The sequence below is a fragment of the Dermacentor silvarum genome, chromosome 7 (assembly GCF_013339745.2).
Source record: "Dermacentor silvarum isolate Dsil-2018 chromosome 7, BIME_Dsil_1.4, whole genome shotgun sequence".
NCBI lineage: Eukaryota > Metazoa > Arthropoda > Arachnida > Ixodida > Ixodidae > Dermacentor > Dermacentor silvarum.
The window spans coordinates 121,199,496-121,271,584 of NC_051160.1; the positions used below are offsets into that span (position 1 = coordinate 121,199,496).

Below are 72,089 nucleotides of genomic sequence, written 5' to 3' on the forward strand. Positions count from 1 at the left end.
TCGTCCCGGAGGCTATATTTATATTTCCTTTACCGTGTTGATTGCATGCATCGAGTAGCTTTGTGTAAGCTGTACCGCCAGAGCAGCAAGCACACGATGCCGCTGAGTGTTTATGCAGACATTTTAAATAAACATGACAAGTGTTCGAAGAGACGAAACATTTTATTTTCAAGTCATATTCACCGTAAGCACATGCACACTTTTGTCGCAACGTTCGATGAATGCAAGCACAGAAAGATGGTTGCACTGCAAAGTGCAAGACATGCCAATACAGGTGCCATATGTTGAGAATAAATTTCACGAAAGGAATAAACAGGCGATATTAGGAAAAACCCCACAGAACAGTACAACTGCAGAAGACAGCGTTAGCATTAAAGAGGAAAACAACATTTCTTATTAAGTGGTAGATTCGGGCTGCATAGCAAACAAGGAATGAAGGCTGCTCATTGCAGTTGTCAGCCAACCACGCTCTCTCCCTGCCCTGCCGTTGTTACTGCACCACGCAACACAGCAGTGATTCCCGTTGTATACGTGACTACGGACGGCATGACCTTAAAAAGAAATATTGCTTATGTCTTCTCTCCCGCCTTCGCACAAATTTTCATCTGCGCACTTCCGATCACCCTTTCGCGAAAAGCGTCACGTGCAATTGTCCCAGCTAAAAAAAATCAACCTTCGGTGCCATGCTTACGCTACTGAGGTAGGAGTGTTTATTCAGAATGCGTCGTAGCCACAGCTTACAAACAATCTTCTCAATTCGCAAGTTCTCTCTAATTGCGCTCGTAACAAAGGCTTCAATCAATCTGTGCACGCCACGAATAACGATCCTAAGCATAACGTTTGCATTCTTTCACACAATTGCACACACGTGCATTGAATTCAGGCTACGTATACCGGCGTGTGCCGACTCACTTTCTCGCGCCAAGAAACGATTTTCTCGCAAACGTGCCGCGCAGAATTCCAAATTGCTGTTTCTTACACAATGTGAAACAATCCACAAACATCATGCACGAAGCGAAGAACACAAAAAAGCTCTCTGCGCCGAACAGCAAATTGCGACAAATGTCAACTTACAGCTGAAGTGACAAATACATAAGCAATTTGCAAAGTTCAAGCAATTTGCATAAGCAATGTGCATAAGCAATTTGCAAAAAAAAAAGAACGTTATAAAGGCTTTCTTACCAAGCAGCAGCCAAGCAGACAGACGTTCAGGCAGACGAACCCAGCGAAGACCTAAGCAGACGTTATCGCACGCCTTGCCTGATCACACCATGGCGGATATTTTGTAGCGATGCGTTATACTTTATTCTATATACTAGACTTATCATCCACCGCTCACGGCCGGCTGATCCCGTTTATAACGTCTACGTCTACAGCCCCATAGACAAGTAGACGTATAGTGCGCTAGAAAAGTTACTACAGTAGATAACTAGTACGCGCGTTCCCTTGGAGACAGGGAGAGCAGGCGGCATGAAGCTGCGTAGCTCGGCCGCTTTTAGGCTGGAGTGGCCACTGTTGTAATCCGTATGTTACTCGCACTTGAATTTGCTAGCAGCTTGAGAGTCGTGACGGCACGTCCAGATGGTGATCAGCTTCATCGCCCGACGTCGCATTGCTGGAGTCCTCGCTGCTTTCGCGCTCGGAAGAGGCGGTGTCGAGGCCGCTGTCGTAGTACGCAACGACGCCGGCAGCGCGAGCCCTCAGCAGCATGTCGCGCTCATCGGAGCTTCAATCGCTAAAATCGAGCCCTGCATCGCGAACCTATGTGTCATTGTCGGGGTCATCAACTAGTTGGTCCATTGCGAGGAGCGTCGATGCTCACCGTGGTCACAATTCGGCGCGCGCTTTACCTTTCTCCAGCCCGCCGCTGTGGCTCAGTCAGCTAAGGCGTTGCGCTGCTGAGCACGAGATCGCGGGATCGAATCCCGGCCGCGGCAGCCGCATTTTGATGGAGGCGAAATGCCAGAACGCCCGCGTGCTTGCGTTGTAGTGCATGTTAAAGAACCCCAGGTGGTCAAAATCAATCCGGAGCCTTCCACTACGGCGTGCCTCATAATCAGAACTGGTTTTGGCACGTAAAACACCAGAAAGAAGAAGTACCTTTCTCTATGGTGGCTGGCCACCATGCTTCCGTTTTCGCACTGCCGTCGGCTCTGTCTTGGCTCTGTTTCTTGCCGCGCGTTTGCGCTCTCCGTAAAAAAAAAGAAAAAAAAGAAAAAAGCCGTTGCGCCGTCTGCGGGCGCCGTTTACTCACCGGCGGCACCACGTCACTATATGGCCATGGCGTCACCACTCCTTGCTCGGGCGGGCGATTTCAATTGCGTCAGAGGTACGCGGACGCTTCACACGCAATTTTCTCTTCAAATAAATCTCTTCTTAGCACGAAACAACCGTTTCGAGGTTTCTGGTATGATATTTTAACAGTCCACGTTGAAATAATATTTTCTTAAAGTGCCCCTTTAACAGCGGAGCTGTTTAAGCCGGCCGTAATTTGTGCCACAAGCCGCAAAACCTCGCCGAGCTATGATATCCCTGCGTTGCCTAGCAACCCCATACCAGCTGTGGAATAGGTTCGCAAGACTCCGCGCCTAGACACTGCGCGTAGCGCGCCTGCTCCGCTTGCCATAAACGTTCTGAGTAGCAGGTGTAAAGGCGCGGTTGCTAGTGTGCGGGCGGTAGTAGCAGCCGGGGGGAGACCGAAGAAGAACCGCACTCCCAAGGTGAAGGCTGCTTTCCGGGTATCACGCTGCTTGGCCAATCAATAATACCATCGCCGGCGTCAAGCTTATCCTGCACAGAGAGCCGAGGAAGCCTCAGCGAAGTGACGGCGCAGAGTCGCAGATCCCGAATACGCCGATCGAGAAAGGGAACGAAGGCGGATCGGTATGCGGAACATGCGCGAAAACACAGACTACAGAGAAGCCGGGGCATCACGACGCCCAGCTCGTAAGTCCATGGGAGGAGCGAGGAGCGTACGGCCGTTTTGAGCACTAAACACCTAGCAAAACCTATGCAAAAACTTAGTAAAACTAAACTACAAGAACTACATGATCGTCGCTCCGCTGTTCTTAAGCCTTGCGCGTCTGAGCGCAAGCTTTTTTTTTTTTTTTCGTTCCAAGGCAAGGTAGCATTGTGCCAGCTGAACAGTCAGGCGAGCCGTTCTTTCCGAAAGGGTCTCGAAGTAGCGATTGTCAAGCGCAGGACCGTGCGAACAATAGGTGTAACGTTGACGCATCAGGTTTTGCGAGCGCATAATCCGCTAAGACAAGTGTCGCCTAGCAACGGAGGCACGCCTCTTCCTTCTTTTAGCCTTCTTCCCGCGTGCCTATGTTGCCCTTCTTTTTGCGGCCGTAATAGCTACGCCGCTATGCGAGCGGGGAAACGTAACTTCTGTACTCGCGGGGTTGCCACACGGTCACACTGCATACTTTCCGGGCGGTGTCATTTAAGCCTGCTTGCGCTGCGAAATAGTTCAGGTGTCCGTCTCGAGCGAGACAGCTGTGGTGTTCCCGGCAAGAAATGTGGAAAACATACAAGCTTTGGAGACCACATGGAGCTTCCTTTTTGTCGGTAGTTCCTCGGCGTCAGCGTCTGTTTTAAGCGTGTCCCTCTTATTACACGGTGCTTCGGTGGCGCGTGGGGCTGGAATCTATGGCAAATGGAAACACAGCTGGCCGAGACCCAACAGCGACGTTTTCGTGGATAGCTGATATGGTGACAGCTTATAAACTGATGGTTTATTGGGCGGAATCGTTAGTTTTGGAACTTTCACTATAAGGACTTTTAAGAGTAACGAAACATTTACCGCGGTCCCCTGGAGTTGGTTATACCGAGATTTCACTGTATATATATATATGTATATATATATATATATATATATATATATATATATATATATATATATGCATAATTTTTCTTGGCCGCGAGGCGTTACAGTTTGCAACGTCTTTATGAATTTATGAATAAACCAGAAAGTGGGCTCACGGCTCATTTGTTTACAAAAACTTCAGCTGAAGGCCTGAAGGTTGCAGGTAATGTGGGAGCCGAAACTGACCAATCGACAGACCGTTTGGCTGGCCGATGGATAAGTTACAACTGTGACTAAGAAAGAAAAGATTGGTTTAAATTTCTCAATGAATAAGAAAATATTTGTAAGAAATGATATTCTGGCGCGAAAGAAAGAACTACAAATGTTTGCCTCCTCCTTTATATAGCGAAGCTGTATATGGCTAGGCGAAACCAAAATCTGTCCGTCCGAGGTGCGCAATAACTATCATCATCAGCAATAGCTCGAGCGTTGTCTTCTTCTTCCACAGCTGGCTCGATAGAGCCGCGTGAACGCGCTCGTTTGCCACTGATCCCGCGTTCGCCGTCTTCTTCCACAGCTGGCTCCTTTGCCGCTCATCCTTTCAGCGTAGAACTTCTCTTCTGTCGTCGTAATGGGGAGGCCTCGTTTACAGGGGTGTGAGCCATTCATTGTCTTAGGTGATGGACAGTTTTCTTTTCAAGCAATTCAATTTTGAAGAATCGCAAGCAGCAATGCGACAACGGCGGACTGCGGGCAAACCGTCAGAAACGTCGTTCTCTCCGTTGTCGAACGTGTGTGTAACCTAATAAAGAAACACAAAGACAGAACTAATAATTGGGAAATGCTTTAATGAACCGTCGGGATTAACCCAGTGATAAACATTGGGGTCGCACGTTCCAGCGCCGCTGCTTAACCATGTGTACGAACTGCTCGGGCGGCGATTTTTTTTTTTTTTTGTACCGCAGGCAGGGCGACACAGAATTAGACAAAAGAATAGAAACAGACCGATCAGATGACGCGCACGCTGTTTCTTGTGTTGTCCTGGTTGCCTTGTGAATGATCGTGATGCTTGCCGACGTGCAGTGCGTTGAGAAATGGACACGAGAGACACGTACGATTGCCGTAGCAGAGTACGCAACTATATTTACAAGTAGAAAAACCAAAACCAACAAAGTACGCCGAAGAACATACAAAGCAAGCGATTGATGCTGACTCCACCACTTTGCGAAGTTCTAAAGTCCCCGCCGCCAACAGCTACCATTCACAGTAAACCCTAAGCGCTAACGTAGCCTACGAGTCAACAGTGCTGTTCGTCCGGAATTCCTTCGACTGGCGCAGTAAAGTCGGCGCTGTTGCTGTTCGCTTTGGTTGGTTGAGGCTGGGAGGGCGTGAGGAGGTGTGGGTGGCGGACACGGGGGCGATGCCGCGTATTGGGTCACGCGACATGACTGCCTAGCACGTAGGTCAGACAGGCATACACGCCCGGACTTGCAATTCAGTAACCGTTGTTGGTCCAGCCACCCTCGGTCTAAGCAGCAGGTCTCTGATAGTACCGGAAAGCCAAGTGGTTCTGGACCCCGCTCATGCTCGCGGTGCTCTGTTGACTGCCTCGTTGGCTGCCTCCGGACCATCGGTGAACCGAGCGACCTCAGCTGCGTCAGATCTTATGACCACCGTCTGCCGCACTCTGGTCGCCTCCCCCTAACCACAACTCTTTGGCCAGGCCCTCCATACACGTGTGCCAGCCGCGACAAACAAGCGCTTTCTACGACTACTGAGCTTCCACTCACTAGCACACATCGCACGAGCCCGCGGCCCAGGCCGGTATAACTTATAACTATTCCAATCGGTTTTGATTCCAAATTGGCCATTAGCCCCCCGTGATAGGTCAAAATGGCTCGGGCTCTGCCTCTTTGGGCGTGGCGCCCGCCAATATTGGCTGAACTCGAACCATTCTTGCCTATCACGGAGTGCTGATGGCGGAATTGGAATGAAAGCCTGTTGAAATATATATAATGTGAGCAAAATATTCATCCTTCAACTTCTTCACCTGTACATAATCATCATCACGATGTGCGTCGTCTTCGTTCAGCGCATGGCTCAGCCGAATAAAGGCGACAAGACAACAGCTGTGCTGCTGCCTTACAAAGGCGTTAAAAGGCATTGGACACGTTGCGTTTAACGCACTGGCAGTTAAAAACCCCACCACCGTAGACGATGTCATCGCGACCTGCCAGCATCTGGATACACTACAAGCCATCCGGTTACAGCCAGACGTCTGTGACACGCGACCTTCTTCGGATACCGATTTGCGCACGTCGATTCGGGCTCTGATCCGCGAAGAGCTTCAAGCACAAAGCTTCTCGTGCTCTGCTGTTCCTCCAGCTCACTCTATTTCCACTGGGCTACGAGACATCATCAAAGACGAGCTGTCTTCCTTGGTTTCCGCTGTACGCCCTGACCCTCCAACACCGCCAAATCCGCCACTCACGTACGCCCAAGTTGCTGCCATGCAACCTTCCGTCGCTCCGCGTGCCCTTCCGGTTCCTCAGAACGACGTCGCAGCCTTTATACCCCGCACCTCCACCACTTTGTAAGGCAGCAGCACAGCTGTTGTCTCGTCGCCTTTATTCGGCTGAGCCACGCGCTGAACGAAGACGACGCACATCGTGATGATGATTATGTACAGGTGAAGAAGATGAAGGATGAATATTTTGCTCACAATATATATATATATATATATATATATATATATATATATATATAGTTTTACGTTCTTACTTTCTTTGACCAGCCCCAACCACAATACAACTTGCAGCTACTTTGTGGCCTTTCACTAGTCACAGATGAATCACTTCATGTTTCACGGCACAATAACCCCCAACACAAGAAAGTTCCTTTCTTTAAAACAACTTTTCTGACCCAAGAACACAGTGCATGAGGGGCACCTACCACACGTACAGTCGGTGCGACACTCGTAGAACATTTTGACGGCTATGCTCGAGTGAGATAATCTGCACTAATGTTGTCGCTGCCTCGAACATATTCAACTATGAAATACTATTCCATAAGCAAGATGATCCAGCGCAACACTCTACAGCGATTGTGTTTCGCTATATAAACAAATGAATGTGAGCGTTAGATGATCGATCTGGAGTACAAATCGTTTTTCAAACAGAGAAAGATAAAGAAAGCACTGCCCACTGATAAGCTAGGCCCTCTCCTTAAACGGTGCAATAACGAGCTTACCGGGGTTTTAACTTTCTACTGGCAAATGCAGCTGGGTGCAAGACGCCTTTACGACGTGTTGCACCCATTTGGCTACGATTCTCTTCGAGGGTATGATTGTGGCCCGCACGAAAGGAGCCTCGTCGAAAGGATCCACGTCGCACGGGCACGTGGGCGAATTAAAATACAACTTGTCAGCTATTTCGTTGTCTTTCACTTCCCTGTCTTTCGCGCAGCGCATCAGCGACATTTTCACGAGCCATAGCTGTAGCACTTCGTCTTTCACGCACCACATGTGCATTCTATGTCGGTGTAGTGCGGCGTACGCTACAGATTTAAAAATAACCTACAAAGCGCCGGCCCCTTGTACAGCTACTCTAACCGGGTGTTATAATGTCTACAACAATGCTTGTGTTATAGCTGCTGCCTGGGAATATTTTAGGAACTCAAAGTGAAAGAAAGCTAGTGAGGAGTGGTTGTGGAACATCAAAAAATGCTACAGGCAAAGATTGAAGCCTGACTACGTGGACTTTGTGGCCGGTGCCTTCCTACATAGGCACAAAGCAGAACCTGGCGCCTGCTCTAATTTACCAGTATACTGGAGGTGGCCATGAAGCAGGTTTCCAAGCCCATGGCAAGATGCGCAGTTCTGTTGACCAGTCGGCAGCATTAGGGATTATCGAGTAGCCCGAGAGGACGATTGCCATCCTGCGGTCTTCATCAGCAGCGGCGTTTGTTCTCACCCGCCGCTCATCGATCTGCGATAGAATGACAGCTAGGCAGAAAACGGCTAGATGCCGCTACCATTTCTTGCACCGCATTTTCCGCACCGTCGCTGGGACTTCCACTTTCGGTCTGCTTTATTTCTGATACATCGATGGCTTGTCTTCCGATCTGGCATACCATCGACAAATGTGTACCTACAGTGACAGCGCCTTCGCCAAAGTTCACCATAACGAATGCGACAAGAACGTCATGTAATGTGAACAGCGCAAATTCTACTCTGGAGAGGCGGCAGCTCAACCACCTCCACAGGTGGCTGGATGGTTGCTGTCGCGAAAGTAATGGAAGTGAGCTGGGGCACTACCCTGCTGGCTTCGTTCAATGGGCATGTGGCGCAGCCCATTCACGCTAAGTGGCTAGGAAGCTCTTAAAGCCGCCAGCCATATATGGGGTATTCACTAACCTTGGAGACCGTGGCATAATTGGAGGCGACCTAATCTGCTATTGCTACGTTTCGTACACCATGAAGCAAGATGGCATTCCGCGTGGCTGCCGTTTACGGCGGATATCACCGTAACCTTTTTGAAGCAGGGGGCAATACTTCTCCAAATAAATACCAGGAGTCATAATAGAAAATAAATGCAGTGCCAACGTGGAGATAGACGAAATAAAAAAAATCTAGAGGGCGGCTGAGGCCTGTTACCTGGGACACCGGTCACGATTTTCTTATAAAGTTCAGAAACTTGATGCTAGGAGCGCTTTCACTTTCGTTTTAACAACTCCTTTCGTATTTGTTTCCGCATCGGGGTACACACAGAAATCATTTTCTTGCATTAAATAACCATAAAGGCATATAGAACTACTGGTTATAACACTTAACATGCCGTTTCGTCCTCTGACTTCATGTAGTTCGTTAAGAGGACAACAGGAAGCTTCAGGAAAGAACAGTGAAAAATAGCGATTTCAATTTTCAAGGAATAAAAACCTGAGAACTGCTCACAAAATTAACAGTAATTAAAATGTTCCTAACTTCTTGATATATGATAGCTATTGAAGCTCTCACGGGTAAAAAGACTTCATGCCAGGGGCGCGTAACGTTGGAGTAAGCGAGAATAAAGGGCTATTTTTGGCAGTTTTAAAGCTTTGCACTCAACAAACAAATTATCTCTGATTTTACGAACAGACCACCCGAAGATAAAACAGCCATTTTCACGACCTACATAACTGGTTAATCGATATTTGCTACCATGCGCGTGCACCGCTTTCATCACTCGCATATACGCGCCACATTTACCGACTCCGGCAAACAATCGAATGGATACGTGGCGCGACGAAAAATAAGTACTTACAAAGATTTATGCACCTTGTTCAAAAACATGTTTGCGGGACACGCCATCTGCTGCAAAAAGCTTATAGCCAGACAAAGACACCTAAAGGTCAGTAACAATGTATAGACCACTGGGACTGAGGTCGTAAACTTGACCGTTTTTACCTGCTTCTCACCCGATTGACAAAAAAAGCGAGCCAAAGGAAACATACAGTTCTCTTATAGAACAGCAAACGATGTTGTACATAAAAGGAGAAATTTTTTTTCACATTCCATCCCATATGTGCTGCTCTGCCCCTGCATTTCAATGCAATTTTTGGCCGAAGCTTAAACATCTGGCAAGAATTTCCCATAATACCATAACATATGAAGCTGCTGCAGTACAAATGAGCAGTCGATGCTATCTTTGTACGCCGACTGCTGGGTTTATAGTACCTTCGGAGCCCATATTCTACATTATTCAGCGACATCATGCATCTTCTAAAGCTGACTGTACTCGTAGGCCTGATCGTGGCAGGTAACAGTGTCACTCTTCAGGAACTAAGGAATGTAAGCAAATTTTATTGCGTTGTTTACTCATCATATTGCTCGAATTGGATATCATCATCACGCTTTCGTGTTATTGGTCGACATAAGAGTTAATTTTGTTCGCCGTTTCAAAACGTTTAGAGTGAAAACGGCATAACGGAATGTTGTCTACAGGGCGATGAAAATGGTTTATCGCTGCAACTACTGCACCAATTTCACAAGGTTCCTTGCATTAAAAAAAGGGGGACATCCATTGACTAGTGGAACGTAATTTTGAGTTAAGTCGGTGATGTTTAAAAAACAATAATTGAAAATCGCAAATTTGCACTAAACGCAGCTGTCAGGTTTTCCACTCCGTAACTAAAGAATGAAATATGATATCAGAATTCTGTAAATTACACCTAATAGTACATCTAATGCGTACTAAATTGATGTACTATACATGGCTTTTAAGTGCACCATTACTATGTGAGTAAAACGTCTGCAACACCCTTGTAAATATTGTAGCAAATATATGTCAGCTATGTGATCATAAGCTAAATTTGTCCGTTTTGGATGTTATAAGGCATGCTAATTACAGAACTGTGAGATCTATTCTTGGTGCACAGGTACGGATTTGTAAACGTCATGATTCTAATTTTTGTCTATTGTACAAGTTTACGGAGATTTTAAAAACCATCAAGCCCTAAATCAAATATATGCTTTAATATTTACGAGGATTTATCTTTCTATCTTAAATAAAATAAATTTCATTCAAATCGGCCTAGGGGTTATCAGAAAAGCGCTTCTGCTTTTAACATGGACGAGCGTAAAGAAATAGGCAACTTCGGAGTACGTTAGGCGTCAGCTAAAGCTTCTTTTAAGTGCACCGTAGTTTATTGTAATCAGTCCATCGGTTCTCTAATGAAAAGATGTCTACGATGCCCATGCTTTCGAATCGACAAATGGAAATTGGCGCTGAGCTACAGCATTTCTCTAAGGCACGTGTATGTGCAGCAGTTGCATTCCTAAACATCTTGTGAAGTACTGGGTGATAATTTTTAGGTTTTCTGGAAGTTTTGAAAATTGCCTTTTGCGGACACCATAACTAGTGCTTCAGCTGGTTTAATCAGAAAGGAGCAAACTAGGTGCAGGAGAAGTCGTAACCCATTCAACTAATTCAAACAAACTATAATTCGGAATGAATTTCTAGAATAACGCCTGTTTGGATATTCTAGTTGACATTAAGAGAAAAAAAATGGAGCTGTACTGGCCATTTAATGCATATAGTAGATAACCGGTGGACCAGTAGAGTTAGAGAATGGGTGCCAAGCGAAAGGAAGCGCAGTCGAGAACAGCAGAAAACTAGGTGGAGTGATGAAACTAGAAAATTAGCAGGCACAAATTGGAATCAACTACCGCAAGACATGTGCATTGGAAATCGCACGGAGAGGCCTTCATCCTGCACAAGACGTAAAAATACGCTCATGATGATGATGCCGCATTGCAACTGTGGCGTCATTGATTCTCACCCCACTAATGAGACTTGTTTTCATACTTTACTTACTTTGCCGAGGCATGTGAATGCGATGCTAAAGAAATAGCCGGTCTGGGAGCTAACTGCTTAGAGCAGTAAAACAGTGGCATCATAGTGAGCTCACATATTGCAGCAATACAGCTTGTTATCATTTCTGCTGGTGGAAAATTTTCGCTAAGCTGCCACACTGGCACACTGGCTGTGGTGAACTACAACTGGGCGTAAAGTTACATGGTGGCAGCCAATTGGAATGAGTGTCCAATGGACAAACACTTGTGTAAATCTACGTACGCGAGTGTTTGTCCATTTGACACTCATTCAAATTGGCTGCAACCCTGCAACCGTTACGCCCAGTTGTAGTTGACCACAGCCAGTGTGCCAGTGTGCCAGCGTAGCGCAAATTTGCCATGTACGGTAAAGCAGAAGACAGTCATAATCAACACGGTCGTATACCATAGTCTACAGGCATTGGCATTGCGATTTAGTCTAATGGCCTGCTTCTTTCACGGCGGTTGATGATAGCGATAAGACTACCCATTTGCTTTTCTGTAAGTCATTATTGGCAGCACACGAAGTTACATTCGCTGTTTTTTCATGCGCAATGCGTTTGAGAACAGCGAAATTTCGGCTTACCCCGCGCGTGGTTTGTTTGTTTGTCCCGCGCTTATTGTAAGCACTCAGGAATGCCGGAAAGCACTCACACAAGTAAAGGGTCACAAAACTGCGCTTTATTTTCTTTTACTTTGAGATGCACCTTCATACTGGTTAGCGCCGAGCGATGGCTTCTACCGACCGCAGGAACGACTCTTCATACTGGGTAACCCCGAGCGATCTATTGCTTTTAACAAACGCAAGATAGGGTCTTTTCAGCGCACGTGGCCGTTAATTCATTGCCACCACATCCTTGTAAGGTGGGACTCCAGCAGAGGTGCAGTTACCCTGTACCCACCGATGACAAGGTGGTGCTTTGCTTTTTGACAATAACTTTCTATTTCTTGCGTGCGAACTCCCGTGATGGCATTCACAAAGTTCACCATGTCTTTGAATGTCTCCCAATGCAGATTGAGCCTCGCCCCGTTAGCATCCACTAAATTTGGGATACAGTTGGGAATAATGGTCCCCGGTTGAACATTAATAGGCTGCTATAATGGGGCCTAGTGTCGCCGCGTCTTGCCGGTCCACCATGAAAAGCACCAGCACTCCTGTGGCCGCGCAGAATATGCCTAAACCCCACGGTCCATGATCTTTAACACCGCCATAAATTTTGCAGCTCGTCGGAACCTTGTCGTCCGTTATAGGGCGGCCTCGATTGTACTTTCGCTTGCCGCAAGAAGGCACTCGTCAATTTGCACTATTTTTCCGGTGCCACCGAGTGGAGGTCGCGCCAGCAGCTCGTCCCTCACGACCTCACGGGCGTAGTTCCTCCAGTCGGCGATGGCGTGCTCCGATAGAAGAAACAAGTCGCCAGTCAAGTCTTTCAACAGACACGTCTTCACTTTTGCCCACGCAGTACGTGAGCCAAATCACTTGCCCCCTGTGGAGGTCGACGTTCGGACGCCATAGGCAGTCCGTGTTGGCGAAGTAACTTCCTTCGTCTATCTGCCCGAACAGTGCAGCGGTACCGTGTAACTGCGAAAACTGCTTTCGGCACCTGTTGGCCCGGAAAGTACCTCATTCTGAGTCTTCCTGTACATTGTGATCAATAATAAGGGACCAACCTTGGTTGGTCCGGCTTGAACCCCAGGTGCTTGCAGGTGCCACACTATACTCCGATGACGCCGCGGGACCTGGCACGGCGCTGGGGCACTGTGGACGCACAGCGCTTGAAGCCGGAGAGAGCCGAAGCGATCGCACGAACTATTCCTCCGTAGCCTAGCCACATCAATCTTTGCTCGGAATGCATAATTTGCCTACCACGCTGTCTCAGCAGACGAGGGCCTTCGCCTAACTCGTCACCCAGCCACCGCATTGAAGGTTTGGACAGGCGAAAATGACGCTGAAACTCTACGTCGGTCATGTAGGTGAACGGGTCCACACGGTCATATTGACGCTTGCTGCGGCTGTATGATATAAAACAGGCTGCTGCTGCCGCTGCCATGTTGCCGAGTTCAACTCGAGGGGGTTTCGCTATGTACGAGTTAGGCACGAGTTCGCCTGTCAATCAAAATCATACGGTCACGCCCAGCGCGAGGCATGTAACTGTTGTTCGCGTACCCACCACAGTTGGGCCATGCCCAACTTATTTTTCGGCAATAGCGGCGAGGTGCTGAACTGACAGGCATCAACAATCTTGACCGCCGATATAAAACATCACCGATAACCGCGCGTTGTGCGTGTTTTATTTCGGCGGTCAATATTGTTGATGCCGGCCAGTTCAGCAGTCTATGGTGACGAGCGGGGTCGTGCGGGTCCGCCGTTCGGAGTGAGTGTCGGCTCCCTCCTCGCCCTCAGTGGCCAATTTTGGACTTGGTTGAGCCTCGGAAATATTCATCCACTCTTCTGTGGCCGATTCACGGCTCGTTGAGGCACGCACCGAGCTGTTTTCCACTCGAGACGCCGATGTATGGGCCGCCATCTCCATTGGTGTCGTTAGCGTGGCGTCCGCGTTCCCAAGTGTCGCCGGCGCAGCGGCCACTGCCGTCCTTTGCTCCTCGGTAGGCTCACCTCGGCTGCCACGTCATGGAGGTATTCTTTCGGTAGTGAATCCGCCGAAATCGATGCTAGGTCCAAAAACTTGGTGTCCTCAGATGCCGCTCGACCTCACGGATTGAATTAGGTGCATGTTTCGGGGGTAGCAGGAACTGGGCCGCCCGAAAAACACGAAAACTGCGGAGCCCCACGTGAGTACGTCTGCTAACGAGTGTGCAGCACCGGCGTTTCAACGCGCTGTCTATAGGATGTGGAAAATTATTGTATTTAAACTAAATAATGCGACACACATGCCAAATATCTTGAATTCTCGACAGCACGGCTTTTATGCGTGTGATTTAATGGTGTCAGCAGCGTTTTTTTTTCTTTTTTACAGAGAATAAACCCAGGGCTTCATCATAACTAATTTGTTGGTGACAGTCGTACTCCTGTCTGTGAATTGCGTTCGATAGTGTCGATTCTTTTGATCCTATAGTTTCACTGTCTATTTAATGTGTGATTTAATGCCTAGGCTTTTACTTGAACAGCCGCAAAAGGTATTTCATGCGATAGATGGCTTTCTTTCTCTTAGTAATGATTATCAGTAAAAGCTATTGCTGCATACTTTGTCCGTCTCCTATTTCATTGCAATGTGAAATAGCAAGGCAATATTTCTTTTTATTTTAGGCTCGTTGTTTGCCTTACGGGAACGACCTTCCCAGTGGTTTTAAAAAACGGGGGTACTCATGCACGCTCACACCACAACCCTTGTGATAATGTATGACAAGTATAGCCAACTCAGGCTGGAAAACTAAAGACCAATTATAACATATATCCGAATAGTGGTCCGCCCAAAAATTAACTGTCACTGCAGCGATGACAAGAGTACACAGTATTTAAGTCACGCACGCAAAGTCTACGCAATATTGTTACATTGCGGAAGATTTCGCGTGTATATGTATTGTATGTTATATGTACGTGTATATGTATTGTATATGTATTATATGTAATATATTGTATTTACAATATATACAAGATAGGCCACGATAGATAAAAAAGATGGCCGGCGAGACCGATTCTACATCGACAGGTGAAATCGCCTTCTTCGGACTGACGTTACTCTCGATTGCGCCGTAACGTAACCGCGTCTGCAAAGAAGCCGTCTCGGTTCTAACTATCAGGGAGCTGAACTCGCGACAAAGTAAGGTTTCAGCCGGGACACGTGCACAATGTCAGGGGGGGGGCACGAAAGTCCAGCGGAGCGATCTCGTAGTTCACATCGCCAAGCTGACACAATATCGTGTAGAGTGCTGTGTAGCGCGGCAGCAGCTCTTCAGACAAGCCGACGCGGCGACATGGTGACCATAGGAGCACAACGAAGCCAGGAGAAAAGCCAACGTGCCTATGTCAGCTGTCATGCCGGATATTCTTTGCGGCCTGATACTCAGTGAGCCGGGAGCCGGCAATCGATCGTGCCGTGTGAGCCCTGGCAAAGACGTTTTCGGCATATTCCGTGGGAGTTCTCGTGGGAGAAGGAAGCACTGTGTCAGAGGGCAAAGTAGGGTGGCAGCCGACCAGACGGCAAAAGGGTGAAACGCCAGCGGTCTCTTGACGGGACGAATTGTAGGCGAATGTCACGAAGGGTAACGTGCTGTCTCAGTGACTCTGGTCGTCAGAAACGTACATAGATAGCATTTCTGTCAACGTGCGATTGAGCCGCTCCGTGAGTCCGTTTGTCAGCGCGTGGTAGGCGGTGGAAAGCTTGTGCTTGGCAGAACAGGAGCGAAGTAGCGCTTCAACGACGCGGAGTAAGAAGGTGCGGCCACAATCAGTGAGGTAGCTGCCGCGGTGCGCTGTGATGGAGGCTGACGTCATGCAAGAGGAAATCCGCCACCTTAGTCGCAGAACATGTGCGCAAAGCTTGCGTGATCGCGTACCGGGTCGCGTAATCAGTCGCAAAAGCGAAGCACTCATTGCCAGATTTCGACGTCGGAAAATGGCCAATAATATTGAGACTGACGCGATAGACTGGTTCGGAGGGCACATCGATGGGGTGAAGGCGTCCAGCTAGCGGGCAGCACAGCAGGTTTGTTGCGGCTCTGACAGAGCGCACAGGCTGCAACTCAGCGGTGCACAGAGTGGTACAGGCCTGGCCAGTAGAAGAGGTGCCGTGCGCGGTCATAGGTTCGCGGAACACTGAGGTGGTCCTGCAGTAGGGGAATCATGCAACTGCTTAAGAATTGAGGCCCGGAGATGGTGTTGTACAACGAGCAAAAATTCGGTTCCGTCTGGGCGTAAGAAGCGACGATAGAGAACGTAGTCGCGGAGCACGAGCATGCGCAGTGTGGGCTCCGAGTGTCCAGAATTGAGACGATCGATAACAGCACTTATGCAGTCATCACGCCGTTGTTCAGTGGGGATGTCGCGCAGATCACAAATGGCCAGGACACAAGCGCCTGTGTCATGCGCATCATATTCAGGGTGGCCGACAGGATGACGGAAGAGGCAGTCCGTCTCCTTGTGCAAGCGGTCTGACTTGTACAAAAAAGCAAATGCATATTCTTGGAGCCACAGCGCCCTTCTGCCCACTTGTCCAGTGGTGTCTTTCAGTGACGAGAGCCAGCACGAGCCGTGGTGATCGGCAACCGCGGAAAATGTGCGGCCGCACAAGTGCCGCGGAATTTGGCTACTGCCCAAACTAACACCAGACACTCCCATTCAGTAATTGAAAAAAAAAATCTGGTGAAAGAAATCTGGTGAAAAAATCTGGTGAAAAAAAAGCTGGTGACAGGAGGCGGCTGGCATATGCAATTACGTGCTCTTCGTTACGCTACCATTGAACGAGTACAGCGCCAATTTCATGGCCACTGGCATCCGTGTGAAGTTCAGTGGTGGCAGATGGATCATAATGAGCCAGGAAGCGGAGAGCCGTTAGCAAGCGTACGAGGGCAAATACGGCTTTGGTTTGAGCAAGGGCCCATGTGAAAGTAACGTTGTTCTTAAGTAAGCCGGTGTGAGGGCGAGCGGTTTGGGGAAATTCTTGACGTAACGACGGAAATACGAGTACAGTCCTACAAACATCTTACATCTGCGGTGCAAGACGGAACAGGAAAGTTCTGAACAGTGCGAATCTTGTCAGACTCAGGTTGAACGCCAGCGGCACTGACGAGGTAGCCAAGAACGGTAATTTGACGACGTCCAAAGTGGCACTAGGATGACTTCAACTGCAGGCCGGCGCTTCGGAAACAGCAAGTATGGCTGACAGACGCGTGATATGACTCGCGAAAGTTGGTGAACTGACTGTCAGATCGTCTAGATTACACAGACATCTGCATCATTTTATAGCGGCGAAGGAAGGAGTCCATCATTATTTCGGTATGTTGCCGGGGCATTACGAAGGCCGAACGGCATAAGATTGGTATTGGCCGTCAGGTGCTACGACGGCAGTTTTCTCACGGTTCATGTCATCTACCGAGATTTGCATAGTCTGACCGAAGGTCTATGCATGAGAAGTAATTGGATCCGCGCAGCCAGTCCAAAGCTCCAAAGCGTCATCAATACGCGGAAAGGGGTAGACATCCTTGCGCGTGATTTCGTTGAGGTGTATGTGATTGACACAAAAGCGCCAACTGCCATCCTTCTTCTTGACAAGGGCCACAGGGAACACCCACGGACTGCAAGATGGCTCAATAACCCCTTTAGTCAACATCTTATCGGATTCTCGTTGGATCACTTGTCCTTCGGCATGAAACAAGGTACGGCCTCAGGCGTATCGGATTGGCGTCTCCAGTGTAAATGCGATAATTGACCACCGATGTCAGGGCTAAAGGGCGGCCGCTAAGGTCAAAAATGTCGCGGTAAGTTTCCAAGAGACGGCGGAGGTCAGCAGCTTTTGTAGGAAGAATGTCAGGTGCGATCATCTTGTTAAGTTTGTCAATGAGAGTCGGTGAATTGGAGGTTCCTGTAGAGGGCGACGGAATTTCGACGTCAAGCGCCGATATCCCGCTATCTTTCACAGGCGAGATGTCGCTGAAGGTCATGCCTATGGGAATAATTTGGGTCGATCAGATAATAGGAGAGGGAGCGAAGTCTGATTGCCAATAACAGTGAGCACGGTATGGGGAACGGCGAAATTTCTTTCAAGCAGTATGTCAGCGGTGGGACGTAGCACATAGACGCCGTCAGGAGCAGATGGGAACGACATTAGAGTGACGTACGTAGTGGCTTGAGGCCACAGGCCGATGTCTTCGAGAGAGCACAACCGTGGTTGTGTGACTGGTGGACTATAGCAGCCGCGGGGAAGTTCAAGCTGAATGACACTAGACACGCAATCAAAGAGGGCTGAATGGAACGATAAAAGTGTTAGCCGAGTATAACGTCGTAGGAGCATTGTTCCAAAACGGCAAACAAAACTAGTTAGGTACCCCGCGATGCCAATGCGAGCAGTGCACATACCAAGCACGGTAGGCGTTCCGCCGTCGCGACGCGGAAGGCGCGTGATGCAGCGGGTGTGGGAACTTGTGTGTGAATGTGTGCTGGAACACTGACGCCATCGACTACAACGTCCATCAAGTTCTGTTTGGTTGGCAGAGTGAGCAGATGGTTTTGCGGTCTTTGCGGCGTTGGGGCTGCATCGGGGACGGTGCGCGACGCGCTGGTGGCGAACGGGACTGGTGACGTCGAAATGACAGAGGCATTGTTCCAAGGGGCAGGAGCGTCATTATTTCGCTGTTGCGGTTATAATGTAAGCTGTAACGATGCTCACTCTGTTCAGGGCGATATTAACTGGTGAATGGCGGTCACTGAGGGGAGGAGACAGGACGGTTCTTACAATGGCGAGCAACGTGACCGATACGCTGGCAGGCAAAACAGACTGGCCGATCCTCTGCGATTCGCCACTCGGCTGGATTTCGGCAGCGTGCAGGATACCGCTGACCATTCGATGGGCAAGGAGCATGAGAGAGCTGTGAATCGGCGACGGCCCATGCAGAATGAACTCCTAGATGTGCCAGTTCTTCGCGGACTATTGCCGCACAGCAGGTGCTGTGGGCAAGTTGTTCAGCTCACTGGGTCGGGAAAAAAAGGCTGCAGGAGACATGGCTTCAAGTTTTCGCCGGAATATCCGCGTCAAATCAGCTGATGATAATGTTCGCTGCATTTCTAGCCTGTCGTCACAAGAGGATGTCGCAGCTGTGTTCAGCAGACGTACGAGCGGCGTTGCGATGCGGCGGCTCTTGGCCTGCTCAAAGTGTCGACACCCTTCTAGGATGCCCTGTACCGTTTCACAATATGTGCATATAAACAAGTTGAACATATCGTCTTCTTTACATGGCCAACCGTGTCTGACTCAGGCATATTGCTGTCGGCCTTCGGCACAGAGCCAGCACGTACTGGATGTAAGAGGCCTACGATTCTGTGGACGTTCGGACGCGGGTCGCTAGTTCTTTCTTAGAGGCGCTCTTCCGACGGGCGGTACGGCCGCACAAGTTCCTCAGCTTCTGTTTGCACGTGTCCCAGTCGTTAAGCTCTTTCTCGTAATTGTCATACCAGAGCTTCGCGGTGCCTTGTAGGCGGAAGACCAAGTTAGCCAGCATAACCGTCGAATTCCATTGGTATCGGGTACTTAAACGCTCATACGTGGTGATCCAGTCTTCTACGCCAAGGTGTTCGGTGCTGCAGAAAGATCCTGGATCCCGCGGTTGATCCAAGAGAACCGTCGGGGCTGTAGACATTGAGGTGGGCCGCGCCATTTCGTGTCCTGTGTTGTCCACCATCATGTCTTGTTAAAGGTGACGACCACTGCGGTGCTCCATTCTTGTTTCTCGTCGGTGCCCAGCAGCTCTCACCAATTTGTTATGTTGCGGAAGTCACATACACTAGGCGAATTTACAATATAGGCAAGAGAGACAACGATACATAAACAAGATGGCTGGCGAGACCGATTCTACCTCGACACGTCAAATCGTCTTCTTCAGACTGGCGTTACTATCGGTTGCGCCATAACAATATTGATGAAATGGGAGACGGCAAAGCATGCAACAAAAGGTTTCGCTGACGACCATTAAAGTAAAAAAAAACGCCAATTTTCGCATGCAGTGCTTTATGAGCCAGTTTAAGCAAAATACTATTAATAGCTGTTTGTTTCAATACACAAGCATGCATACTTTCCTCGCAGTAACTCTGGACTGATGTTTTTATGAGTGGGTTCCAATTACCTGCCTAAGCGCAAATTTCGCCTAATGCAGATGCATTGCCCTTTGAAATCTGTGTGCTGTGCTCTTTTGCAGGGTCGAAAGGACTTCGATATCGATGTATAACGCATTTTGTATTTTGCTTTCGCACATAGAGTTTTCTTATACTGGAATAAATTTTAGCTTTGGCCGTATTGAAAAATGGCAAAATGAGTCATTAGACTAGACGAAAACTCGAAACATTACCATCTAAGAAAACTACCCATTTCATAGTTTAAGCATATTACCATTCGTTTTTTTTTACGCAAATCAAAAGCTTCTTACTGAGCTTTGATTTTGCACGACAGCAATCCCTCCCATGCGTCCACCTTTTCTCTTCATCTCGCATTTCCAAAAGGACAAAATTTAGCAACTAACGTGCACCTAATCAAGAACATGAATAAAGGACACTTATCGCAGTTCTTTCGCACAAACCTTTGCAATAAGCTTCCCATAGATATTTTTTAAAGAAAATTCCCTCAGCAAAAAACACTAACTTACAGAAACTAGCACAACAATGTGTTTACGTATTGACCATTCGTAAGGTAAGTTCAAGCATACGTAGCACATTGCAGTTGCCTAAAATTCGCTCCTGTTGGCAGGCTTTTTTTAGAAACTTTGTAAATATTAATTCTGAGTTACCATATTTTTGTTTAAAAAATACTGCGGACATAGTCGGTTGCTGTGCTTGTTTTCACTATCTTCACTTAATAATAAGAAAATATATTGCGTCTATTTCGAAAGCTGTTTCAAGCTTATTCCCGTTGTTTGCATATTTCCCTCTTCCTTGTGAACACGCTGTATGTATACCCCGTGCTAGCCGTTGGCGATTGGTATAGATAGGTTGTGTGTATTTCTTCATGTATGAAGGAAACATACTAGAGTGCTTGAATTAATGAGGCTACTGGATTAGCCCAAACAGAATACCACCGCCTTATAATCCTGCCATCCAGGACAGACAATGTATGTAAGCTGTGGATGATATATAGGTGGTCATGCGCTTCAGATGAATGGAATGAAGCACACTTCAGTCATATCTGATAATTATCCTGCCATTCTGTCTTCGGTTTCCATTGAGACTGCTGCGAAGAGACGCGTTTTTTTCGTTCTGCCTACAGTTTGGCGTGGTATTCGCCAATGCCTACACGGTCCGCATAGGAATGACTGACACCGCAGCGTGTGACCACTGCGCCGACAAAGAAATAGAAAAACAATCAATTCGACAGCATCGACTGACTGACTGAATAAACTTTAGTGAAACCAGCAAGAGGTGGTGGCTGATCCTAGGCGTCCAACGTGGGGACGTCGAGCTGTTGCCTCTTCGCCGCCTTGCAGGCTTTCTGGGTCGCCCAGAGTTGGTCGTCGAGGGTGTAGCTACGCAGGGCAGCGATTTAGCTGTTATTATTATGCCAGAATGCCAGTGCAAGCGTTATTGCGATCCTACCGTCAGTGTGAATGCTTGTAGTAGAACGGCCCTTTCAATTTATCTTTGATATCTCACTTTCTGTCCTATTTACACAACCGTCATTTGCCGCACAACAGTGCAAGTTAGCAAATGGGAAAGTGTCACTTGCTTAACGTCCCTACTTTTCCTTTGTTACTTTATTTGCTGTCTGCACTAAGCACGTACATTATTGCGAATAAAAATAAGAAATTGGGGGTATGGCCATCGTGCACCGCCATTTTTATTTCCATTAGCCCAGGTGTGGTCTTCCTAGCATTTTACTGAACTGCCTCTAATGTATTTCTTGTTATTATGAACAAGAACTTTTCTCCAAGATAACCATCTTGACTTATTCTCTATCTGACAGAGAGCGTAACCCACAGTTTCCCAACGAACTGTGTGGCCTTTGGACAGTTGGTTCATCTTCCGTCAATGACAGAAATTCTGACTAGAGCACGTGGATTTCACAGAATACTGGGAGCAAACAATAACTGCCATCATTTGTATCTACTGGACAACTGACTAGGTATAATACGGGAGGTTACCCAACGTCTAGAGCCCTAATATGTATGACACTGCGATTTATATAGCGCGGCATATTACCCGTTGCTATATTTGCGACTGACTCATACACTGCGTCGGTACTCAGCTAAATAAAAAAATGTACTACATATCTATGTTTTTACAAAACCTAGTGGAGCTGGCACATTCCGTGAATGGAATCGTGCCCACGGGCAGAGAGAAACAACGTATCTGTTGGCGGCAGTTTGGCATGTATGCATCCGTTACTCGCACACAGCAGAACATATTGTTTGCCTAGACTAAAGGGCTTCACGGAGTTATTTCAGAATATTTGGTTTTGTTGCTTCTAATTACTACAATGTCTTTACATCTTTTTAGGCACTGCATACATGTGGGCAAAAATTATGGACACGTTATCGTTCTTCGAAGCGACCACCCACAACCAGACGCATAGATGTATATACGCTGAAGTACGAGGTGTCAGTACAGATGAATACATATATTTACAGCATTATGAGGTAGGCTCTTCATGGTGAGTATTCCAGAATATGAACGTCGGTGGACCGGATGAGCTAACTACTTTCTTTCATTTGCCACTTGCGACTACACCTGGCGGCTGCTCAGAATCGAAAACGGTAGCCGAGGCCTGACGTGTCACATGAAGGCTTAAATATCGTTTTTATGTTCAGTGAAAATAGCATAGGTCTATTAATCAAGTTAATCTTGTGTTTACTGACGGGGACAGGGAAGACATGAGAATAACATGTACAAATGAAATTGTCAGGCTGCCGACGCCCAAGAATCCCTGTTTCACATTGCGTGGTAAATTGTTAGCCAATGCATTAAAAAGTGCGTCTCGTTTACAACGCGACACAGGGCGGAAAGTTGAACAAAGTTATTCAGATCCCACAAACATGTTGAAATCTAAGTGTAGCGAAGCTTCTGTGAAGTCATAAATGAAATTCACTCGAACCTCGCCACACCGAAGTTGAAAGGGGAGCGGGTATTACTTCGTTATATCGCTTGCTTCCTTATATCCATTATTGACATTTACTGGAATATATGCCCAGTGGAGTGCACAATTGAAACACCGAAATAGGAAGACGGCTTTCCGACACGCGAAACCGCTACACGGCGACGCATGCGATGAACTTTGTATAAAACAACGAAATAATATTCGGCGTGTGCAACACGTGACTTCTTCGCACCTGACGCGACAGCCCTTAGATATGTGCACAAATGTTCCAAAAGCCATGGGGATTCATACTTCAACGTATTTTTGTCACTGACATTACTAAACAATGAAATATAACATAAACATAGACGTTTCGCCACCTCAGCGCTTTATCATTGATACGCGACGCCACATGCTAAGATCCCACGATATGGCCGAAAGGCCGGCTTCTTTTTGTGCATTCCATATGTCCGCGGTGTATCAGACGCAGTGCGCAGGGCTGTACGGCCTTTGGGTGTTCGATTTGTGTTCACACCCACGTACGCATTGGAAAGCGTGTTGTCGAAGCCAAAGAATCGCACGCCTCCGGATGAACAAAGTGGTGTCTACAGGGTTAACTGCTCGGAGTGTGATGCTAGCTGCATTCGACGACACGGGGCTGTGACGTCGCACTCGCCTCAAGGAACAATTAAGGGACGCTACGAAAGCAACGCATGTCACACGTGCAAAGACGGAATTGGTGGATCATTGCTTAACAAAAGGACACATGTTCAATTTTGCTAACTTAACCACGTTAGCAGGGAACATCTACGGGGCCCAAGAAAATTTGTGGAATCATGGTTTATTATGTTTGTGGAATCGATCTGCATGTAATTCTAACCGTAGCCCCTTGCCGGATGATATGGCAGTATCATACATAAATAGGATGTATTTTCCCATTTGTTGCCATATGCGAACTGACGATGCCACCCACATAGGTGGCGAAACGTCTATTTTATGTTATATTTTACTGTTGCCTAAAGCCAGTGATAACAGCCGTGGTTGCTCAGTGGCTATGGTGTTGGGCTCCTGAGCACGAGGTCGCGGTATCGAATCCCGGCCACGGCGGCTGCATTTCGATGGGGGCGAAATGCGAACACACCCGTGTACTTAAATTTAGGTGCACGTCAAAGAACCCCAGGTGGCCCAAATCATTCCGGAGTCCCCCACTACGGCGTGCCTCATAATCAGATCATGGTTTTGGCAGATAAAACCCCACAATTTCATTTTTAAGCCAGTGATAAAAAATTCAGAGTCCTCCCACTATTGTAAAGATGGAAGCCAGCGAAGCTGTGACTATGGTGGGTCTCCTGTAGTGAATATTGCTATAGTGAATTATGTATTATCATTATTGATTATATTGATTGTCTTCGGCATGTTCTTCAAAGAGCAAGGACACCGGCGTCTTGTTCTCGCCCGGCGCGATGGCTCAGTAGTGCATTTGCTGCGCCAAGTCCGTCCCCACCATCACTCATAGACTAGCGCATGAGCCACAGCGTTCATAGCCGCGGCACACTGCACGACAGCTTCAGGATCCTTTGAGATCTCTCTCGCTCCTACCCTCGGCGGCTCATACCCACATATCCAACGGGGGTACGAGCCACTCGTGATTTCTTTCCTACCTTCCTTCCTTTATTTATTTATTTACTTATTTATTAATTTCCTTCCTTCATTCATTATTGCTTTGTACCCACAAATACCTAGTTGGCCTATATAATCGCATATCCAATGCGCGTATGCGCCACACGTGATTTTAATATCGTTCTTCGTCACGTAACTGATGATCATGTGATGTTATTTATGTCATGACCTATCAGTCAGGTTAGTCATCCATTTTGACAAATGTGCTAAGGCACAACTGGCGTTAAACCGCCACGAACATGGAGCTGAAATTATTGTACAGGCCGATGGGTAACATGTGGCGATATACGGTTGCAATCTGCGCGTGCCGTGGTCGGAACAGCATCCAACGGCATGATCGCAAATCGAGGGGCACCAGTGAGTCACCTGCGAAAGAAGACGACAACGCTCGAACCAATGCTCATGATGATAGCACTTTTCTGCTCGCGGACGCGATCTCGGGGAACTTTGCCCTTAACAGCTTCGCTGTAAAACACGTTGAAGCATTTAAATAGCTGCTTTCTGTTCCATTGTGCTGGTTTGTCGCTTCCAGTTTCCATTTGGCTCGTCGCGGTAGAGCAGCTCGTGGCACACAATACAGTGCTCAGCAATGAGATCGCGGGGGCAAGCGAACTTCGCCGTGTTGGCTTGACTCGGCCTACAGAGTTAATATAAGCAACTCTAGAGGAACACCTGCCCATAGCGCCTGTGTATTCAAATTAGGAACCGCAAGGGCGTTGCCATGTTGCTACCGTATGCGGGCGCACAGCAGGCAGACGACGAGATGCGACTGTATGCGATCCCGAGCTTCCGTCAGTAGAGTAGCTCCATGTACTTAAGTCGCCTGCAAACGCAGCCTTTTAGACGCCGTAAATTTTACACCGAAATTTTCTAAACAGCCATCCGATCTATCTAAGTCACAGGCCTGCTCGGCACACGCAGTGCACTCACAGCGTAAGCTAGTAGATCGGCTCAAGAGTAGCTTCAATTTCGGCACTACGGACAACAGAGTCTTCGCGGCAAAGTCTCTTCGCCTCATTTTGACGAGAACGATCTGAATGGTCCAGCCGGCATCGACGGCGAGCTGCGGCTTGTATTGCTCTCTGCACAGCAGTCTGCTGAGGCCGATGATGCCTGGTTGTAGCCGCGCACGTAGCTCTACGATTCGCTTCTTCAGCAGCGGTTCGTACCTTGCGAGGAGACGCCATAACGTGTACCGAAGAGGTATCCAGAATACGTGGCGCGCATCTCACATCCCTTTATAAGTGCCACGGTACGTTGTTGTTGATGATGATGATTATTTATTGAAATCTTCAAAACAGGCTGGTGAAAACTGTCACATAGCCTGCTTGAATTAACCATGTCTAGTTGCATGCAGCATGCAACTGCTATGTGCAACATGTGGGGCAGGCTGCGTTTGCAGGTGCCTTAATTGGATGCCGCCACCATACTGGCGCAATCCACTGGTGACGATGGTGGGTGAAGACGACATGACGAGAGTCGGATGACTAAGCTGAAATGACGGCGATCCAATGTCCAACGCCCACGACGGAATCATGACCATGAGCACATAGCTAGACACCCAAGCTGTTAGACAACTTAGTCAAGCTAGTCACTGCGTAGTCTGTGGTCGAAAGGTTAGCGCACCGCGCTGCTGTGCTGAGGTAACAGGGTTCAAAACCAATCATCGGACCAACTTGGCTCACTGAGTATGTGCCAATCTGTACACACGTTACGCTCTCACGAACCTCTTTCTCGCCGACATGAGTCACTGTATATGCGGGACTGGGTAGGGCACCGCTCTTCGAAGAGACTCTTTGACGCCAAGTTCGAGGACTGGGTATGTGCCACTCAGTCCAAGCAGGTCTTCAAAGAACCTCTTTGATGCCAACTTCGGTCACTGCGTATGGGCCAGTAGCTTTGACGGCTACTTGATTAACTGTATATGGGCCACCGGGGAATGGTCCACTCTACAAAGACAAAAATGACTCCATCGCATAAATTTGCGGAGTCCTTTTCGTCATTTCGTCATAGATAAGATGCTGGTCTTCACTGTATGGGAGTGCTGCTGTAGTAGTGGGTGGAATGCCAAAAGATTTTGTTAAGTCTCTTGCTCGTTTTGCACGTTTCCCTTGAAGTTCAATGGACATTGTTGTTTTGTACTTCAAGAGTACACACTTAGTAGTCCAGTTTCGTTTTCATATTTGCCACAACCTCTGTGTCAAATTTGTTACTCTAACTTCGGTAATTGTACTGGGTATAACCAAGCAACACGAAAGGTGCACGTTTACTATGTTCACACTAATGAAATGTTACCACGCATCTGCGGTATGTAATAAATAAGACAAGGTGGTGTGATGCCTTAGCATAACGTTAACAATCTATACTCAATACTACTTGAGTGCAGGAAGCGATCCAGGAAATCAATAAAGAAGGGCACTGTTTCGCCCAGTATGCAATTTGCTGCAGATTGTACTAGCATACATTTATATTTCAGGATGAGCAACCACTACTACGCTAAGTTGATGGACAAAACAAAAGGAAGCGCAGGACCCATAATGCGAGTCAGCGTTCAGCGAGGTAAGGTAGCAATGCACACCGAGGAAACTTCACTTGACTCATGACAATGTAGAGAAATATTGCACCCAAGACATAGGCGGAAAGTTTTCATTTTTCTCGAGGGGGGGGGGGGGGGGACTGGGGCCCGACCAGTTTATATATATATTGTTACGGGGATGTAGGGAGAATAGAGTGGACGTATTTACACTATATACACAAGTTGGGTTAGTGTGGTCAAGAGAGCTGACCAGCAACAACACGCAGCCGGCAGTATCTCTCGATCTTCTTGTTTTCTTTCCTCCTATCCTTCCGTAACAATATATATAAACAAGAAGAAAGGGAACCGTTTTTCATCCACTATAATTGCTGTTCATTTCTCATTTTCTTTAATTGACTAAGTAGAAGTGATTTCCCCTATGTTGTCCTTGGTGTCATTGCTTGTTGGCTTCTTATGCTGTATATATATATATATATATATATATATATATATATATATACCCTCTGCTAACAGTTTTCTATTTCTAGCTTTATGGCGAATGCAATTATATCGACACCTTCGGCAAATTGTCGCGGTTGTCGTCGCCATGATGTGCCACATTGAATCTAAGAGCCATATACATGAGCAACCCATACCCTGTGGGTGCGGAAAAAGCACGTTACAGTGAGCCGAAAAGGATGGCGGCTTGATGGCATTATTTCCCACACGCTCAATATTCGCGTTAGTTGTAGGTCACGTAATAAAACGCGAATGGGAAGGAGAGCATGCGTCTTCTCCTCTAGCCCTGCCGTAGATGTGAATGTGCGCGACTGATGCTTATGGGGCCCGCGTGTTAAAACTAATTGTTGGTAATCATTGGTAGGTGCAATGATAAAGGGCGACCAGGATGGCTGCTAACTTCATGCGTGCTGGCTTCCTTGCCGGGCTGTCTCTGCTCCCCTAGTGCTGCAGAGTTAAGAGACAGAGGTCATCTCAGATCACTCATAGTGGCCGTCAGTAGCGGACGTAAAATAGGCAGATAATGATGAATCTAATTTTCAGAGTTGCGGGGAATCGCGCGGCTGTAGGAACCGTTCGCCTCCGCTGCCGGCGTTCTTCACAGTGCTTGCGTTGTGAAAGCGATTGCTCGAGGTCATCCCGTGAGGTATTTAAGGTTTACATGGTCCATGCTTACTGTGTCAACTATGTCCATTGTGCTTACTGTTTAATTTTAAGTGAATGTTTACTACAATTTATATGGCCACTATTACTAACATATAGACTCGTGTAAGGGCCACACTTTTTGTCGTGATTTTGACGAGCCTTTTATGGGACCGGGTCTTTTGACCTCATTTTTCCAACTACGAGTATCAAATCCGCCGTAAACCTCCGCGATCGCCTCCTCTCGACATCCAGTAGCGATGCGCGAAAGTACGCTGCGCGCGACAATTCGTTGTTGAACCCGATCAGAATTAGCGCAAGGAACGCGATTGCTTCTCGGTTGGATGTGTTTTTTTTTAATATTGGCTGTGATGTTGTGGGTGCGGCCCTTACACGGGTGCGATCCTTACAAGGATTTACACGGTAAGAATCTTCCTTTGTGTAATTGTCTTCTACTTCGCTATCACTAATACTGCTTCGCCTTCCCGGCCAAACTGCACTCTTTTTTATTTTTTTAGTACTTTGAGTCCGAGTATAAGCGCTGCTGAGCATGACTTCTAGACTTTACTTATTGTTATTTTGAGTGAATCTGGCTTGGCATCATTTCGGTTACTGAGCGAAGTCTATAAACAAGGTGTTTCAGCAAACAGTTTCCAGAATTTTTAAAGGTGGCCTCGGGCAGATAGTACCATTCTAGTTCATGAGCTTGTATACGCGAAGAGGCGGGCATTACTTGCACAAAAAAATGAAATGCATAATCGACTAATTAAGAAAATTAACCAATTACGTTTTTAGCTTATGGCCCATGGCCTTATGGCCCATGTTGACCCACCTTATGGTCCATGTTGCAGTTTACAAATTCTAGCCGTGGAGTGCGGATCCACTTTGATCTAAATCTCAGGCTGACACCACTGTCGAGATATTAATTCTCTAACTTTGCGGAGAAACACATTGTCGTGCCAGTCACTTTCTCAACAAAACGTCGTTTTATGCATCAAAGTACAAAAGTATGAAAAAAAAACAAATTATGGGATTTTACGAGCCAAACCCAGGACCTCATTATGAGGCACGCCGTAGTGGAGGACTCTGGAATAATTTACTCCACCTGGGGTTCTTTAACGTGCACCTAAATCTAAGTATATGGGCGTTCTAGCATTTCGCCCCATCGAAACGCAGCCACCATGGCCGTGACTTGATCCCGCGATCTCATGCTTAGGAGTCCAACACCATAGCCACTAAACAACCACGGCGGGTAAGCGCAAAAGTAACTGGAACGCCAATGCATTTCTCCGCAATGTTCGGGAATCCCTCGAAACTGGTGCCATCCTGAGAATTAGTTCCTAGTGCATCTGCCTTACGAATTCCACGGCTAGAATTTGTAAATTGCAACACGGGACATATGTTCATATGTTAATAACCTAATTGGTGATTTTTTTAATTAGTCGATTATGCATTTGAATGTATTGTGCAAGTAATGTCCACCTCTTCGAGTAGACCAGCTCATGAACTAGAATTGGGCTATCTGCCGCAGGCAACCTTTAAAACTTTTTGAAAGTGTTTGCTCAAACATCCCGTATTTATGGCCTCTGCATGCAAGCAAGAGGCAATGTTTCCATCCCTAATGCGTAAATGTTGTAAATAATTAGAAGAGCTTTTTCTTCTTTTTTGTCGCCAGTCGTTAGCATTGCCTACTGGAAAGAGAATCAATATTGAGACACATATCGCTCACGTGCTTTTCACACGCCGTTGATAGAAGACTCTGCCGAACGGGTAACTGAAGTCCGCAGGATTTCTTCAGGGTCAAAAAAGCACGCAAAGTAATTTGAAGTGAGGTGAACATACATCAACATACTCATTCTCTAGGTATAGGCTATCCATTTAATTAGCTACCTCTTTCTCTTTAAAAATATAATAAACTTTGTCCTTTGTGTATATTTAAATATATTGTGTCTGTGCGTGGTGTTCTGAGCGGAAATAAAAAAAAATGTTAAAGTAGGGAAACACGGATGACGTAGCCGCCGCTGGTGCTTCTAATGCGCTTGTTATCCTATTGTCAGGATTTGCCAAAATAAACCTAACGTATAAATTAAAAGCCGTGTACGTCAGCGCCAACAATGGTGCCGTAAGCGTTCAGCCACAACAAAAGTGAAAATGTGTAGGCCACGCAAGATATTCCTGAAATTATGCGGGTAACAGAACTCCGGTAATGGCATTGTAGGGGCGGGGGGGGGTGGAGGGGGGGGGCGTAGGCTACGGAATTCCGGAGGGAGCTCGAGCCCCGGAGCCCCCCCCCCCCCATAGTCGGCGCCTATGGGTCCCTAGACATTTTCAATTCAGAATCCCGGGGAAAATATAGCTTTACCCACTAACTAACGATAGCCTCATGCTCCAAAGCAGTAGTTTTCGCTTCGTTTTTTCAACACAAAGGCATAGTAACGTGATGAAGCGCGGACGTTCTGAATAATGGCACAAAAGCTACTCTTCCATTCATGGCTTGACGCTGCTCAAAAATGTGTCTCTATCAATTGAAATGTCTACTAATAGAGTTGTAAATTTTCCGGAAAAGCCATAAAGGGGAGTTTCGGAGCTATTTTCACGCGGCTAGCCTTCTTAAGGCACTTCACACACTTTCTAGCGACTATCTATATATATGACTGAAATCTTTCTGCCGACTTTGGTCCCTGGCAGTGGGTAGGTTATGGTCATCTGAACTGTGAAATCTATGTGAACTCTACCAGCTCTATCTGAACTATCGGTTCACTGGATACGTGCCGGTGTTCATTGCAACTGTTTGAGGCTAAAGTGGAGCACTGCGCATGTGCCACTTGGTCTGCGCCGCGCTTCAATGAACTTGACGCCAAAGTGTGCCACTAGATATGAGCCACTAGGTATGTACTGGTCAACCGCTTTAGAGTCATAATCCACTAGTTATGTGCCGGTTTTCAGTGAATCTCCTTTATGCCAAATTATGCCATTGAGTATATGCCACTACGTATGCTCCGCGGTCCAAGCAACCTCTGGCGTCTACTTAAGTCATTGGGTATATTGACACATGTACTTATCTTTCTTCGGTGACCGCTTTTCACCGGCTCACAAATGTTAAACGTCCCTCACCGCAAGACGCGCCTGCATGCTTGGGAACTTACTCAAATGTTATCGTTGATTTATCTGTTGTGTATGTTGCCACCGAATATTGTACAATCAGATTGCCAGCGTTTCACGACTTGTGTAGTAGTTTCCGGAGGGCACGCGGGCACCAGCGATTACGCTGGAATTTTCGACGACTTATGTATAAAAGCCGGCGCGCAGCAGCACCAGATGCGATTTTCGACGATAGCGGATTGTGCTTCGGATGTCACTTGCTTATCTGGGCACGTGATCACCCAGTAAAAAGATAGATACGCGATTCACAGTTTCGCTACTCTGTTCTTCACCGTCACATTGGGTGACATTGGGTGGAGGTGCTTTGCGTTTAGGTACCGAACGCCCCCGTCAAAAGCACACCCCGAAGACAACACCAGTATCGCCGCGGACCGTCCAGCAAGCCGCAGGCTACAAAACCTGCCCCCGGAACGCGCACGTCTATCGGAGCAGACGAGAACGACCAACACCAAGACAGCAGGCACGATGACAGCCCCATGATCCCCTATCATACTGCAGCAAGCTCGGGAGCCACCAACATTTCGTGGTTCATAGGCGGACGACCCAATAACCTGGCTTTAGACCCCCGAACGAATGGCTATATTCATCAATTGAACGTTCTAGGACAAGCTGCGCCATGTTTATTTCTCGTTGTATGACTCTTCTCGGACATGGTTTGGGAATCGAGAGCCAAGCTTAACATCATCGGACCGGTTTCGCAGCAGCTATCTGCAGGTCTTTAAGAGCGTCGTACGGAGAGAAAGAGCTGAAGTCCTTCTAGAACTTCGAACTCAGCCACCTAACAAAAATGTCGCCATCTGCATTGAAGAGATGACCCGCCTGTTGCGTTATGTTGACCCTGAAATGCCAGAGGAAAAGAAAGTCCGTTACCTGATCAGGGCTGTGTTGGGCTGCTGAGCACGAGGTCGCGGGATCGAATCCCGGCCACGTCGGCCGCATTCCGATGGGAGCGAAATGTGAAAACACCCGTGTACTTAGATTTAGGTGCACGTTAAAGAATCCCAGGTGGCCCAAATTTCCGGAGTCCCCCACTACGGCGTGCCTCATAATCAGATCGTGGTTTTGGCATGTAATACCCCATAAATAATTAATTAAGTTAATTACGTTATCAAGGCTGTCAACCAAGTCTTGTTCGCCGAACACGGCCATATGAGAAGACGCTGGAAATGCGCACGAGGCAATATAAACTGGTCATGCCCTAAGCAGCCCCGATGTTGAAGCACAGCTATGGACTGTCCATCGGGCCCGCGACATAGCGGACAGGCTCGACCTTTCTGTACCGACGTGGGAACGGCCCGCTACGGGCTGGCGCGCATTCCGAGAGACCTTATTAAACTTTTATCATACCATACCACGCCGAAGTACGAGGTCCAAGCACTTGGTACCGACGACATGTGCGAGAGCATCCGAGCAATTGCGCGCGAGCATCTACAGAGGTTCTTCCCAAAGTCGCAACCTCAGGTTGCCGCGACCGCTGATGTCGTACAAGCAGATCTCCAGCGGCCATTGGGAGTTCCCGAAGTGAAGCCGGGATCACCACAAGCCCCACCTGAAGCGATGACTCACGCCGCGGTAGCCCGTCGTCACGTTCCCCCTCCATGCCCGCACCAGACCTCGGTCGCCCGCGCCCGCACAAGTTCCGTCGTCCACCACCGCCACCGCCAGCACGCCAACCCGTCGCCCCGCGCAGCTTTCCAAGGAAGAATGACGTTTGGCGCACCTCCAACCACCGTCCACTCTGCTATCACTGCGCCTGCGGAGATGAGGGTCACGTGTACCGCCGATGACCATAGAGCGAGATGGGCCTACAGCCACATTTGCCGTCAACGCACCGCTTCCGATCACATGAGATGGCCGACTACATCGCAGCCACTGAGAGGAGACCTGGAGGGCCTTCCCGTTCGCCGTTGCCAGGACGCTACCTGTCGCCGCAGTGCCCACCATACACAGGCCCAGCCCGGGGCCTGTCCGTAAGCCCATATCCGGAAAACTGAAAGCTGCAACCTATAGAAGTGCGGTTGCTGTTCGTCGAACTGACGAAGATTCTCCGCCGGATCTTCCTCGGTTCTCGACGATATATCAATGAGACGCCGCCATTCAGACGAAGCCTAGAAGCGAAGAATCGAGAAAAGAAGACCTGACGACGCCACGTGCCAGGCACGGGTCAACACGACGCAGCTGTCAGCGACGCCAATACTTAACTGCAACGCAAGAAAAAGAACCCCTGTCCTCGAGGTGATTCTTGACGACCGCGCAGTCAGCACTTTAAAGGACACCGGGGCGACTACTCCGACATCAGCGGATCCATCTCCGCCCAATTGAAGAAAATTAAGACAGCATGAGAAGGCCCAAAAATTCGGACCGCTGGAGGACACTTAATACCGCCGATTTGCAACCTGTGCGACAAGAATTACCATTAATGACCGAACCTACCCTGCCACCTTCATTACCCTCCAACAGTGTGCTCGAGACATAATTCTCGGCATGGATACCCTGAACCAACACGGCGCAACCATCGACCTGGAGTCAAAGTCGATAACGCTGTCCAAAGATCAAGCGATACCACCGGAGGGACATCGTAGCCACCATGCCTTGAGTGCTGCTCGAAGATCAAGTCAGCCTCCCGCATCGCTCCAGCATTGTCATTTCCTTCGGCAGCGTGAATTGAGGGCGACCAACGTCTACTGCTCGACCGTGAATTCGCGTCGCAAGTGGGACCACTTGTTGGTATGGAGCAAAAGCTAACGTGATGCTGACCAGCTTCATCCAGGAGTTCAAGGACATCAACAAGGCATTTGGATGACATTCATAGAGGAAATTGTGTAAACCAGCAATGCGTTTGTCCTCTCGGATTCTGCCGCATCTACCTCGACGACCATAGTTCCTGAACAAGACTTCAACATAAATATAAATCTCCCCATGAGTAAACAGCAGCAGCTCAGAAGTCTTCTCGACGATACAAAGACAGCTTTTCGTTGACATCGGGGATTCGAAAAATGCCAATTGCAAAGCATCGCCTAACAACTGAAGTGTGTGCTAGACCACTCCGCCAGAGCCCTTACCAAGCTCCGATGCAAGACCGTCAAGCTCTCAGGCTATAAGTTGACGAAATGCTGCGCGAAGACATCATCCAGCCATCGAAAAGCCCTCGGGAATCTCCTGTAGGGCTGTTAAAGAACAAATTCAGCGCCTTTCCACTACTGTGAAGGTGGAAGCCAGCGAAACTGTGACTATGGTGGGTCTGCTATAGTGGATATTGCTATAGTCAATTTAATTTTATCATTATTGGCCATATGGATCGTGTTCGGCATGTTCGTGAAAGAGCAAGGACAGTGGCGTCTTGTTTTCACCCGGCGCGATGGCCAAGCAGTGCGTTTGCTGCGCCAAGGTCGCCCTATCGTCACAGACAAGCGTATGAGCCAGAGCATTCATAGCCACGGCACACTGCACGGCTACGTCAGGATCCTGTAAGATGTGGTCAAACGAGCGTCCGTCCCATAGCGAATCCAAAGGGAAACTGCTGGTAACAGCGCTAACGTGATCTCTACGTCATCAGAGCAAAGGCGCACTAGTGTTGGTGGGACGTACCACCGCCGGGTATCGCGACACATGTGAAAGAGGCATCGGCGGTGGCGAGGGCTATAACAATGGGCCACTCATCATCCGTTTTGACATTTGTGGTAAAGCACCGCTGGCGCGAAACCGCCACGCATATGGAAGCCAACCACCACGCACATGGAGCCAAAATGCGTTCATCTTCTAGTCTATCCACTTCCATTGCTGGACGCGATCTCGTGGAACATAGCACATAACAGCTTCGCTGTGAAAGCACGGAACACTAAGTCTCTCCAGTAATCCCGGCCATGGCGGGGACGAAATGTGAAAGCACCCGTGTACATAGATTTAGGTGCACGTTAATAAACCCCAGGTGGTCAGCAGATAGAACTGATGTCCAGAAATAGGCCTCCGTCAGTAGATGTGGTTGAAGATAGTAAGCAAAAGCATGCTGAAACTGAACATCTTCGCCGTGGCCTGAAAATTGGGGCAGTCAGGGAATCCGGCTTCAAAACAGCTACCAGCACAACGGCCACGAGTCGCGCAAGAAACACCGGAAGAAGGTGAGTGCAGGTTACAGCGCAAGCCACAAGCAATTCGCCAATGAACCACAAGTAAAACAGCTGAGTGAGCTTTAGTACTAGAATAACTCCAAATAGAAGTCTATACGCATGAAAGTGACCGGGTAGTTAAACAGAAATATCGAAACCTGCAGACAAATAGTTTCCAAAATTCATGAAGGAGGGATTGGGCTAAGAACTCTCTATCACAAACTTCATAACTACAGCAAGGACAGAAGGTGTCATAGATCTTGTCTTTGCGTTTCTTAGAGGTATGCACCATTTGAAAGCGTCGAAATATGTTTTATACTACCACATTCAACGTCCCCTGATTGTCGCCATGAGCACGACAAAGAATAGAATGAAATGGGAATATGATTATTCATTTTTTTTATATTTCATAATACCCCTAAAAGCCCCCGAAGGGGTATTACATAGGGGGAAAGGATACATGAAAAATGCGTGCTTTGCGCGTTACTGAAAAAAAGGAGAAAAAAAGTTAAACAAAAGTACGACTTCTAGCAAAATACACGATTAAAACAGAATACAAAATACACCAGTAAAGTGAATATCAAAGAGAAAATGCAAAATTGGCTGAGAAAACAAATTAAGGGTCAAAATTAAATACAATGTACAAGGAAAAGAAGTAAAGCGAGGTCTTGTTCGAAACTGCGTTAGTCACCCTCACAAATTAATAAGACATGAATACACTTATACAATGTACAGGCAAAACGATAATACACATGATCAAAACAAGTAATATATACACTGAACAACGTATGAAGAAACGTTCATGTAGTAAATGAGGGATATTTACACGTAACCATTAAGTAAAGGTTCCTGAAAGGTTGCGTAAATCGGTTTCAGTAGCAATGCGTGATGGCAGGTTATTCCATGCAACTATTGTTCGGGGAACGAGAGAGTTAGCGTAGTGAGCTGAGGGACAAGTTATGCGTTTTATCTTTGAGATACGATCTGTGCGTGGAATGAAGGTTGTCGCTGGTTCGATGATCCGGGAAAGGTGCGGATGATGATAAAGTTTGTGCCACAGCGAAAGACGGGCAATTCTTCGGCGATCAGTTGTCAAGCTGAATGCGAGTTTTTAGTGCTGAAATGCTAGTATAGGGTAAATAATCACAAAAAAATGATGCGCACCGCACGGTTTGGTAGTGATTCGATTTCTTGGGTGATATAGATTTGGCAAGGATCCCAGATAGCTGATGCATACTCCATTTTGGGGCGTATTATTGTGGTGTATCCTAGTTTGCATAGTTTAATGGAGCATGCTTAAGGTTTCGTTTGAGGAGATATAATGAGCAGTTAGATGGGCTGGTATTTTGTAGCGATGCCTTATGACTTATTCTATACTAGTCTTATCATCCACCGCTCACGGCCGGCTGATCCCGTTGATTACGCGAGCGGACTATCGCTCTGACCACTGACAAAACACGATAACCGCGAAAAGGCATTAGCACCGGAAAGGCATCGTTACAAAATACCGACCCTGGTGCCAACGTCAGGCAGATCTGATGATGCCACATTAGATCAGACTGTAAGGGAACACCAAGGTACTTATATGAAGTTGTTGGTTATTACGTACGATGATGGAATACCTACGGTGGTTGCGCCTAGTAATTGATAATAACTTCATTTTAGCTGTATTAGGAGTCATCAACCATGTTGAAAACCATGTGTTAATAGCGTTAACATCGGTTCGAGCAATATCTTTGTCATTGTCACATGCAATTATTCGATATATTACGCAGCCATCGGAGAAAAGCCTCATGTAGGAAGACTACCGTTAGGCAAGTCATTAATATAGATTAAGAAAAGTAAAGGGCCAAGAACGCTGCCCTGTGGAACACCGGAGGTTACTTTGGTAGAAGAGGAATTGCTGGTAACAGATGTGTATTGTACTCTGGATGAGAGGAAATCCTTGATTCATCCAATAACGGTTGGGAGTATCTTAAGGTTCATTAGCTTGAGTACTAATCTATGGTGAGCAACCCGATCGAAAGCTTTTGAGAAAGCCAGGAAGAAAGCATCAACGTGAAACCCTAGGTCTAGGTATGAGTGTAAGTCTGAATGTAAGTCATGTAAATAGCTGGCTGTGTGTCGCATGAATAACCGCTACGAAAGCCATGTTGCTAATCAATGGTAATTTTCTGGTCTTGTAAGTACAATAATGATTTCAGTATACAAGATGTGGTCAAGTATAGTTTAGTTAAGGAGATGGGGGGCTAGTTTAATGAGCGAGTTCGGTCTCCGGACTTCAAATTGGGTATGAATTTCGCCACTTTCCAGATGTACGGAATAGAGTTAGTTGATAAAGGCTGCGAGAAGAGTGCACACAATAGAGCTGATAAACTAGGTGACAAGTGTTTCAACACTTTATTATTATTATTATTATTGTTATTATTATTATTATTATTATTATTATTATTATTATTATTATTATTATTATTATCACATGGAACTCACCATTCTGTAGCTTGTTTAGACACTCGCGTAACACGTTTCTGATCGCTATTTCACACATAAAAGTAATTATTAATAAACAACTTCTTGAACACGAGTCGCACACGATCACCTTCCGTTCGTATTGTTTTGGAACATAGCAGAAGGTTGCGATGTTTAATTCGCATAGTTTCAGAGTGGTCATTGGAAATGCTAAATGGTTTATCTTTCAGTTTGTAGCCATAGCTAAGTAGTGCATCAATTTCTTTGTCGTGAGAAAACTTTGTAATAACAGGTCGCTTTTTATCGTTAGAGAAACGACCTAACCTGTGTGCACTTGCTATTGAGGACACTTTCATAGGAAGATGGTTATCACAAAATTCCTAAACCAGGCACTCAGAAGTTTCCCATCTCTTATTCTGTTCAGTATCAGAAAGCCCGTAAAATAATAAATTGCAGCTGCGGGAGCGGTTTTCTAAATCGTCGACCTCATGTTATATTTTGTAGATGCTCACTTCATGGGTTGGAGGAGAGTGCGCATTTACTTCCCCCAACAAAAGCCCTGAAGTTATCTTACGCTTGAGATCATTGAGTTGGTTATGCATTTAAAAAAAAAAAACGTCATTTGATGTGAAGGGCTACTTTCTCAGAAACATCGGACAGAATTTTCGGTTCAAGTTCAGAAACACATTGACTTAGTTGGTCTATAGGTCACTTTTGATGCCGACATGGTATTGTAGCACCTTATTAACGGATTCTCAAATATCTATACTATTAGAATCTAGTCTCTGAACAGTGCTTAGTACAAAATCAAGTTTTTCGTCTTCTGGTTTAGTCATGGGATCCGGGTTTGCCTCTACACTCCCCCCCCCAAGCTGCAAGAGGCGCCATAGATGCAAGACACAATCACGAAAACATTTCATTCAATCGGGTGGCAACGAAACGAAAAGGAAATGCACCATTTAAACTGACCTACACAAGCATGACAAGTAATGCCACGTACACACTAGCGGAAAAACGCACGCGGCGCGCCGCCGGCGGCAAGACGCGCGCCGCGAAAGCAGCCGCGAAACGGGTTTTTGTTGCCGCGGCAGGGATCGCTCCTGGACCGATTTTTTGCGGTTTGCCGCGTGCCGCGGATGAAGGAGACCAATGAGAGCGGCCCGCTTCCGTGACGTGCGCGCGGGAAACTGGTGCCATGCGGACCCGCCCGACCGCTTGTTTCTCGTTTCGCACTATCATCTGCACGCGTGAGCTCCCGGATAGTTCGAGAAGGGGAGAGGAGTCTAGTCTGTCACGTGATTGCCGCAGCGGCACGCCGCCGGTTGGTGTGGCCGCCCTGCCGCTGCTACGGTTTGCCGCCGGCGGCGCGCCGCACGCGTTTTGCCGCTAGTGTGTACGTGCCATAAGCGTGGAATCACAGCTGCGGTGTCGTGGCCCGAGGTGCTGTTGCAATGGGTGTGCCTTAGTATTTTGTAGATACGGTTCCATGTTGCCAGCCGAGTAGTGCAGTCGTATCCAGAACTGGTGGTTGATCCGGCGACGGGCTCGACGACTGACTATGTATCCAAAGTAAACCTTTCAGCTCGTTGCCTTTACTAGGTCCGGTATTTTCCGTTGGATAACCCAGGCGCTGCGGTGCGACGGCCGATGCTGAACCTGCACAAGCATGAAAAACGAAAAGTGAGCGTGGCATCACAGCTGCGGTGTCGTGGCCCGAAGTGCCACGACACCGTAATGTGTAGGTTCAAACGCGCGCGCGCGCGCGCGCGCGCGTGTGTATATGTGTGTGTGTATGTGTGTGTGTGCGTGTGTGTGTGTGCGCGCGTGCGTGCGTGTGCGTGCGAGTGCGTGTGCGTGTGCGTGCGTGTGCGCGCGCGTGTGTGTGTGTGTGTGTGTGTGTGTGTGTGTGTGTGTGTGCGTGCGTGCGTGCGTGTGGGTGTGTGTATGCTCTCACACATTACGTTGCACAATCATCGTGAGATGGGTTCTGTGTACTTTCTTTACGCTTCTCGGGAAAAGCTACTCACTTAGAAAGGCTACTTTCTGTCAAACTTGCAACCATATGAGAAAAATATTGGGACCAACGTCGCCCTGAGAAGGCACTGCACAGAAGTGTAACCCAATCCATTTATCGATTGCGGTAGCGAATTCTAGCATGACACAGCACAAATATTGCCGCCTGCACGTGGTCAGTACTAGACTAACGGCAACCCTGGGGAACGCCCAACGTCAAACTAATATTAATTCACTGTAGCATCCGAATGCGCCACAGTGCAGATTTGACAATGTATTCTTATTTCAGCCTTTTTCATTTCGAATGTCACCGTTTTTACTGGGAATTGGCGGCCTCGATTTCTAGAGAAATCAGTCCACTCCGTTGTTTTAGCCCACCACTATCCTCAATGCCAACCAACTATCCTAATATATTAAAATAAATACATTCTCGGATTTAATTTGCTAAAATCATGCCAAATTTGCCATCACAGCGCACCGCGGCAGCTCCTCACTGATCGCGGCCGCACATTCTTGTGCCGAGTTGTTGAAGATCTACTTCGCTCCTGTTCCGCCAAGCACAAGCTTTCCACTGCCTACCACTCGCAGACAAACGGACTAACGGAGTGCTTCAATCGCACGTTCTGGGGAATGCTGTCTATGTACGTTTCTCACAACCACAGTGAGTGGCACAGCAGGTTAACATTATCGACCTTCATCTATAATTCGTCCCATCACGAGACCGCTGGCTTTTCACTATTTTACCTTCTGTTCAGCCGCAGCCCTATTTTGCCCTTTGACATGCTGCTGCATTTCTCGACGAGCACTCCCACTGAATATGACCAGACGTCTTCGCCAGGGCTCACACGGCACGCCAGATTGCCGGCTCCCGGCTCACTGAGTCTCAGGCCGCACGGAAGATCCGGTACGACAGCCGACATCGGGACGTTCGATTCCTGGCTCCGTTGTCCTCCTATGAACAGAATGTCGCCTCGTTGGCTTCTCTCAAAAGCTGCTGCCGCGCTACACAGGGCCTTACACGATACTGTGTGAGCTTGGCGATGTGAACTATACTGGATCGCTCCGCTGTACTCGCGTGTCCCCACTGACGTTGTTTGTGCATGTGTCCTGGCTGAGACCTTACTTTGGAGCGAGTTCACCTCCCTTATAGTTAGCGCCGAGACGGCGCCTTTGCAGGCGGGGGTTATGTTACACCGCAACCAAGAGTGGCGCCAGTAACAAGACGATTTGACGTGTAGAGGTAGAATCGGTCTCGCCAGCCATTTTGTATATGTACGGTTGGCTCTCTTGTAAATATTGTAAACACACATTTATATGCGACTTCCACAACTTAACAATATGATTACGTGAGAATCCGCAGTGGGAGTCACCGGAATAATTTCGACAACCTGCAGCTTTTTAAATGGTGCCGGAACCACCTGTTTGGGCTTGGCGAAAAAAAAAAACATAGTTCGCAGATAGGATACGCTGCTGTGAACATCTCTGCCAAATTTTGCATTCGAATCCCATGCAGCTCACAAGCGGAGCATGAAATCACCTTCTTTCTCAAACGTCCTGTGTTCCAGAGAAGCCTTCTCCTGACTATTTTCGCGCTTCTTTATTTCGTAATATAGCACACTTCCATGGGCCGCTGCTATTGGCCAACAACTGAAATCAATCAAGAAGGGTGTCTCGAACAGTGCGCTTCTTCCTACTGTTGCTTCTTCATTGACGTGGTTAAATAAAGAGGCTGAAGTAAGCGAAAACTGCTTTCAAGTTTCGCTAAGAATTACGTAATTATGGAAGAAGACGACTATCGTCAACTCACGCTCAGCCGTGGCCTCCCGAGTAGAAATTAAACTTTGGCCACCCTGCTTATCGGTATCGCAGCCGTCGGTTCCCGCTAATTCCGACTAGTTTTGAAAACTCAAGTAGCCTCAAACCACGTGAAATATAAGGTCAGACAACACGCATGCTTGCCAGCACACGCTCACTTCTGGCTGCTCATGGTCCAGACGCCTTGGCAGACAGCTTCGTATTGAGCTATTGAAATCGCTTCAAAATGCAGAACTTGGATGGGGTTACTGTCCATCGGTCAAGCTGGTGCCCTACAAAGACGGGCTGCACCACGTAGCACTGCCAGAATGGAACATATTAGTGCGAGCGTACACTCATGCCCGGTCGTGCACATGGGAAACACTGCGCATACCCTGTACAGTTGCATATAGCTGTGGTCTGCTACGTAGCGTAGATATTGTTGCCGCAGCAGGATGCCTCGATCAGTCCGCTGGCTGAGAACACTACTCTTCGCTGAGGAGAAACCAGTTTGGCCCGTCTCAGGCGCCAGTATTCTTTGATTTTATTGTCTCCCAGTAATTGCGCCTCTGTGCATCGTTACATCTTCTTTCTTACCAGTAGGTTCGTCTATGCCCGCTCATCGTTAGTAGCGCAAAAAAAAAAAACGCTTGCGGTGCATACCTGCTTTTGGTTGCTCTCGAACTTTCTAGCGCGCCTTTTTCTTCAGCAGCGGCCGGGCTATCATACACCAACGCTGAGCTGTGTTAGGGTGAAATATTTAACTACTTTGACATGGAACCTCCAGAACACACACGAAAGAGCTGCCTATTGTCCATGGAAAGGGCCTTGCATTTATGCTCTTCATAGAAGGGGATTTCGGTGGCGGCGTGAGATTATTTTTATTGCCCTCATTACAGCATTTATTACTTCTGATTGTTTGCATTACTGTGACTATTGATGGAACTATTTTATTTCGTTCCATATCAAGTTTATGGCATTATTCCGTCATTAGAGATGAATATTTATCCTACTTGTACTGAAACCGCAACACCTGGCTGCAGGGTATTTGATTGAATGCCAACGTGTGTTAGGCGCCTAAGCATTTGTTCAAATGCATTCCGCTCTTTCAGCATATCTATGCATTACGCAAAGATATATTCGATGTTTACTGCACTGAGGAGGTATGCGGGGAGTGGGGGGGGGGGGGGGTGACATGACGTTATTAGAACTATTCAAATAAACAACATAAAAGAAAAGTTTCTGGTGCCGGAGGCAGCAGAGTAAGGGGTACAAAATTTAGTGCAGTACCAAGTGACGACATATGCACAACAGCAAAGAAAATATCTTCAGCAAATAGAAAAAGAACACGTATGCATAGTTAGAGCAGGACCATATTACGATCGCTTGTCCAACAATTCACTGTAAAAGGGTGGGTTTGATGTTAATCGATTTCATGCTCGTAAGCCCGTTGCAGTCTCCTTATACAAGGGAAGCTTAATGTTTAAGTTCATAAGTCGCCATGTTCGTTGGCCTTGCTTATAGCGCGTGCTCGCGCCGATGTGATGGATGATGTGGAGTAAGAAGTATTTAGACTTTTTGTTGTTCCTATAGTTTAAAATTATAAGAAAAAAATTAAGACTCAGTTCACTCCAATGTTCACAAAACACCAAAAGTGCTCGTTCCTTTTAAGGAAATAGCTTTCGTTAGTTCTTTCGGCCGTTTTTGAAGGTAACCGAGTTTCTGGGAGAGCTTAGGGTGAAGGGAAAACTATCCCTCATTCGTTTGTTCGTTCGGGCTATTCGCGTACATCGACAATAATCGTGGATGGATTCTGCATAACTTTATTTCTTCGACGCTTCTACGAATTCACAAAACGTACTGCTTTCTTCTGCATACGCGCCGAGGTGTCAGTAACGATTTGCAGATAAGTGCCTGATGTCGTGCATGTTCGAAAATTGGGCTCACTTATGTAATTTACAAGAACGCTTTCTTGGATGGGGTCATCGGGGAAAGGTTCGAACCCATAGCAATATTTTCACTATTGAGACGGTTATGGTAGAAGCAGTCCTTTTTTGTGCACACTTAGTAGTAGCACTTTCATTCAAATACTTTCATACATCGCGTGGCAGCCCATTCTGCTACCGTGTGGACTTGTAAGGTGTTGCTAGCCGTTTGCACAGTACATTAACAATAAACGACAACGTCAGTCTAATATACAAACGGATATTCAGCGCTGTTTACTTCGATATCATTTATGGAAAGAAGAAAAAAATCCGGGCCCATAATTATCCCTTGCTGTACCTTAGACGTCAGTAAAACAGGTGGTGAGCACCGTTCATTGACCACAGTAACCAGCAGGGTTTTGTGAAATAACTACTTCATCTGCTGATTATGTCTAAAGCAATATTTAAATAGTGGATTTTAGGAGTACTACATACATAAAAACCCAATTAAGTGATTTTTACAGCCAAGCTGTTCAAAGCTACGTTCCCCAGGATCGTGTGCGTGTAGAAAAAACTATCATCATCAGCATTGGCTTTGGCTCCATGTGCGTAGCAATTTCCCGCCAGTTGTGCCTTAAAACGAATGGTGGATCGCCCATTGTTATACCACTCGCCTCCGCCGACGCCTCTCCCACAAGTGTCGCAATACTGCTTCCATGGAAGGGCTCTAAATTTTTTACAGCGATTACAGCGAAGCTGGTAAGGGCTAGGTTCCAGGAGATCGTGTTCGTAGACGGACCGGCGTGTACAATTCCGGCTCCGTGTGCGTGGCGGTTTGGCTCCATGTGCTTGGCGGTTTCCCGCCAGTTGTGCCTCATCAGAGGTGTCAAAACGGACTGACTAAAACTGACTGATGGGTCATGACATCATTAACATCACATGCTCGTCAGTTACGTCACTATAGCAATAATAAAATCACGTGAGGCGCATACCCGCATTGGATATGTGAATATGGGCCAGAAATATGCGCGTATGAGCCAGGGACAAGAAAGAAGGAAGGAAGGAAAGGATGGAAGGAGAGAAATAAAGAATGACAGAAAGAAAGTGAGAGAAAGAATGAAGGCAAGATAGAAATCACGTGTGGCTCATCCCCGCTTGGATATGTGGGTATGAGCCGCCGAGAGCAGGAGCGGGAGAGAGCTTACAGGATCCTGATGCTGCCGTGCAGTGTGCTGTGGCTATGAACGCTGTTGCAAGGTAGATATACCTGTTAGCGAAGCTTCCATAGAAGCCCATACGTACAAAACATGGCGGTTAATCTGCGGTTCATGGGGCTTAGCGCCATCTGTGTGAGGAGGGAAGACTTCCGGCGGAAGAAAAAAATAATGTGACGTCATATTCGTTAAAAACAGCAGTGACGTCACTTTGTTCTCATAGGCGCGAAATTTGTTTTCGGAGGCCTGCCATTAGAGCTGTATATTCAAATGCCCCGCCATTCGACTTGATGGGCGTTCTGAGCTTTCAGCGCGGAAAGCGACGCAGGAAAAGGTCAGCGTTACGGGTGTCGAAATTGCATCCCTGGACAGAACATACTTTCTTTGGAGGCCGACGAACGCTTTGGGCGTAGAGCGCTCGTCCTTTCGTCGGACGCCAAACCCGTCGGCCACCGCTGTCGCACAAAAACACCTAAATTAAACAATTATCTGGCTGTCGCAACGTGCTGATCTTCACTGAATGGCTTAAGAAACAATAAAACTACCCGCGTTACCAAATTTAGACAAACGTCGGCAAGCAAAACAACAAATGTGAGGGGGGGCGTATTGTAACCGGTGAAATTTATGAGCGCGCCTTTCTGCACACTTCAAGAGCTGCATTGCAATGTAAGTGATAGCTGCTTCAACGCCCGCCGCTATCAGTGGGCGCTCTTACGGCGGGCGCTGAAAAAAGACATTTATTGATAATGATCAAATGAAACAGAATTGTCTCTTCTTGCCATGCGTATATAAAATTGATTAGGAACTTTATTTTCGTTGAATGAATCTAACTGTGTCTCTCTATATTTATAAAACGCTTTTTTTGTTCCTAATGTTTGTTCCTTCCAAACATTGTCGCGCTTCAATCGCTGCTCCCACAACCACCCTTGCTGTTGTCAGTGACAATTTGTTCTGAACCGCTTTTCGCCCGAAGCTTCGCAACCTATGTTAATCGACCTTGGCTGTTGCTCATAAGCTTGTCTATGACGGTGGGGCGAACTTGCTGCAGCAAACTAACTGCTTGGCCATCACGCCGGGTGAAAACAAAACGCCGGTGCCCTTGATCTTTGACGAACATGCCGAAGACGCTCAATATAATTAATTGTGATTATATATAAATTGTTGGAATACGCAAGTTGGAATACGCTAGCGCAAGACAGGGGTAATTGGAGATCGCAGAGAGAGGCCTTCGTCCTGCAGTGGACATAAATATAGGCTGATGATGATGATGATGATGATGATATATAAATTTACTGTAGCAATATTCACTACAATACACCCACCATAGTCAGAGCTTCGCTGGCTTCCGTCTTAAAAGTAATGGAAGCTCTCTGAATTTTTCGTTTGTTTTGCCATGCTCTGCATGCCTGTCTATGCAAATGCAAGATATTAACTTTTTTATTATACTGCATTAACCCATAACCTGGCTGGTATGCTAGAAGCAGCGTATGTTTGTAATCGCAGTGCCCATGATGGTATTTCTGTTTCCTTAGGAGCGCCTGGGGTTGATTACACCCTGCGGTTCTGGCATCAAACAGAACACTGCGCTATTTTTACTCGGACATTCAATGGTGAGCATATAAAATCTTTTATGTAATTTAATTGTAGTATTACGTAAAATTGTTCTTAGTTACTTTAAAAGGATCCATATGCGCGTACCATACTCAAATAAATGCAGGGAGACCTCTTTGATGTAGGTTCTGCAGCAGTGAGTCCGCGCACCTGTTGTTGGCTATCCAACGAGCGAGGTCCTTTGGGAAATTCGGAGCCTCTGAGCATATTGCCCTTAATGAGCTCGTTACCAGGATGCAGCCGCAGCAGAGGAAGGCTGTTCAACGTAAACACAGGTGCCGGGCACTTAGGACACGTTGTAGTGTTCCCACTTGTAGATACCCAGGCGCAGGTGAAAGTAGGTATCATGACCACCTCCTTCCTCAACCCGGGAAAGGTGGCGAGGAAGGAAGCAGACACACGACAGTGTAGGTCCACGTGTCTGCCGTCAGAGAATGAAAATCTGGACTCTCCCCAAGCTCTCCTACAAACCCAGTACGACTATACCAGAACATCCGTGTTTTCGTGGGGAATCCAGCATAGCACAAAATCTTTTCATATAGGCTTTCAAAGCGTACCCCGTGTTCGAAACACATTTCGTAAGAAAGCATATTGAAAAACATTTTGCCGTATAAGTTTCTGGTGAACTCAAAACGATAACCTACAAACACATGACGAGCGAGAAGCGCGATACCTTTCCTCTAGCAATATAGCAGTAGCTTGATTCAGCTGTATGCAGTTGCTAAAAATTAAATTGGACAGAAAGGTTCCTGCACAAGTAACAAGTGCCACATTACTTCTTGCATTAGTGAAGTTCCTCCTTTTACGACTCATAAGACTGTCGTCACTACATCTAAAAGAAGGCACCAACTTACTAAACGTCACAAATCTCAGATTGAATGGTCCAGTGCGGAACTCTATGGGCTGGTACTCGCAACAACTTTTTCTATTTCGAATTCAATTCTACGCACGGACTAAAAATTTTATAATCCGGAAGGTATAACACAGAAAATGATACAGAAGAGAGAACAGGTCGAGTATCGCATGCCACCAGTGATATTAACGCTACGTTAGAACTCCTAGTGTGTCTGCAGCCCTCCATAACCTAATTTTCCGAATACAGCGTGGATAATATTTCGATAAAACTTTAAATATGATTGCTCTGTGTCTCGTACACCGTGGTGGTCAAAAATATAACAAATATGAATAAACTCTATATATACGCCAGGCATTTACAGATTCTGTATAGCTATAGCTATAGCACGACGGATCAAGTCCTACAATGGCAGACGAGCCAATAATCCTTCATTTCTTCATTCATACTACTAATGTCATAACTTCATCATTCTCTAACAGAATAACAAGGGGCTGAAGCACCGTCACTTAGCAAGGCCGGCGAGTACATAATCCAAAAGTGTGGACTCAGCCAGAGTATCAGCTGTCTAAAGTGATGTCGCACTAGGGTACAAATCATATTGAAATGGCACAACATTGCAGTTGGCATTATTGATTTCGCATGTGACTTTGTAGGAAATTTTAGGGGGAAAGAAGTTTGTGGAATAGAGACCGAAACGGAGACGTAATTTTCAAAATTGAAGGCAGGAAGATGTGGAGAAGTGAAAGTTTCAGTAGTAGTGAATATAACTACATTTTTCGATTTTTCCTACTTCTGCGGGGCATAATGAGGCACTCAGATGAGCCACGCGAGCAAGATTCTTGGTGTCATAAGAGTATCGAGTAGCACCTCATGGCGCAGAAGGTAGACGGGTGTCTAAATTCTAGATAGGGTTGCGATCATACAAAAAACTAAAAATGAATATTTCGCGGTGTTATATCCCAATAAATTACATAGATTCACAAAATCCTACATCGCGTTCCGCTACCACTGATTACTGCAGACGTACTGAGAGCGTCTCTGTGATGCATACCTAGCTGCCCAAAATGAGCACGGCCGTCCTGACGCCCTAATTCTTGATAATCTATAACCTAACTTTCAAGTTGTGTGTCACTCTAGTGCGGACGCTGCATGTTGCTGCGCCTTAAGTTGGCTGTTCTTTACAAGTAGCTGAAATGCAAGCCAGGCAGAGTAGAGGAGGGACGCCCAAATCAACTAACATTAAATACGTATTCGCGCACTAAAAAAATTAACGTGTAGCTGACACTTAAGCCGGCACATATTCTATTGCAGGGTGCCAACTATTTTATGATTATTGCTCATTCCCAAAGCAAGCGCTGACAACTCTGCGATGAATAGCTGTTAACCAAATAGTCCTACTGTGAAGCATAAATTCGCAAATGAATATCTTTGGAAAACAAAATGCTATCAAAAAGTCCAATGACATTCCTTAGCCGTTAAGTCCAACGGGTTTGTGCTTGTAGAACGACAGGCAATGACATAAATGCAGGACTACCTGGTGTCAGCAAATCCTGGAGGCTCCACTGGCCCTAACGAATAAGTGGTATGGGATGTATTTATAACAAATCTTACCTCTAACACTTTTTAGATGCGAACAATCCTTTGCTCAGGGGCTATGTCATTCCCTCCTTCCCTCCATCCATCTATCCGCCATGCGTCCACACCCCTACTGCGCGTGCGCATCTTCCTCCCCTCCTCTCCTCTCCTTTTCTCATGTCCTCTCCTCTCGGCATTCATGCGCATTCTCCTCCCCCTCCTCTCCTTGTCTCATCTCCTCTCCTCTCGGAATTCCTCCTCTCCTCTCCGGATTGTGCAACGAATGGCAACACCTGCGGCTCCGTGGGTGATAATGCCAAGCAGCTTAGGTTAGAGGCGCGACGATAGGCGCCCCAGAGGCACCGGCAACAGACACCAACGCCGCGCGCGTTCGGTGCGAACGCGGGCAAAACGCCAACGGCGTCGACAACAGTTCTGCGCGCTGCTGGTGCTGCTGCATGTCCAAGTTTATACAGCTGATAAAACTACCTTGACCCGACCCCATGGCTGCTTCGCATACTACTCAGGGTTCTTCTACGGGAAGACGGTGTAATTTATTTAGTTTTTCTTGCTCAATTGGCGACTTTCTAGTAAGAAGCATCGAATATAAAGTAGATGTTCCCCATTGTGAATACAGGTATGCACAATAATAAAACGCGCGCGTAATAACTTAGACTAACGTAAGATACCTGGCATGGGGGACTCGTTACTGCGTCTTTTCACGAGGCATGGCTATATAATGTGTTGGGTAAGGTAATCTAATGTCAAATAAGCTAAGTATTTAAATAGAAAATTTATCGAAAACCATTTTTTTCAGGCCAAATGCACTGCGAGATGCACGTGTGGGAAGATCACGTTGGAAGAGGCGTGCCACAATGCCAATTGGCATACAAGACGCATTGTTGCGGAAAACCAGAATACGCAATCTATACACGTAACTGCCATCCCTGATCGCCCAACAGCATATGTGCGTTTATCAGTGGTAAACTTGTACGTGCACAAATAGACCAGTTTGTGCTGGCGTTGATATTTTTCGAAAACTGATTTTGAATAGTTTATTAGAACCCGTACTTCAGCCTGCAAACAGTACTTCCACAGCCCGTAATTAATTGCTGTGAACGAACCCACAAAGCATTCATTACACATGTTAAAACACCAAAAACAAAATTTGTATACGCTCAAGTAATCTAGATTCATCACAATATTACCTTGAATATGTACTTCAAATGAAAGTGTAGTTAAATGGAAGTTCGAGAAATTGCTTAAGAAAAACTCAATTACACACTACACGCCAATTTTAGCGCTCTGCACTTTCATTTTTGTGAAATAGCGTTTGGTAACAACGCTAACTTCGAGCTTACTACTTTAGCATGTAAGAGGTAATGGTTGCATAACCTTGTGCTCTTCAAATAAAATACACATACATACACCAGCGGATTGTCTTGTCCTAGTGTTCCACTAATTCGTTACCATTACAACGCATGGCCTCGCTGTCGTATTCATTGAATGCGTCGCTGTCGCCAAGTTTCTTGGTATGGCGGGCTGGATGAACAAAAGCCAGCCATATCTACCAGGTTTTGTTAGCCGTGCACTGAGCTCTACTTTACCGCAACGCGTGGATGAGGCTTTTGAGTAAAATATGTATGTCGGAGTAAACATTGTATTTATATATGGGGATGATCAATATGTAGATTGCGTTTGTGGGGTAATATATATGATTAAGGTGCCTTAATAAGTATGCCAGCGGCTTATTCCGCCGCCTCCGCCGACGGTGTCCGGTGACAATAACCGCTATCGCCGGAAATGCGAAAAAAAGTACCCGGTTCGCGCCGGGATCGAACCAAGGCCCGCTGTGCGGGCGTGAGATGCTCTACCACTGAGCCACGCAAGCGCCTGCTATCAGGTAGTGGAAAATGCCCTATAAAGCGCCCTTAGGCAGGCACGCAGGCGCAGACGACGAGATGCGAATCAGATGAGGCGCGCAATCAACGCGATCCCGAGCCTCTGCCAGTGTGATGGCGCCATCTAGTTAAGGCCTGCAAACGCAGCGTGACCAACGTGTAAGTTGCATATAGCAGTTGCATGCTGCATGCAACTGGACCTGGTTAACTCAAGCAGGCCAGGTAACTATTTGTCACCAGACCGTTTTGAAAATTCTAATAAACAGTAATCATCATCATCATCATCATCATCACAACAACAAGAACAACGTACCGTGCCACGGGTCAAGGGGTGTGAGATGTGCGCCATGTATTCTGGATACCTATTCGGTACACGTTATAGCGTCTCCTCACAAGGTACGAACCGCTGCGGATGAAGCGAATCGTAGAGCTACGTGCGCGGCTACAGCCAGGCATCATCGGGCTCAGCAGACTGCTGTGCAGAGAGCTTTACAAGCCGCAGCTCACTGTCGAAGGCGGGCGTACAGTTCAGATCGTTCTCGTCAGAACGAGGCGAAAAGCCTTTGCCGCGAAGACCCTGTTGTGCGTGATGCCGGAATTGGAGCTACTCTTGAGCCGCTCCACCAGTTTAAGCTGTGACTGTGCTGGGTGTGCCGCGCAGGCCTGTGCCTTTTTTTTTCAAGGGTGAAGTATTCCGGCAATACGTACATGTGACGTGAAGCCATTTTAAAAGTACACTAAAGAGAAAGAGATCAACACCTCAAAATGCCGTTTCGGACGCCGTGCCATAACCATACTCGCTACCACACGGGTGGCGAGTATGGGGGGTGTCTAGCCCCATCATGAAAAAGTTCGTGCCGTGAATAATTTCCTGGTACCTTGTTCGGCAGAACATGCACGAAGCTTCATTTGGTTGCGCTCTTATTTCCGCCGTTTAATCTGTATTTTCGCCGACATTGCGCGTCCCCTTACTTCGCTCCTCAAAAAGGACGCTGGTTCTAAATGGGGCTCGCCCCAAGCTGCTGCCTGTTCGGCGCTTATAGATTCCCTCACGACTTCTCCTATTTTATCGCATCTTGATCCGACAACCGCGACAGAAGTTCACACAGATGCCAGCGGCCATGCAATTGGTGCTGTCCTCGCTCAGAGTTAGTGATGACACGACTGCGTTATTACGCACGCTAGTCGCCTCCTATCCGCACAGTAGGAAAATTGCAGAATCATAGAACGAGAGTGTGTCGCTCTTATCTGGGCTGTAGCCAGGGCTGTAGCCAGACCTGTTCGGCCACACCTTTACCGTAGTAACTGACAATCATGGATTCATTCGCTCTAATACTTTACAGGACGTTGGGCTCTCCGCCTCCAAGACCCTATTGCAAAACCCAGTATCCAGTGCCCAGTGCCATGCCTGATTATGGGCCCAGTGTCGCGCGCTGGATACTGGGACGCTGGCAAGGCGCGGCATACTGGGAGGCGCTGGGCGCGGGGTACTGGTGCGAAATGCAGCTCTAGAGCGAGAAATACGTGGTGCCTGGCTACCTTATATATTTTTTCGAATACAGAAAGAAACAGAGAACGTTGTGATGCAATAAAGAAATAAAAAAAAGTAAAACAAAAAAAAATCTGCGAGGATTCGAACGTCCACCCTACAGACCCCAAACCCAGCATCTCACCACTACGCCACGCCGATCCATGACTACCTGTTCGTATTTTGCCATGTCAACGCGCAGACACAGTTGCAGCTTTGCACAGACGTCTCGCACAGACATGGTAGATGCGATATCGCCTTCAACCGAAACTTACGGCTCTCTCAGAACGATAAAGTTGTCCGTATTGCATAGTATGCCTGGAAGTGCTGCAACACTGATTTGCTTTTGCGATTGGTATATTAACAACGAAAAAATCCTTAAATGAACCGCCGACCCGGAATGTTGTATGGGCCGTTACTGCCGATTTTGACAGCCGTCTCTTATTCTTCGCGCAAAGGTAATGCAACATTTCCATAGCTCGACAATGCTTTTCAATCGACATGTATGTTTAGGCACATATCTCCGTAAGAGAAGCGGTCGGTTAATGCGGCTGACAGCCTTCGGCGAAAGCACACATAGGTATGTTTATAACGTCATATCGGCGCTCATCGCTTGTTATGCTGACACTGTACACACGAAAGAATAGTCTGTCTAAAAGCAACCATGGGAAAGCTGAATTACTGAGTGATTTAACCTCGTTACACTTGTTGATTCCTCAGCTTAGACAGGCCGATTGAGTGTAGACAGACTCAGCGGGTACGGTAGGCCTAACCTTCGCTGGAAGTAAACGATCTCGGCGCGGCTACCTGATGAATGGGAAAATGTTTGTATTTGAGCTTCACAACCTTTTAACTATTATTTTTTGTACACTGGGGAAAGTGGAAGCGCACAAATCACCGCAGCTTTGTTGTCGGTGCGATAATATCAATCAGCTGCAGGCTTTCTGAGGTCCGTTCGAACGCGTCTGAACGGCTGCTCGGTTTCGTGTCGACTGTACAACACTGCGACAACTCGCAGTCATCGATTGCGTACAAACTACTAGAAAACGAGGTGTTATCTGCGTTTGCGTAATTTTGTTCACGAATACAGCTATCCGCACAGTCAAAAGGGAAATGTACAAAGCGAAAGTGATCTCAAGTGTCGCATATGCATGGACTAGCATCACGCACCTTTATTCCAAGCTGCAACACCGCCGACACTAAATAGACATTTATGATCCCAACTTATAGCGCTATATTTAGGACAGGAGTCTGTTTTTTGGACAGGAGATGCCCATAAAGCTGTATCAAGCATTTAATATTCAACAGCGCCTATACTCCGGCAGTGCGGCACAAACGAAACCAGCGCAGTCTCCAGTACGAGCCAGCGAACTCCAGCGCGTGTACAGCGCACACCAGTGCGCCCCAGCGTCATAGCAGTGAAACCAGCGTCTCGTCCAGTGTGACCCAGCACTTCTCCGGCGATCTCACCAGTGTCGCAATGACTCCCAGTGACTCCCAGCGTGCGCCAGCGTCCCCAGTGCCACCCAGTGTCAAAAAACGCGCTGGTTTCACACTGGAAGGCACTGGAAGACGCTGGTTTTTGCAATAGGGGAATACTCATTTTCGGTTGTGCACAAGTCTGGTGAGCTCAATAGAGATGACGATTGCCTGTCACGGCATTCCGTGGATTCCCCTGACGTCATTCAGCAAGGCACCGATGCCTGCATCTTGTTTATCTCGGACGTCCTTCATATAGGGGATGAACAACGCCGCCACTCGGCTTTACGTTCTATCATCGACAGTCTTAGTTCTGCCACACCCGATGGAACATTATACCACCGCAATATGCATCGCGACGGCCCAGAGCGCCTTCTCGTCGTGCCTGCCCATCTCAGCAATCCTTCGCCAGCTTCACGATGAGCCTACCGCTGGTCACCTTAGTGTCACCCACACTTATGAACGCTTCAAGAGCCGTTTCTTCGGCACTGGTCTCTACTAGTCCGTGCAACTATATGTCGCTAGCTGCGACAAATGGAAACACCGCAAGCGGCCAGATATCCTTCCAGCCGATCTGGTTTATCGTGTTTATATCTCCACCGACGCATTCTCTCGTGTTGGGCTCGTTCTCCTTGGTCCCTTTCTGTTACATCGTAGGCCGGACAGCGCGCTTGACGCAGACGAGGCAGACACAAGCTGACAAGCTGGAAGAATGGACGTTTATTTCCAGTGCACGCCGAAATATAAAGACAGGTTAAGGAAGGAGGGGAAGGGAAACAAAGTAAGAAAACATAAGATAGCCACCTAGAATGGCACGTGTAGCGGTCGACTTCATCTGAGAAATGATAAGAACACTGCAGTTATAACACTTTCCAACCTCGACATCACGCAATAAGTGCGAGAAGCACCTGTTGCGTGATGAAACCACGCAATCTCGCTACTCCATTACCCGCGCCATCGAAATCAGGTACACTACGGAATTAGCCAATTTCTTATTTGTGACATAATCTTGCCTCGTGGTGCTCCTCGGCAGCTTCTGACCGACCAAGGCGTTATTGTTCGTCCCACGTCATCGAGCGCATCCTGCGTTCATGCTCTGCCCGCCACAAGCTCATACCCACTTATCACCTGCAAACAAATGGACTTACAGGGTGCCTGAACCGAACTCTCGGCGATACGCTTGTAATGTGTGTTTCCGCCGACCCCCGCGATTCGGATACTACTTGCCTTCTGTTACTTCCGCCTACAACTCGCCCAGTCATGAGACCACTGGCTACTCACCGTTTCATCTTTCTATGGACGCGAACCGTCTCTGCCGCTCGGAAGTTTACTTCCCGCGCTCGCTGGTGACGCCATAGCGCGTGCCGATACAGCTCTCCAGATCGTTCGTGAACGGCTCACAGTGCCCCCGGCTTCATAAAAGACCCTCTATGAGCATTGCCCGGGGACGTTTGTTTCTCCCCAGGTTTCTTCATACAACTGTGCTCTCCATCCCGCCATATTGGTCTTTCCGAGAAGCTATTATACCGCTACGGCGGATCTTACAGGGTGTTACGTCAACCCACTGACATTACATATTGAAATTGAACCAGCCATCAAGCCAGCGCCGTCTACGTGACCGCCTTCTGCTATCGTGCTCGTTGTGAGACTTAAGCCGTAAGTGGCGCACCCGTCTTGTCAGTCCTAACAAGCGCCGGGTCTGCATTCTCGCCCCGGGAGGTAGTTCGACGCGACGGTGAAAGGGCTGCTACTGTCGGTTGGACGATGACGACAGCGTCGAATCGGCCTGAAACGCACTAGAACCTTGCACCCGTTGCCACTTCTCGTCGTTGTTGTCACCATGTATATGTAATAATTTGTGAATGCACGCAATCCCCCTAACAATGTATGCCTGTTTTTTACTGAATCTTTAGTAATGCACAACACAATTGGCCACTCCTCCATACTTCAGAGATGATAGCGACTTCATCCTAATAGCAATCTACTTTATGACAGTTGTGTAATCGGAGATGATAGGCTTTAAGTGATCGTTATTATGAAAGTGACACATAGCCAGTGACCCATGTTAATCGGACGGTTAAATTTGAATCCACTTCCCACAGCTCATCAGCGCGTTGCTCTACCCAATTGAGCCATGAAACTACCCATTACCCCAAGTTGAGGTGAATGAGGTTAGGCACGGACCTACATACATACATGCGTACATATATGCCGCGGGATCGAATCGCGGCCGTGGCGGCCGCATTTCGATGGAGTCGAAATGCAAAAACGCCCGTGTGCTTGCGTTGTACTGCACGTTAAAGAACCCCAGGTGGTCAAAATTAATCCGGAGCCCTCCACTACAGCATGCTTCATAATTAGAACTGGTTTTGGCACGTAAAACCACAGAAAGAAGCATACATATATGCACGCATACATACATACATACATACATACATACATACATACATACATACATACATACATACATACATACATACATACATACATACATACACACACACACACACACACACACACACACACACACACACACACACACACACACACACACACACACACACACACACACACACACACACTCCCATATACATATCACCTGCCGCGGTGGCCTAGCGGCTATGGTGTTGCGCTGCTAAGCACGAAGTCGTGGGATCGAATCCCGGTTGCGGCGGCCACATTTCGATGAGGGCGAAATGCAAAAACGCCCGTGCGCCGTGCATTGGGGGCCTGTTAAAGATTCCCTGGTAGTGAAATACGAAGTCCCTCATAATCAAAGCGTGAATTTTTAACGTAACATTCCAGAATTCAAATACATATATATTGTGAAGCAGCGTTATCACGACGGTTATTACGCCCCAAAGACGCGGCGGACCGATCACACTCAAGGCACAGATCAATCTCAAGATGAGTCCCCACAAGCGATGAAGAGGAAGAAGCCGATGAGATTATGAACATGCGCCGCCAAAGAAGAAGTGACTAAGAAATGCCCACACTAATTTCCCACGTGTGTGAGCGGCCAGCCTGGCCGCAATTTAAAGGCATGGCGAACGCCTTGTCAAAGGCTTCATGCGAGAGACGTGGACAATCTTGGCAGCGCGAAAGCGGCGGTCAGTTGGAACATAATAGGTTGGTGTTACAAAAGAGCGCGCAATCAAAGCGCGCGCCGCGTGTCACGCAAGCCAACGAAAGAACACGCCGGCCCCGTGGCAGCTTAAACAGAGGGGGAGAGCGCATGCGCTTCAAACGAGCGACGCAACAAACGGCGTCTAGACGTCTAGTAGAAGTATCGACGAAGCGACGGCAACCGGAGAGAGAGCAGACGCGCGCGCCAAGACACCTTCTCACAAGGCGAGTCGAGAGAGATTGCTACAGCGTGAGCGTGCGCCAACGGGATGAATCATCACACCCCCTCGATGACGCTCCGACGGCGGCGGTCGAAGGTGCGAGAAAATACTCGAAGATTCCGAGGCTTTGGCCATGCTACGAGAGGAGCTTGTACTGCGTCAGCTGTCGACGAAAGCGGGCGTTGGGCGGGTGCAAAGTTCCCTGAAGGCGGTCTATGATGCGCCGACAGTAGGAGTCAACGAGTTGGTGAGATATCAGCGATCCATGGTCATCAGCAGGAATCTGCTCAATAGCGGTGTAAGACAACACATGCGGGGAAGGACGGTCCGAAACCTTGTCGCGGAAGGTCCATGGCATGGCGCCTTAGGAAGCGGGCAGCGAGAAAGCGCACCTGCGTCCTGATGCTTTTTACCAAAATTGTAGATGATAGAGAAGTCGTATTCTTGAAGACCGATAATCCAGCGACCAAGGCGTCCAGACAAGTGCTTGAGCGTGGAAAGCCAACATAAGGCATGGTGGTCCGTAACGATCGTAAAATGCGGCCGTGAAGATAAGGTCGAAGCTTCTGTACCAACCAAACGAAAGCTAGGCACTCCTTCTCAGTGATGGTATAATTCTTCTCGGTGTGTGTCAGTACGCGGCTTGCAGGGGCGACGACCCTCTCACGTAAAGACTCATCTCGTTGTAGGAGAATTCCACCATGCAATGCCCTGACCACTAGCATCCGTATGCAGGAGTGTGGGTGCTGTTTCATCGAAATAGAGAAGTACTGGTTCAGATGTGAAGGATTTTTCAGATGTGTATACGCTGATTCGCATTCGGGAGACCACTCAAAGGGAACACAAGACCCGAGTAATCTGCCCAACGGTGCCGCTATTGAGGCGAAGTCACGCATGAAGCGGCGAAAATAATAGGCGAGGCCAAGGAAACTGCGCAATTCTTTGGTCCGTTCGGGGCGAGGGAAGTGTAGAACCGCTGAAACCTTATCGGTGTCAGGACGAATGCCGTCCTTGCTCACATGTGACCCAAGCCATTAATTGTGTTGCTGGCAAAAGAGCACTTTTTCGTGTTCAGCTGTAGGCCAGCGTTGGCAGGGCACATGAGAACTTCGTCCAGTCGTTGCAGGTGTTGAGAGAAGGTGGAAGAGAAAACAACAATATTGTCCAGATAGCACAAGCAAGTCTTCTCCTTTTGGCCACGCAGAACAGTGTCAATCATGCGTTTGAATGTTGCGGGTGCATTGCAGAGGCCGAATGACATTACATTAAACTCGTAGAACCCATCTGGTGTTGAAAACGCGTTTTTCTCTTTATCGTGCTCATGCATAGGTATCTGCCAGTAGCCCGAACGCAGATGGAGACTCGAGAAGTAGTCGGCATTCTGCAGTGAATCCAAGGCATCCTCTATGTGCGGCATAGGGTACACATCCTTGCGCGTGATCTTGTTGAGTGCCCAGTAATCGACGCAAAACCATGGACAGAGCAGTCTTTTTTCCGAACTAGGACGACGGAGGATGACCAAGGACTAGCGGAGGGGCGTATTCCATTGCAGCATGTTGTCGACGTTTTCTTTAATGACTTTCCACTTGGCGAGATAGACGCGATATGGTCGACGGTGAACAATGGACCCGCCATCTGCCTCTATCCGTTGCGTGATGACGGAAGTCTGTCCCAATGAAGTGGCATGCGCGTCAAACGAAGCTTCATACGTTTTCAGCAAAGCAAGCAACTGTTGTGACTGTGAAGAGGTCAGGTCAGAACTGGTGGCAGCTTCAAAGGCAGAGAGAGATGCGGAATGTCCAACAGAAGGAGCTTCAGAGGAAGCCGCTTTAACAGAAACAACAGAGAGATGCTCGGATTTAGTGACGCAAGCCAACGTTGTGCCCTAAGGGATCAGAAGTTTTTCGGATGTCTGGTTGGTAGCGCAGACGAATGCGGAGCCATTCTTAAACCGGAGCAGCCCTGATGCAAAGACTATCCCTCTTGTGAGACAGTGCGCAGATAGTTGTACCAGGGCCGCTGGATAATTATCATTGCAGTATTAGTCCAGAATCGCAGCACAACTACGCTGAGTTCTTTTCGTTCTGGGCATTGTTTTATAATCACCGAAAGATTTCGAAGTGCATCACACGAAACCATATAATGAGCGGCCGTGGTTGTACGGAAACGTCACCACGGTCGATGACATCCGACGCGATTGCAACAATTCGCTGATGGCAAGGAAGTAGCTCGGTGTCTTCTGCAGCAAGCAAGCGAAGTGGTGCGTCATCTGTATGAAGCGAATAGGCGGTGTCGGTCATGTGGAGAACACGTTGCCGACAGGAGATAGAAGGACACGCCGTAGAAAGAAAGTCACATCCTAATATCAGCTGCTGGGTACACGAACTTAGCACTGCGAATTTTACATAATGCAGAATTCCATCAATGCAGACACGAACAGTGCACATGGCGGCCGGTCAAATCGCATTCCTTTGAGCAGCGACTAGCGTAGGTCCATCATAAAGAGTGGTAACTTTCCTGAGGCGCGAAAACAAATCACGGTTAATAATTGACAAACTATCACCAGTGTCTATTAAGGCTTCCACGCGTACTCCTTCCACGAAAACAGATAGCGTATTATGTGGACGCGCTGGAGGAATTTCTGTCCTGTCGAGCAATGCAGCTTTTCCTCCAAATACTCCATAATTTAGTTTTCCGGGTGACGGTCGGCGAATGCAGAGGCTGGTCGAAGTGGCGACGTAAAGCGACGAAGGGGTGACGGCGAGCGGCGTCTGGCAGGACGGTAGCTAGGAGCCGTCTCGGTCGTTGCAGGTGGCGATGGAGAACAGCTGGAACGCGGAACATAAGGATGACGTTGGAAAGAGGCCCCAGCAGAAAAGTCGTCCTGTTTGTAGGTGTCAAATCCGCGACGCTCGTCTTGCTGCCGCTTGTGACACAAACGTGCGATGTGGTCACAGTATCCACAGTAGTAACATATAGGTCGGGTTGGACGCCATGGCGGAAGGTAAGGTTGGTTACGTGTGTTGGTGAACATCGAATCCAAGTGCGTTAGCGTTGGTTTCGGAGGCATCGATGGCACGAGGGCTGGGGTAACTGCGGCGACCTGCGCGTACGTTGGTGGGAGTGTTGTATAGGGTCCGTATACGCACGCAGTACCCGCCGTAGACGCCAACTCCTCTGTGACAACGTCACGCAAAATGGTACTGGGGGCGTGGCAAGGAATGGGACCTGCCGAGAAACCAAGAGACTGCAGCTCTTCTCGTATGATTGCGCGGACCATTGCGCGCAACGAGGGATCGGCGGTAGGGGTGTTGGCAGGGGTGTTCGGGCGCCACTCGGACAGATTCGAGTTTGTCGAGGCGCTGGCAGGTAGCTACAATATCAGTGACGGTAGCCGGTAGCCAACGCATTGAAGGCGAGAGGCCCGATACCTTTGAGTATGTGGCGTGCTCTGTCTGATTCCGCCAAGGAAGCGTTGGCGCGTCGACAGAGAGCGAGGACATCCTATATATACGAAGTATAAGACTTGCCGAGTTCTTTGCAAGTGTCGGGTGTCTTCTTCGCGATGGCGGAATGAACAGCCGGAGTAGCAAAAACTTGTCAGACCTGCTGTTTGAAACTACTCCAGTCGGTGAGGTCAATCTCGTGGTTGAAAAACCAAGTCTTCGCTATGCCCGTGAGATAGAAGGGGACGTGGAGTAGCTTCACCACCTCGTCTCAACGGTTAGCAGAACGCACCCGGTCGTACTTGTCAAGCCAATCCCCACATCTTCACCCACGAAAGCCAGCAACAGATGGGGTCGCGCTGGGGCCCACTGACGATCAAGATGGAGAGGCTGCGGCAGGTGGAGCCGAGATTGTAGCTGTAGAAGTGCCAGAGTGCTCGTCCTGCGCATGTTGGCGGACAGCTGGACAAACGGCGACCTGAGCGAAGCTCCAGGAGGTAGAGCGGGCGAGAGAGGACGGGGGACCGAGGAGCAACCTCCACCACTTGCGACGTAGCGTTACACGACCTTTAATGCACCGGGAAGACGTGGCGGACGGATCACACTCAAGGCACAGATCAGTCTCAAGATGAGTCCCACAGCGATTGAAGACGAAAGAAGCCGATATGATGATGAACATGTGCAGCCAACGAGAAGTGACTGAGAAATGCCAACATACTTTATTTATGCGTAGTATGAAAAGCCTAAGAAATACAGCACATAAATAATGCTTACAAAATGGAACAGGAGAAAAATTTAATGTCATCGGTAAACTACATCTGAATTTGTAAGAAGCGTGAAAACAAAATGCGAAAAAAAAGTAAACACAAATCAATTAGGTCAGGCAGCGCACCCAGTGTGTAGCAGCTCTTCGAATTTGCTACGTTTCCTTTAGTAGCGACGTGCAATGACAAGCGGTTCCATTCAACGATAGGGCGTGGTATGAATGGATTACAAAACGATGAGAGCAACATATCGGTCGTTTACCTTTGCACTGGGGATCGGCGGCAACGAAAAATGACTGCAAGGCACTGAAAGATATCATTGGAAAAGATTGGATAATGATAAAGTTTATGAAAAAGCAAAAGCTATTGATGTTGTGGATGCACTGTAAGGATCAGCACCAACACCAGCACGGTATACTGACTGGCAGCGCTGCTCAGAGGTCGCTGTGGAGCCGTTGTCCGTGTCGAAAAAAAGAGCGGCTTCAATGGTATGCATTCACGCTGCATTTCTTCGTGGTGTAAAACACTTCTGTTGCGGTGTCAACTTCATTTTCTGTCCTTCGTCTTTCTGACGAGAGGTCAACACCACAAAAGGCTTCGTTTTCCTAGCCGAACTCATGCTAATGCAATGCGAATACAGCAGCAAGTGACACGAGTGCCGCTCGATAAATGAAGAATTCTCCCACCAAGAACGGCGCCTTCGAAATCCAGTTTGCTAGGTAATTGAACGGATACGGCTAGTCTTATGAAAAACATTTTCAAACGTTTCACCCCGTTTTTAAGCTGACCAGCTTGCGACGTTCTTAATGGGTCGATTTTGGTCAAAAATCTGTTTTAGACGTTGAATCCATTAATATGACGTTTTGAAGACTATGTGCTACCTGGGTATGTGTTTTTTGACATGGAGCAAGTATGAGCAGCATTTCACACTCACACCACACACACTCCGCAACATAACCATTTAAACATAGCCATTAGTGGGCCAGTGCAGTGTGCAAGAGATAGAAGCGTTACATTATACCGCTGTGGTAGCCAGTTTCAGGCACTGGATTATTTCTCCCTCGCAGTCAATAAAGAAACACATAATAATTTGCATATCTATGTACAACGTTGCTAGGAGGGGGGGCATCAGTTCTGTTAGGATTGATTAAACATGCTTCTCATGTAGCTGAATGTGAGCATCGCACAATTATAGCACTTCAAGCACTCACACATTGCCCGAACAAAAAAGAAGAAAAAAAATCAAGTGAGGATCTGACGCATATGCAGCCCTGTTTTTGTGCATTGCTGGTCATATGGTTATTTCTTTTCTCTTCTTTTTTTCTTGTGGTCAAAAGTACAGCGGAATATCGTTGATACGATTCTGCTTAATATGTTTTCAGGACCATTCATTTTTGTTCTTTTCCCAGCCAATGTCTTACAGGAACATTGTATTTTGGATAATACGATTTTCGGTCGATACATCTTATTTTTGGGTTCCTGTGAAGGTCGTATCAACGAGATTCCACTGTATTCAAATGCGGTTCATTCATGTGCATCAAGAACACAGGACACGAAAACTATCAAGTTCCTTGCAGTATTGTTTATTGCTGTAATGGGACATCGCTGCGCAAGTTACGAAGTCAACACACTACCAGAACGCTTTCTGCTTACCTTTCTTTTATATCCAAAACGCAGGTCTGGGTATGGGTTGACCTCCGTGGCTTTCTGTCCGAAAAGTGAGTGGAGCATACCCAAAATAAAAACGTCGAAAGGCCGTAAACGGCACTGTTGTCGTCGGCTCGCAGTATAGGAAGGCAGGACGCACACTTAGTTTACAGCAAGAAATGAATACCCAGCCGAAAAAATTGCTGGGCGGAAGTATTTTTCGTTTAGGCCACTATCTAATGGTGTTTTTCACAAACCTACCTTCTCGTGTCTCCGTGAATGTCAAAGGGCTGAGGAAAGCATGGGCAGCTTCCTCCTTCACTGGTTGTTGGTGCAGGCAATGACGGCGCATGGCCACTCAGACCTTCGTAAATCCCGCTCGGCAGATGCGGTAAGAACACATCTAATACAAACAACTCAGTAGATGCTACAAGAAGCAGTCTAAAAACACAACACGCGAACACGCATTCTCCCGTCTTCCGCAGAATTTCTAGTACACTCTACTGCAGTCCCCGCAGCCCTCACTAGAAGGCAGCACCTGGTGTCAAGGGTAGCGGTGCGGCTGACACTCATGCTATGAGGCTATAAAAATTTGATCTATATACAGTAAAACCTGAATACAGTGGAACCTTGTTGATACGATTCTGCATAATACGGTTTTCGGGATAATACGTTTTGTTCGTTTCCCTGCCAGTGTCTTATAGGAGCAATGTATTTCGGATGATACGTTTTATTTTCCGGTTCCCGTGAAGGTCGTATCACCGAGATTCCACTGTGTAACAAAGGGGGAGACAACTGTTGTATGCTCTCGCGTTGAGTACACAGCACTGAACCAATAGACACATTTCCCAATTGTGGTGCTCAGTCCCAGACTGCCGGGCCTGCAGCAAGCACTAACCAAGTGGGGAGGCAACCACAGAAGGACCAAAAAAAAAAGAAATGAAATACTGAGCACACATGTGGCCTGGGGACCATATGGCTGCAATGAAGTGCTGCAGTCAGCAAGCTCGGCGATTGCTCAGCGTTTAGTGAGAACTGCAAGCCTCTAATTTCCTATTATGCTTGTTGCTGGATGCAGCTGACACTTGTAAACAACAAAATACAATGAAAAAGCTATACTGATGTACAGTGTTGTACTAGATAGATAGAGAGCGCTTGCAGCGCTCTCTCGGCATGGGCTTATGCAACAGTTTATTGCAGCCCGCACTTGGCTGTTGTGTTGAAATCCTATGGGACGACACAACCAAGGGCGCACAGCAAAACAAGTAGAGCGGCCACATCTGCACTCTGCCTCAGACATGTTACTAGCAAAGTTTGGCCTTATATCAGTGCAAAGGCGTAAGTAATGTTCCAGTAAGAAAAAGGTAATTGTATCCAGTTGCAGGAAATTTTTATTCATTAAAAGAAGAATTTAAATGCATGGGTTTCTATTAGAATTTCAAGGGAAGGGAATTACGATTGCTGTATATTATCGATCATTTGTTTTTTTGTTTTGTTTTTTTTCTTTTCGTTTCAGACATGATTCATGAGCTTTGCAGTGGGGCACAGTTCATCACGACAACCTTTCGTCCCGAATTGCTGGAGAAGGCAGACAAATTTTATGGTGTCAAGTTCCGCAACAAGGTGACCATTGCTTCTATTGTGCACCAAACAAAGAACACCATGCACATTATCAATTCATCCCTTCTTCGTTTGTATTTTTGCTTTGGTTTTAAATTTGTGTTTATAGTATATTTAAAACGAGCGTCTCTGCAACTGCACGTTTGCTAGCAGTGTTCACCGTTCTTCATTTGCTGTGTGCCGACTGATGTGCTGGCTGATTGATCCTATGTGGAACATCAAATAACACAACAAGCCTTGAAAGTTAGCTTCATCCTTGGACAGTGCTTGCTGTAGACCAAGAGATACTTGCATGCACTCTGTGGCAGTTGCACTAAATAATAATGAGATGTTTAATTCAGACTTCATGCACACTGCTTCTACAACCCAGCATGTGTTTTCACCACCAAAGAGAGCAGTGAAGACTCTTTTCATCTGTCAATTTCTGCTGGCTTAAAAAACTGCTGGTAGAACACATTGTGTGGCCCCACATGCGCAGAATAAGGATCAGTGTACAGGCACTCAAATGGCGAGCATGTGGCTGCAGAGGTGCAGCAATGCCTTCCAGGGGGGGGTTCAGGTCGTCCGCAATATTGTTCGAGTGCACCAAGCCTGTGTTGTCGCAAATACAACTGTGTGTTATGCTTCTGTAGCTTGCAGTAAGATCTCGTTCATACGACTTTCATTAATTTGGAAAATCTGATCATTCGGACTCGCCCTCGCGTCTTCCCTTACCCAAATGGGCACTCTGCTTGCGCTGTTATGTAGCCCATTTTCGTTCCTTTGTATAACTTTTGCATTGTTTTCTAAGCCAGGTGGTTTGCTTTGACTTATAAGGTGGTGCCTTTTTCCTATTGAAGACATCAGTTCGTTGTCTGATGCGATGATTTCACCATCCTTGAAAAAGTGTTTGTTTGGGCACTTGATCTGGAAATGAAGTCGTCAGCAACCTTATTCAAATTGATTTTGCGGGAAAGTTCTTTGTGGGCGTGCAAAATTGCCAGATGGTTTGAACGGGCTTGTCCAGTCATCGACCGCAAGTACATTTTCAGTCGCCAAAGGCAAGAAAATGACCTCTCGAATGTGGTCGACGAGACCGGTATGGCCAACACAATGTTTTTTAGCTTGGCCATTTCCGGCAAAAGGTTTCGCCGGTGTTCGCCATGGCCCCCCGCAAACATGTGCACGACGTCCTCGAATGTGTGCAATGATGCCGACTTTGCTGGCTTAAAATGTCAATCAGCATATCAGTGTTCAAAATCAGGCGTCATGGTTCAAGGTCGTCACCGTACTAGAACGCTATCACCGTAGAACTTCCCTATGGCAAGCTGCTCAATGTGGGACTTTTGCTGTCACATATCAGGTTAATACCTGTTGTTTAACGAAGACAGCACTGTGTCAAGTACTTCATCGAACCTCTGGCGGTACATGTCACTCACTGATGGAAGCATGTGAGCTGAGGAACCTTGTCGGAATATGGGGGGATGCCAGCGGCCCTCTGCCTCGACACACCGAGCCCCGCGGTGGGCCCATGCCTGCGCATCAACCGCGATCCGGTACAAGCTCGAGGAAACAATAAACGACAACCACGTGTACACTCGGAAAGCATTTATTACGACTGCAACTAACACTTCGAGCAGGCCAGCTAGCTATAGTTGACATCGCTGAGGGTTCCCTCGAAGAGAATAACACACTAGGTATAGAAGGGCTTCCGACTTACCAACTGGGGGAATACGGACGGCCGCGGCGTTTGCCGCGGCAAGAACGTGGTTAACTAACCACGTGCGGGAATACGGGAGCGACGGCGGAGACTTCTGCCGTCGCCGCTTGCTGGAGACCAAAGAGACCCGGGCGATATCAGCGGGATCTCACATGATCCACCCGGTGGCGCCGATAGCGCTTGCGATTCCCGCGCGCCGCCCGCGGAAGGAAAGTTTCCCCTCTCCCAACTCTCCCTGGCACGCATGCGCTTGACGCGACGTTCGCTGCCCGTGCGGAGGTTATGGGATCCGAGGATTCCCACATCCCTCCACCCTTAAATATTGCCCTACGGCGGAGAAATCGCTGGAACGACGGCATTGACAAAGTATCCGGGCAGATGCGATGGTAAACTCCGGTAGGAAATGTCCGAATCCACGTTGATAGGCAGTACAGTCCTGTGTGGCGGCCGCCCACATGTGGCAGCCGTCACAGTGGTTGACGATGACGGGGGCTGAAGATGGCTTGCCCTCAAGATGCGCGCCGCAATGTCCACCCGGGAACAGCGGGTCAGGACTTTCTCGAAGCGGCGCGCGCGCCGGCTCGATGAACCTCGCACCGACGCATCCTCGTGGGAGTGTATGATGGTGGACCTCCCTCATTGTGGCTGCCATGTGCTGCTGCATCGGGCCGCGAACAGGGAGGGGCCAAGACAGTAGGCAGGGACGTGGACCATGGCAGCAATAGCAAGTCGAGGCGGCTTCACTCGTTCTGCAAAGTCGCTGAAATGCACTCCACAAACACTTAGAATTAAGGCAGTAGAGGCCGCCGCAGCGTCGGCCGTCTGACACGATGCTGAACCACCCGTCTACCGCATAGCTTTATGCGGCAACGAAAAAAAAAACAATCCAGTTCGTTTGAATGAAGTTATTCGCTTCGACCGAATTTTTCCGGTCCGATACAGCGCGAAAGTGGGCGATGCTCGTATGAACAAAGCGCTCTCTGGTCCCCCGAGATTTCGGTTATTCCGCCCGCAAAATATCGAGTTCTTCTGAACAAAATAAGCTTTCTATTTTTAACGAGGTTTCTCCGCTCGGGCGAGTATAGTAGAACTAGCGAATCCGGTTGCACCCGCTAAATGTCACGGCATGGTCGTCTTCGAACATGCGACCGGCAGCTCCGCAGAGCCTTAGGCCTAATCGCGTCCATGACGGATGCCAATGCCACAAAAGACCCATAAAGGGTTCCAATGAGCCGTCGCGAGGAGATGCAGGCCAAGCTAAGTGGTCCCACCTCGCTGCTCAACCCGCAGCTTCCGAGCAGACTCCTGGGACTGCGCCCCGCTGACGTCCTAGCCAGCGTTTCCGGCGCCCGGCTCCCAGAGCCAAAGATACAGAAAGGAGGTTGTTTACATATGTACAGGGGAAAATCGACCACCGCGCCGGCTGCTGCACTCACTCGCTTCGGGCGTACTCTTAAAAGAAAACTTGCTGCAAATCTCAGCGTCTATACGAGTTCGGCGACACTGGCGCAGCGTTAACTCGCCCTCAAGAAAGCACACACAAATCTAGCTAGCAATCACGCCTTCGGCTGAGGCCTAACGCTGGTCCGGACAGATCGTCGTCCCGTTTTCCAAGAGCTTGCCCCACGTTGGGAACGCCAAAATGTCGGGATAAGGGGGGATGCCAACGGCCCTCTGCCTCTACACACCGAGCCCCGCGGTTGGCGCATGCCTGCGCATCAACCGCGGTCCGGTACAAGCTCGAGGAAACAATAGACGACAACCACGTGTACACTCGGAAAGCATTTATTACGACTGCAACTAACACTTCGAGCAGGTCAGCTAGCTATAGTTGACATCGCTGAGGGTTCCCTCGAAGAGAATAATACACTAGGTAAAGAAGGGCTTCCGACTTACCAACTGGGGAGGGAATACGGGGGGGGGGGGGGGGGGCCGCGGCGTTTGCCGCGGCAAGAACGCGGTTGACTAACCACGTGCGGGAATACGGGAGCGGCGGCGGAGACTTCCGCCGTCGCCGCTTGCTGGAGAGCAAAGAGACCCGGGCGATATCAGCGGAATCTCACGTGACCCACCCGGTGGCGCTGATAGCACTTGCGATTCCCGCGCGCTGCCCGCGGAAGGAAAGTTTCCCCTCTCCCTGGCACGCATGCGCTTGACGCGACGTTCGCTGCCCGTGCGGAGGTTATGGGATCCGAGGATTCCCACAACCTTCTTGATAGCGGCGTGGAGTCTTCTTTTGCCTAGCAGCTAGAGCACACGGGTCCTCAACTTCCACTTTTCCGGCCTCTGCCATACATACGCAGGTCACGCGCTTTATTTTGGAGTTAATCTACGCCGTGTTCAATATTGGGCCATCCTAGATGGCTGGTCCCTTCACGTGCGCTGTCTCCCCGCGTGCCCAGTGTTATGTTTCCGCTGGTGCTTATACAGTGGAAAATACGCTTCCTTTTCAGTGTCATACAGGTTATGGCGAAGTACGAATAAGCGATGTGCCCACTGTTGGTTTTGTCGTTGGTGCTCATGCTGCGTTTGTAGCCGGTGCACAATGCAAGGCCTGCAGTTGCAGTAGAAGCGAGCTCGACGCCGGTTTTCTATTTCTCCTTTTAGTGCGACAGCAATTGTATGACACTCCAGGCAAATTTTCGCTGTCGCCTTCACCGTGATATTCCGTATAAAATCCAAAAGTCATATGAGTGAGCGACCCATACTCTGTGAGTGCAAGAAAAGGCCCGTAAAGCTGAGCCGAAAAGTATGGTGGCTTGATGGACATTATCTTCCCACAGCGCTCAATATTCGGGTTAGTTAGAGGTTACTGTGATCAAATGTGCGCATGGGAGGAGAGAACGCATCTTATCGTCTAGCCCTGCCGCAGCTGCGAATGACTGTACACGGTTGACGCTTACGCAGCTCACATGCTGTATCCATTTGCTCGTAATCATTGGGGGGTGCAATGATCAAGGGCGAGCAGGGAAGGCTGCTAACTTCATGCGCGCTGTCTTCCTTCCTAGGCAGTTCTTCCGCACCCCAAGTGTTGCAGATCACATAGCCTAAATTAAGATACAGGGGTAATTGGAGATCGCTCGCAGAGGCCGTCCTGTAGTGGACAGAAAAATATGCAGGTGATGATGATGATGAATCTAATTTTCGGATTCCCGGTGAATCGCATGGCTGTACGAACCGTTCGCCCCCGCTGCCGACGTTGTGATAGAGACTGCTCGTAATCATCCAGCGAGATAAATACAGGTTTACATGGTCCATGCATTACATGATGTTTGTTAAGTAAATGTTACTACAATTCATATAAACGATATAACCAACGTACAGACTCGTGTTAGGGCCACACTTTTTTGCCGCAATTTTGACGAGCCTTGCATGGGACTGGGCCATTTTATCAAATTTCTCCAACTACGAGTATAAAATCCGCCTTAAACCTCCGCGATCACCTCCTCTCGCCATCTATAGTCATGTACAACTTTAGAAGGCAGCGGCATTTGCCCCTCATAGGTGGATGCACACGAGAATCCACCAATGGTCGCACACTCTCGACTGACGTCATAAGCCGGACGGCCGGTGACCCCGCCGACAGAGGACATGGCAGCCCGCGCTTCGAGCTGGGCCGAGTCGCATCAGCGGGACTATTTCTTTACTCGTGGTGGCTATTGGCTGCTGCGCTTCAGTGATCAGGGTGGGGCGCCTCTCCTGTCTTCTTAAGTTGTAACTGACTTTTTTTATACAGTTCCAGCGCACGACAGTACGCTGCGTGGAAAAATTCGCAGTGGAGTGCAATCGAAATCAGCGCTGAATGCGATTGCTTCTCGGGTAGATTTTAAAAAAAAATATTTGCTTTCATGAAAGTTATACATCCATTCATCCATTTCAAGTTGGGGGTACGGCTCGCACACGGATTTAGACGGGAAGAATCTTCCTTTGTGTAATTGCCTTATGCTTCGCTATTGCTAATACTGCTTCGTCTTTCCGGCAAAACTGCAGCCTCTTTTTCTTTCTTTTTTATTCTGAGTCCTAATAAAAGCTCTGCTGCGCATGGCTGCTATTGATTCTGATTTCGAGTGAATCCGATGTGGCCTCACTTCGGTTACTAAGTTATATAATTATGTATTTATGACCTCTGCATGTACATTGCGAGGTTTCCATCCCCAGTAAATGTTCTAAATTATAAGTTGTTGTTTTTTTTTCTGAGTCGCTAGCATTAGCTACTGGAAAGAGAAGCAACGCTGAGACACATATCATTCATGTGCATTTCCCACAGCGTTGATAAAAGACTGCTGAAGGGATCAATGAAAACTGCAGGTCTTTTTCAGTGTCAAAAAAGGGCGCAAAGTACTTTGTTGCGAGTTGAACATATAGCAGCTTATTCATTCTCAAGGCATAGGCTATCCATATCATTAGAAATAATTGTAAGTTGGCGACCTATTTCTCTTTAAAGATATAATAATCTTTGTCCTGTGTACAAATTGAAATATAATGTGTCTGTGCATGGTGTTCACACTGGAAATTAAAATAACTGTTGAAGTGAAAAAATACTGATGAGGTAGCCGCCGTTGGTGCTTCTAATGCACTTGTTTTCCTACTGTCAAATTTTCAGAAATAAAGCGAAAGTATGAATAAGAGCTGCGCACGTCCGCGTCAACAATGATGCAGTTAGCTTTTAGCCAAAATAACATTTTAAGGGAAAAGGTATAGGCCTCTAAAAGGAAACCATAAACGAATTGGGTAACAGGACTCTGGTAATGACATTTTAGGAGCGGGGGGGGGGGGGGGGGGGGGGTCTTCGGTATCGCTGGGGGGGGGGGCTTTGCCAGACATAGGCGCCGACTACGGGGGGGGCAGAGCCCCTGTAGTCGGCGCCTATGTTTGTGCTCGTAGGGATGCCACACAGTCCCAGTTTCTGGATGGTGTCCGCTTCGCTTCGGGCGGGACAGTTGAGGTGTCTACGACAAGGAATGTGAAAAACAAACAAACAAGAAACATCACGCTTGATAGGCAACATGGAGCTTCTTTGTCGGTGATTTTCTCAGCGTCAGCGTCTCGTTAGTGCATGCCACTCTATATATGGGGGTGCGTGGCGGCGGAAAATATGGAAAATAGCAACAGCATTGGTCTAGAGCCAGCAACGTTTTTGTGGATAGCTCATACGGTGACAACTGATGAACTGATGGGTGAAATGAAACGACCTTTCATAATAACGAACAATTTGACATGGTCCCCTGAGCTTCATTATATCGAGATTTCACTAATAAAAAGACCAGGAACAGCATACTCTAGTATAAGGTAATGTGATAGGTCACTGTATCTTCATGTTTTGTCCACGTGGAACGCCAAAGGTCATTTTTCTCGACTTTTAGTGAAGAATTAAGAATATAAATCCACATTTTAGCTAATACAATAGTCGATTTAGGCAATACAATAGACAATCTTTTTATCAGCAGGGTCATCTCGATTCATGCGCTAAGTGGTTGCCTGCCCCTTTCACAGCCCGTGGTGACACTCGTTTAAATCCCCATTGCCACCATGGTGCTAGACGAAGCCAGGTCAAGCGACCAAGCGCACTGCCATTTTTGTTGTTTTGCGAGTTGGTTTTAGATTGCAGCCATCATGGCTTGGTTTTTAAGGCTGGGCCTGGAGGAAAGTGAGATTCAGGCTTAACATG

At 47.7% G+C, this 72,089-nt stretch overlaps 1 long non-coding RNA gene across 1 annotated transcript; it reads left to right on the plus strand.

Annotated features, from left to right (window-relative positions):
- Positions 1–9,347: 9,347 nt before the first annotated feature.
- Positions 9,348–50,186, plus strand: LOC125946561 (uncharacterized). The gene is made up of 5 exons (XR_007467664.1): positions 9,348–9,635; positions 22,333–22,486; positions 27,066–27,148; positions 46,481–46,558; positions 49,808–50,186. It is a non-coding gene; the product is annotated as an uncharacterized LOC125946561 (long non-coding RNA).
- Positions 50,187–72,089: the final 21,903 nt, after the last annotated feature.